Source organism: Pinus tabuliformis, chromosome X, assembly GCF_031772625.1.
Source record: "Pinus tabuliformis cultivar Carrire ecotype Pingquan chromosome X, CPIR1, whole genome shotgun sequence".
Classification (NCBI taxonomy): domain Eukaryota; kingdom Viridiplantae; phylum Streptophyta; class Pinopsida; order Pinales; family Pinaceae; genus Pinus; species Pinus tabuliformis.
Window position 1 is genome coordinate 1,281,912,392 of NC_142308.1, and position 72,089 is coordinate 1,281,984,480.

A 72,089-nucleotide genomic window follows, 5' to 3' on the forward strand; every position below is an offset into this window, starting at 1 on the left:
TAACAAGTCACTGCCTGTGCAATCATACGTAAGAGCCTAGTCCATTTGCTCGGCACGCCAGTGGTATGGCGTTGTAATCTCAGAGGAAACTCGTCGGTCCTCACATCCTAAATACCAAGGGTGAGACCCTTGATCTGATCCTGAAATACTGCAAGGGTCTCGGCTACGTCCAAATCACGAAGGACAGCCCTCCCTACAGCCTCTCCCGCTGGAACAGCAGCTGCTACTCTCAGGCGCACTGCTGGTTGCACTGGTCCCATATCTGCACGCACATGAGTTTTGATTAGTCTTGATAATATAAAATGAAAAAGCACAAGAACATTATAAAAGCAATAAACAGAGATATGGTCAGAGATTTTTACCTATGACACCCCACTGCTCGCCAGCCGGTAGCACCAAATCTGGGTCACCCCGGAAATCCATCCCGGCGTATGGATACTCGGCATAAACCATCTGCTGACGATTGAACCACTTGAAGAAGGCATCAGAGAATGAAACCTACGATTGACCAGCATGCCTGGCCATAAGGTCAACCCATCTCTGCATCCGTGGCTCAGTCGGTGGTGGTAGGCCAAGTGAAATGTACTATGGCTGCATCAGTGGGATCTTCTCCAAGGCGAAAGCGGTCAGAATAGAACCATAACCAAAGTTCTTGGATCTTCTGTTTTTCACCTTGGTAAGCTATTCTTTTATCACTGGAAGTACTGCATCACACCAGTTGAATACCTTTGGTTCAAGGCATTCCAAGGCGTACTGCATATAGGACCTGTTGGCCAAGTGAAGGGCCGCACTACCAGCCAATCTAGCAAAGGTGAATAATATAGTCCTCAAGGACCGATCAGTGACATCTCGGATACTGATCTTACCATCCCTACTTGGCTGAGATCCATCTCTACAGTATCAACGAATATAATCCCTCACGGATTTGCCCCCAAGGGCGGAACCTAATAGTGAGAGAGGGGAACCACGCCTCGATAAACCGGTCAAAAAGTAGATGTCCTCAACAGTCAAAGGGATGGATTTTCCTCTAATCTGGAACACTTGGTTGGTAGGATCCCATGCATCGAGGAAATATTGCAACAAGTTGATTTGTTGCCTCATGCTAGATATGCGGAAGAACTTGAGCAAGCCACAGTTCCGCAATGTAGTTACCGTACCCAGATCATGTAAGGCAACCATGTCCTCTTCTTCATGCTTGTGTTCACGCCATGTAATGACTATTTTGCTCCAATGAATCTCTGGAAAACAAACAAGAGAAGAATTAGGCTCCTGATTTGGCAAAACAGGCAAATTTTCCATGAAAAATCAGTGCGAAAACTTTCCTTCTTGCGCCCATCGCACCCTAGCTGTGTACTGGGTGGGATGCATACTGACTGCCCAATGACCAGCCTAGTATGCATTGCACCTTTCGATGTATACTAGGTGTGATGGGGACAGAATGAAATGTTCAAATCCCAGAGGCTCAGAAAAGCAGGAAAACATGCTCAAAATTCAGAAAGGAAAGAATGCAATTGAAGAGCTCAGGTTTAGCTCCTACCTGGTCCAGACAGCGCCGAAAAGCATCCTTGGAATCTCCTGGAATCAGCTGATGAAAATCGAGGGGGAAAAGCACCTCCAAAGCTCCAACAATCCCAAATTCAAATGAAATGGTAGTACGACCGTCAAGGGAACATAGTGTTAACGGTGAATCGAACGTCTCTGAAAATTATCATGAGCAGTTTTACGCGAAGTTCAAGCTCGTTAAAAAATAAACCTAGCAATGAGCATATGTTCCACCAGAGTTTAAGCTCATTAAAAAATGAACCTACCTTCGGTAAATAACCATTGCGATCGCATAATTATCAGCTTTTAAACCTTGGTCGTGTTCTTACCATCACCTCCACTCTCTTTTAGCCGATCATATGCCTCCATTTGATTGTTTACCCCTTTTGAGGAACAACTGCGACGAGTGATCCTATTAGCCACCTTCTTTACACTGCCGTGATTGAAAAGTTCCAAACCTTACCGGAACCAGCTGCTATCTGAAAACATCACTCGTTCCTCAAAAAACAAGTCTCCTTTAAGCTCTTTTCATCTGACTTGTAAAATATGAAAAGATTGTTGAGCAATTGGCCTCTCCAGCTCGTTAAAGCGATCGGAAGTGCCATCCCTCCTCTAGATTTTAATATTTTTGGACCTGAGGGATTATTACACAAAAAGATCGAGCGCTTGTCTTGTTCAGCTCGTTAAAACTATCGAAAAGTCATCCCTTTCGTATTATTTTACACTTTTTTGAACTTAAGGGATTACATTGTGAAAAAGGAATATTGGAGTTTCCTTTCCGTCTCTTTTCAGACTCTCTAAAATTGAAAAGAACTGAGTTATCGTTGTCGTTAAACTCGTTAAAACAATAGCGACGAACTTGTCCATGCAGACAAGAGTGAGTTTCACTGTCACTAGGCTCGTTAAAACATAGCGAGGGGTTTGCCCGAAGGGCAAATTATAGAACAAGCGTATGTTATCCTCCTCAAGATTGATAAAAATAAAGAGGTACTGGTCATCAATGACTGGGGAAAAATTGGGAAGAAAACTTGAAGAAACTTTATTGGTAGTAGGTCGCTTTTGAACATGACACTTTCATTCCATCACCATGATTGAGTCAGGTTGGGTTATTTGGTTCACCGGCCATATCACCATTGGTCCTCTGTACCATCCATTTTTGGGGTTAATGCTACCAATCCATTTCAGTGTCACTGATATGTTCAAGAGAAGTCGCTCAGAGAATTCACCAACCCAGCTTATGTCTCATCTGCTGCAATACCTTCACGCTTCATTCTTTCATGACCGCCACCCTGAACCTTGTATCATTAGATCGTTTTCACCTCCACAAAATAATTTGCTCCGTTTCATGTCATAGATGTGGGATTCATTAAGGCCCTCCTATGACGGGTCACTTCTTGTCGACATCAGCTCATTATCCAAGAAGTCGACTTAGGAACAACCTTTTCAGTACTTTGAAGCTTTCATGCCTCAATGGCAAGTTTCTCACTTCCGACGACAGGTTTACATCAATGGCCTTCGACCGAAAGATTTTGCGTGGTGTTCGACATCGACTCATGTATTCACACCACGTGAATTGTATTGTAGTACCTTGAGGGTCATCATCATTATCAGTGATTCCTCTCGCGCCTTTTAATAGCTTACATCATTGGCTGGTAATCAGGCGATGCCTTTCCGTGTTCGACATCAGAACATCTTTTCACATGGATCGACTTGTACTTCGGGCGAATATTGAACGAGTTTTGAAGACCCCGGATCTAGTTTCATCCATCTGAGCTACGATATATTCAGGAAAATAAAAACATCAAATGTACATCATAGCTGCACAGATAATCATCCAAGCTAAGGGATGATGGCTCTACCAGAATCATCAGTTTGCCACACAGACGGTTGTCTGTCCTATGTACATGAAGATGAATTTATAAAGCTGAGCATGGGAATGCCCGCCTCAGGTAGATCATGAAAATATTATGAAGGTAATGTATTGTATTGTATCTTATTATAGGTCACCTTTTGGTTCGAAAAACCTCGGATCCTCATGATAAAGCATTTCACCCGACATCAGAAGATTTACAACCTCATGCTTTAGGGGGCAACTGTTATAGACATATTTGGGCACTACAACCCCAATCAAATATGTCCATAAACCAAGGGCTTCTAAGTCCCTAAAAGTGTTGTTTCATACCCTATAAGAGCAAGGTCAGCTGATTACATCATCTCCCAGAAGTTCTCCCTGAAAAACTACTCAAAACTGGTCAAAACGGGACCATACAGACTGCCCAATGCTAAGGGTGCGATGCATCTCACCTACCACATGAAAAAAGTGTGATGCATACTGAAAAGCCCTTCTGTAGGGTGCGATGAGCGAGAGCAGACAAATGACAGAGGCAGTTGGCTAGGTGGAAACCCAGAGAATCTTCTAGAAACTGCCCATTTTACACTTGCCTCTCTAAATTCGCCCAGGGATGAGTAAGAGATCATGAAATCTCCAAGTGGAACGAAGAACTATCAGAGAGATGACGCTAATCAAAATCCCAGAAGCTAACTCACCCACCTGCAAACATCTATATATGGATCCCTCATCCAAGAGATAAAAAGGAGGCTGGAACTTTGTATTTTGTAAGGAAGTGTTGTTGGTTTCTCTGTGCAACACTGTATTGTTGGGTGATCTAAGCTTTTCATGAGGTGAAGAGGGCTTTCATGCTGGGAGGATTGCGCTGGGTCAGACCAATGGGTTGTAATTCTCTCTTCTACTACTTCTATCAATAAAGCTATTTCAGTTTTCCTCCATATTCTTGTATATCTCTGAATCTTGTATTGATATATGCATTTGTATGGTTAATATACATCTGATCCTATAATGTTTATGGTTATAGATCTCTATTCTTTGATGGTATTATGTTGCTTTGACTCTATAGGTGTTCTTTGAAGCGGGACAAGTAAGGAAGGAGTGGCAAATCTCTGTCAAAGGAGGGAGGAAACAAACAAGGAGCCAAGCGAAAGACTGAGGTCGGTACTCTCTGCTTCTCTCTCATCTATCTCTCATAAAGGAAAACAAGTAACTGTAATCTGTTTGTTTCTAAGATAGCTACCCGTCTTAGTGGGACTAGCAGCTCTGAATAGACACTAGTTTTCCCAATAACAAGTATTATCTTGATTGTTTCTATTGATTATTTCATTATGAGTCTCTTGGCTTGCTTGGTTGTTCTTGTTCTTCTATAGCCTCCTCATGAGGATTTAAAGTACATAATGAATATTTCCAATGTGTGGCATATCATTAGAAATGATTGAAGAACAATTTGATAAGAAGACTCGTGATTGGACGAGATCTATACTCAGAGGGGGTAGACAAGATCAACATGATTGAAGCACATCCCGACCTATGAAGGTGGCTAGAAGTTTGAAGACTGATGTTGATCTAGATATGCTAAAGATGAACCCGTAATTTTTCTTCTATGTAGAGGACTTTTTTTTGAGAGGGATCCACTTTTGGCATGATATTAGTGCTTTTTTTGGCACATTAGATTGCAGGTCCATTGATATCTCCTTGATAAATGATTTGAAGAAACTGAAAGACTGATATTAACTTGGTTGATTCTCTGATCGGTTTGTTGACCTATCTGATGATGTTTGTCTCTGTTGAAGTCTATTGTTGTATGATGGATCAATTATGGTCTGTCAGATTCTACTATGGTTGTTGATGCTTTATTTTGTGAGAATCCACTCATTATTTGATGGATTCGATTATGATTTTCTAGTTCTTTCTTAGAGCAGCCATTTATTCTTTGCTAGATTCGGTTATGGATATTGATATTCACTTCTGTGGTTGTCAATGATTGCTCGTGAGAGAAGCCACTACGTAGGTTTATTATTGTCTACTAATAGCTATTGATGTTTGATTATGAGAGAAGCACCAATTGAAGATGGATGAACAAAATGAATTTTGTTTGTTGAAATATCTAAGACCCACCATGGCTACATTTGTAATGCACTTCTACCACATTTACCCAAGATACCATCCAACTGGGTTAAACATGTCATGAAGAGTTACTATTATATGATTCAACCTCCTATATCACCTTAAGGAAGCGGAATCGAAAAACCAAAAAAACCTTAATGAATTCCCCATTATGTGCTATAAGGCCCCCAAGGGCTAAACCACCTGTCTAGGTGTCCATACCCTAAATTAAACATTTTTTTTCAGTGTCCTGATATCCTAGATGCTGGCACACCACAACCTAGTTTTGACTGAAACCCTTTAGTCACACTCTTGATGCCCACAAGGGAGTGGTTGCAATACTTTTCACCAAGTTTTATTCCTGCGACTGCGAGATTTAAGCCACTTTTTCAGGCTAGGATCCAAACCTCTGCCAAAAACTTGATGAAACTTTCCAAAACCATGAATGACACAAGGAAAAATCCTTCCATACAAATCTTTGTCAAGAACTTAACCTAACAAGGCCTATCCATAATAAAATTCTGTCAAAATATCATCAACATGAAATCTATAGGTCATAAATACACATCTGAACATAGGGGTCTGATACTTATCTAAAAATCACCAAGAAGTTCTAGTGCCTTCTCATAATAACTGTAATAACATATATTAGGTCATACATTGATTTACTAATCAAAACATGATGAGAGCCATAACCAAAGTCTATTATAAAACCATGCTTATAACCAACATGTAACCAACAAAATAAAAAGGATAACACAACCATAAAAACCAAATATTAACAAGTACATTTACACATAAAACAAAAGAGGGAAATAGCTCTTATTATCATATGTAAAAGCCAACCAAGCTAGGGACTTCAATGTACCACCCGACCATAGATTGGGCTGAACCAAATATTTTTGTTAGCCAATCCCCCCCATGCCATATTCCAAGCATGAATGTGGGACTCACCACAAAACCAACTAGGGATTCCTCAGGCTTTACTGTATATCCCACCAAGGGATTCCTAGGCCCGAAACGCTCATCAATACAACCAGGATTTACCAAAATCCCACCAGATCACTAGGCCTATACAAGCATGGATGCCTTCAGATCTCTCCACCTAAACCACGAGAGATTTTTTCATCTCAATCTCTCGACTTTACCATGCATCCTGTCATTACTGGTCAAGGGATTCCTAGGCTTGCGAGGTCACCACCCTTTGGGATTTACCATGTATCCCACCATTACCAGTCAAGGGATTCCTAGGCCCAATCAAGGGTATTCACAATCAATCTTTACCTGTATATCGCACCCAAGGATTCCTAGACCTTGTGATTAATCATGATAGCACCCCACTCAACTTCTAATCCATCCAACAATCCAGCTAAAGAAAAACATGAGAACCTCATCACACCATAGCTATCTGGAAATGGTAATGCAAGGCTAGAAAACACTGTCACACCTATAAAAATCCATGCCAATGACATCAAGAGAACCAAATACACATATGCATGTATCGTGCATGCCAAAACTAGCAAGGAACTCATACATGCAACTTGATACCGGCAAGTAATTCTACTATAGCCACTTGATCCCATCTTTTCCTTGCTTGATCTTGGCTTCCCTTTGCTTTCTTTTCCTTCCTTTACCTTATTTTCCTCCAATACTAGAGTGCTCCAAAAATACTCTAAGTGTGTGTGAGAGAGAATATAGAGAGAGCACTACCCAAGAATTGTCAAAAGGCCATGAATTGATCCACAGAAGCCTTTTTATCAATGAGGCCTCTATTTTCTTCAATTTCTGTTATGTTTCCTTTATTTTCCTCCTCACATGCACCCTGTAACCCTTCACCTTCCTTTTCTCCTAATTTCCTTTGTTTTCATAAATAAAATGCCAATTATTGCCTCTTGCATTTCCAAAGCCTTTGAAATTTCCTTTTCCAATTTCCTCGACCATAATAAACCAATTGAACACCCAAGCTAAGATGTTTTTCCCAACATTTAGCTTAGAATACGTGTCCCATGACCTTGGTCTTATTTTCCCTTTAACATGGATTTTTAACTAGGGCTATTATAGACCCCTCCCCCTTGGGGGAACATTGCCTTAGGTGTTCAATGACACCTATAACTAGCAAGACCACTGAAAACCAAACATATTTTCCATGGAGCTTTATAACACACCTCGTTGTAGCATTTACAATGACCATTACTGAAGACATGACAAACATACTATTTACTGGAGCTTTATAACACAACTCATTACGGTATTTACAATAACAACCACATATACTTATGCATATTTTCTTAAACCAACAAATACCCATACTATTCATGGAGCTTTATAAATCTAGCTCGATGCAGTATTTACAGTTATATACACATATACATATGCACATTTTCTCAACTAGCAAATAAAATGATATGATGTCTGCATCTACAACGAGGGAATCTAGAGGCTCACACTTCCACCCTCAAAGTAATACTAGGATTCACCTCCTTCCCAGGAAGTCCATAATCCATTGCAAAAGTCAGACCTCTAACCAATGTATAACGCTACAATCCTGTGCCACTTATTCTCTCAGTGAACAATTATCGACTCATTGTTCCAGGGCACACTCCCAATGTGCATATGATTCCATCTGGAAATGATAATGACCAAAACAAGTCCATCCCCAACCTTCTCTTCTCTGATAAAAATAGTCCCTCAAGAAATCTGGTCACCCCCTTTTGTGTTGTCACTCACCTTCAAAGTTCCCCAACATCCCCTTTTCAGGGTGATCCATCCCTTGGTAAGGTTTCCTCTCATCAGAAGGTAAAAAAACCAAGGCATATCCCTACCTCAAAACCATCATATCGTTCATAGCATTCTCATGGAAATCAATGGACACTATTTGGTACCAGTGCCCCACAATGGCCCTGCTCTTGAAGTCATTTACCAAAATATTGTTTCCTATTACAATTCCTTTTTGTTGTTTTTGCTAATTCTTTTAGTTAGTTTTCAACCACCCAAATGGGCATTTTCATGCTTTCCTGGACCAAGCACATAATTTCCATTAGATTCAAAACAAATCAAAACAAACTCAAATCATACCTCATTCGTAGCTTGTCAATAAGGTACACCTGCAATCCTATTTACTTCCTGTCATAAAAATCCAAACTAACTCTTTGATCAAATCATCATGTATAAATATATCACATCCGATTAGCTCAAAACTCAATTTTCATAATGAAAATCATATATCACATGTAACCATTATAAATTAGAGTCATAGATCACATGCATAATTAAATACTGAAACCAAAATACTAATACTTATCCTTTAAATGGTTCTTTGCTTCTACCTTTGTTATTTATCCTTTTTGTACGCTCACCATATTGGTTGCCACACTCAACAAACACACAATGCCTTCTCTTCAACCACATACATGTACACAAAATTTACCCCACACACATACACCCACACATGGCATACAACACCATGCAATACATGCACCTACACCTAACATACAATGCAACACATACACCTACACTCGGTGTACAACACAATACATACACCTACACCTGGTGTACAACACACTATATATACGTACACATAGTACAACACAATGAATACACATGTAATGATACCATGACTACAAAATACACATACATAGTACCACATGTACACAACACAACATCTACGACATACACACAATACCACATGTACACCAGTACCACATGTACACCAGTACCACATGTACAACATGTACATAATACCACCTGTACACAACACCACCTGCACAACATATACACACATCACATGTACACAACACCACCTGCACAACATGTACACATCACCACATGTACATAGCACCAGTACACAACATCACATATACATAGCACCACCTGCAAAACGTGTACACAATACCACTTGGACAATGTGTACACAACATCATGCGCACACAACACCACATGTACACCACACTGTATATACAACATGTACTCAACACCATATATACACAATACCATATGTACAACGTGTACACTGCACCACATGTACACAACATCGCATATCAAATATGTACAAAACACCATTTGTACATAGTACTGCATATACGACATGTACATAGCACCATCTATACCCAAAACTACATATCCAACATTTGCACAACACCATATGTACACAATACTGCATATGCAACATGCACACAATGCCATATGTACACAATACTGCATATGCAACATGCACACAACACCATATATGCAACATACACACAACACCGCATGTAAAACATGCATACAGTACCAAATGTACACAACATCACAGGTACAACATGTACAACACATACACAGTAGTAATACTATACACCGAGAGACCAAAATGTCTCTACGAAGCAACCTTTCTTCTAGTGTCTTTCCACTATCCATGCTTGTCTGAACATGCTGTGGATCACACTTCTTTCACTCCACCAATGCCTGCCATAACATAAACATAAGCATAGTATGAACACATAATATAAAATCATATCCACATAATATTGACCTCATTGTTCTATCAGGACTACTCTTCCCACTTGATTCCTCATAAGACCAAGAACATCTTCATGTTGTTCACCTGCATAAGAAATCATTCCTCCACAAGAATGATCCATGACGACCTCATCAGATAATGACCTACGTACATACATACATACATATATATAAACATTAGCATAAAACAATCATGATCCCTAACGATCTTGTCAGTCAACGACATACATACTTACATATATATAGCTATAAACATCAACATAATCATACTCACAACACAATTACCATATATCATAAGGCCAAGGTTAAGAGAACTCCCTTTATTCATGCACAACATGGACAACATTGAGAACAACAATTCCCAACTTAGCTAAGGCATTTGATGCCCCACATCCATCCACTTTACCTTTCTAGTTACCTTTCTCATGACTATCCAACCACTATCCATTTACACTAATGGACCCAACCAATCCAACCTACTATCATACTCTCACCTTCAGTTGCCCTTACTCATGCAACGAGCTTCATCCGAGTCTCATATTACCTGTTGGATTTCATTCATCTCTCCCCAAGCTCCATTAACTTCCTCCTTCCCCAAACCAATTCCCAAGCCACTCAAAACATAAAAGGCAAAAATAAGAAACAAACAAGAAGAAAACCATGAAAACCAATAACAATACGACACTACAAACAAAGTGGCATGGCCATGCACCAGGCACAAACAAAACTACAAATCAAGCGCAACCAAATCACAAAGATTGAAAGCATAAAACTAGCAACAAACACCATGAATCAACCCTATGGGTTCCAAATGCTTCCAAAGGAAAACTGAAACCAAGCCTTCTCCAAGATCTCATGGCAACATCTTTTTCCATGCAACTCCCTACATCATATTGCCATAAACACATAACTGTCAGTGCATAAATAAACATAACAATATATCGATTACCTTACCTTGCTGTATCAAGCAAGATGCCCTATAACTGAACACATCCATGCCATCTATTAAGGGACTCCAATTCCCTTGACTGATCTAACTATAACTAGAAACCAATTGTATACCTATCAAATACATGTTTATGAACCTAGCACATGTCCACATAATTTCAGACAAAATCAAGGTTAAGAAGACTTCCTGTATTCATGAAAAGCACTCATTCGTTTGGAATTATGGTTTCCAAACATAGTCAAAGGAATTCTCACCCAATTCCTTTGTTTTAAATTCTTCCCTGCTGTAATTGAGTCTTACTATTTATTGTCAAATCACCTAACTATTATTTATATAAACAAATCATGTTACCTTGTCATGCTAATACCAAGCATGTGGCCCTGCAACTGTTCACACATGTCAGTCACATGTTCCAAAGATTAAGACATTGTATATATTAATTTGAAATCAACATTTACCAAGACTAATAACCATGTCCTAATCAACAGTCAACTCATAGTCATTAATCACAATACTACAACTAGCACCCACTTACACTCAAGTACATATCAGTTGTCTCAGCACATATTGTGTTAGTACAACCATCTTAAAACAAGATCATTCATTTAAGTAATCTCATAGACACTTACTCATATCATGAAATAAATCAAACATTCAACCAAGTAGTAAACATACCATGTTAGATACGCCAAATAGATGACATAATCAAACTCATACCTCAATGTATCTCAAGAGAGGCTATCACATCTTCATAAGTCAGTCTAGATTAGTATGTCACAATATCACAAATATATCGATTCATACCTAAATACCATAATCATAACCATCTACACAGGCTAATCCATATTAACACGATACATATAACATCAAGATATTAAATGAAATAACCATAATCATCATGTGTATGACCACAATGCATATAACAATAGGTTACTACCATACATGACTATCTAACACATGTGTATACGACCTCATTGATCAACTAGCATCTATCATGCATGCAAACATAATAGAAATAGAATGTTAGGCCTGTATATAACCATAATGCATATAATAACTAGTAACTAACATACATGCATGCCAAACATACAAACATGTATGATAATATGCTCTTACCTTGAGGTCCAGTGTTACATCCTCGCTCTAATAATCTACATCTCCTGCTCTATCTCATCCAACATATTAGCATCATATCTTATCAACAACATCATGATGAAATAACTACATATAATAACCTCACGATGCATATCTAACCTACTATGCATGCATAACCATAACCATAACCATAACAATGCATGCACAATAACATATAGACACTGACATGCATAACAAATGCATATACAATCAACATGCATTCATGACAAGCACATCCCAACAACAACATCATCAACTTCTACATGACAACACAACTGTAACATTGATAATCACCATGCATACATAACAAGCATATATACATCCTTCATGCATGCATGACAAGCACATTCCCCCATCTAGTCCAAGAGTTGAACCATGCTCTGATACCACTCTATAACACCCTCCTTTTACATTTACCCAAGTTATCGGCCTACCGAGGTAAACATGTGATGAAGAGTTAGTATGATACGATTCAACCTCTTAGATCACCTTAAGGAAGTGGAATCGATAAACCAAAACAACCTTTATGACTTCCACATTAGGTGTTATAGAACCCCCAAGGGCTAAACCACCCTTCCAAGTGCCTAGACCCTGAATTAAAGCTCTTTTTTCAGTGCCCTTATCTCCCAGATGCTGGCACAATGCTGCTTGATTTCGACTAAAACCCTCTAGTCACACACATGATGCCTATAAGGGAGCAATTGCAATGTTTTTTCACCCATATTTGTGCCTGTGACTATGGGATTTAAGCCACATTTTCAGGCTAGGATCCAGACCTCTGCCCAAAACTTAATGAAATTTTCCAAAAACATGAATGACATAAGGACAAAGCCTTCCATACAAATCTTAGACAAGAACTTGACCTAACAAGGCCTAGCCATGACAGACATTTCATCAACATATCATGAACATGAAATCTACAGGTCATAAATACACATATGAACATAGGGGTCTGATACTTATCTGAAAATCACCAAGAAGGTCTAGTTCCTTCTCATAATAGTTGTAATAACATCTATTAGGTCATACATTCATCATTCATTCATTTACTAATCAAAACATGATGAGATCCATAACCAAATTATGTCATAAATCATGCTTATAACCAGCATGTAACCAATAGAATAACAAGGATAGCACAACCATAAAAACCACATATTAACAAGTAAATTTACACATAGAACACAAGAGGGAAAGAGCTCTTATTATCATATGCAAAAGCCAACCAATCCAGGGACTTCCATGTACCACCCAACCATATATTGGGCTGAACCAAAAATTTCTTTCAGCCAATCACCCACGTGCCATATTCCAAGCATGAATGTGGGACTCACAACAAAACCAACCAGGGATTCATTAGGCTTTACCGTATATCCCTATAAGGGATTCCTAGGCCTGAAACCCTCATCAATATAACGAGGTTTTACCACAATCCCATCAGATCACTAGGCTTATACAAGCATAGATGCCTCCATATCTATCCACCTAAACCATGAGGAAGCTGTCAGTCTCAACCTCTTGGATTTACCGTGTCTTCCACCATTATTGGTTAAGGGATTGCTAGGCCTACGAGTTCACCACCCTTTGGGATTTTACTATGTATCCCTCCATTATCGGTCAAGGGATTCCTAGGCCCAATCAAGGGTATTCATAATCAGGCTTTACTGCATATCCCACCCTAGGATTCCTAGGCCTTGTGAATAATCCTAAGACCACCCCACTCAACTTCAAATCCATCTGGAAATCCAGCTCAACCAAAACATGAGAACCCCATCACATCATCGCTATCCAGGCAAGGCAAGGCTAAAAAACATTGTCACAACTAGAAAACCCCATGCTAATGATAACACGATGACTAAATACACACATGCATGTACTATGCATGCCAAAAATAGCAAGGAACTCATACATGCAACTCGATACCTGCAAGTAATTCCACTATAGCCGCTTGATCCGCACTCTTCCTTGCTTGATCTTTGCTTCCCCTTGCTTATTTCCCCTCCTTTGCTTGCTTTCCCTCCAATGCTATACTGCTCCAAAAATACTCTAAGTGTTTGAGAGAGAGCTCCAATAAAAAATTGTCAAAAATCCATGAACTAATCCTTAGAATCATTTTTATCAATGAGGCCTCTATTTTCTTCAATTTCCATTATTTTTCCTTCATTTTCCTCACATGCAACTTGTGACCATTTACCTTCCTTTTCTCCTAATTTCCTTTATTTTCATAAATAAAATTCCAATGATTGCCTCTTATCTTTCCAAATCCTTTGTCATTGCCTTTGCCAATTTCCTCAACCATAATAAACCAATTGAACACCCACACTAGGACATTTTTCCCAACATTCATCTTGGAATACGTGTCCCATGACCTTGGTCTTATTTTTCCTATATTAAATTTATTACATGGATTTTTAACCGGGGTTGTTACAATATTTCTGATAATGAACTAGTTTTTGATGTTTATGCAAAGAAACTAGAATGACTAAGAATCCCCTTGAAGAGGGAGCACTAATTACATAACATCATATTATGTACTATCCTCCCGTAGGCTATGTGTCATGAGACCTTGTGGTCAAGGAGACATATTGTTGATTCCTTGTTTAGGTTGTGTGTCGTGAGACCTTGTGGTCTGGGAGATGTATCGTTGATTCCTCCTATATTGTTGATTCCTCCTATAGGTTGTGTGTCATGAGACCTTGTAGTCTGGGAGATGTATTGTTAATTCCTCCTGTAGGATGTGTACCATGAGACCTTGTGGTTTGAGAGATATATTGTTGATTCTCCCTGTAGGTTGTGTGCCATGAGACCTAATGGTCTAGGAGTTGTAGTGTTGGTTCCTCTCTTAGGCTATGTGTTGTGAGACCTTGTGGTCGAGCAAATGATTTGAGATGGATGTTATGTATCTTTCCTTACGGTGAATACCAGTGATCTCTCCCTTAGGTTGTGGGTTGTTAGACCTATGATTGGTCAGGGAGATTGATCTTGATAGAGAGAGAGAGATTTGTATTTGTGATCTCTTCCTTAGGATGTGGGTTATGAGAGTTATGATTGGCTAGGAAGATTAATCTTGAGAGATAGAATGAAAAGTAACTTCATGGCTAAGAGGGAGTGTTGGAAATTATGGTAGCCATGGTTGGTATTTTCATCTTGAAAAAGAAATGAAAATTTGAATATTAAATTTTTTCCTCCAAATTTATTAGGTCAACTGAGCCCCTAAGAGGCACCCATTCTACCCCCACTTTAAGGCTATATAAAGGAGATCATTTATCCTCATTTGAACACATCAACTTAGTCTCATGCATATATGATCCAATAAAATTACAAGAGGGCCGAAGTTTTAGGAGTAGGCCAAAATTTCAAGAGGAGGCTAAAATTCTAGGGAGGGCTAAAATTTTAGGGACTTGAATTTTGACATGGCACTTGATCATGATTTTGGTTAGTGGTTTCACTATTATTTTGCTATTCAGTATTTATGGTTTATTGATGAATCTGGACATTCTCTCTCTCTCATAAGGAAGAAATTTTTCTTGGTTTGTCCCCTTGTGGGTTTTTCCCTAACTGTGTGCCTATTTTTTTGTGTCTCTTGTCTCTTTGTTTCATGGTTACTTTACTGCTCTTTCATGTTTATTAGTTGATGTTTTTATTTTGTATAACTCCCTAAATGATATTGAATTTAATTTTATGTGAAACTAATGTTTAAATTAATCATTGAAGTAGTTATTAGGTGAAGAAAAACTTAATTCTAGAAGATGTCCTAAAAATTCAACAAGTTAGAGAGTGTAGAATGATAAAAAAATACCTTGTGACTTAGATGGTTAATGCGTCATATTCACTTAAGATCATATATATATATATATATATATATATAATTAATTTAATATTAGAGTTTAGGAAAAACATTATAAAATTATTAATTATATTACTCTTGGTTTGGCTATCATTGATTAAATTAAGATTTTATGTCATAGAGGCAAAATTTGAAGATTTCCAAATACATGGACTATATTATAATTGTTTTGTTTAAATTGCTATCCCCAGTTCTAATTTTTATTGGTTTCTCTACTCCATTCATGTTATTATTCTGACTTTGTTGAAATTGTAGGTTATTTAAGGTAATTATAATTTCCAGATGATAATTGAGTTTTTTCTTACAAAACCTTTTCCAAAGGGCCTAAGCCGATGAAGTGGCCACACATGTATTGAAAGAGAAGGCACCAAGATGGCATGAGCAGTGACAACGTTGGTGTCTGAATTATGTTCAAAATATGGGTTTCCAATGCAAATATTGCAAAAATTTGTTGAGAGAGGTATTCACAAGGTCAATATGACCTGGTCGAAGTTGGGTCAGCCTAGAGAGACGTCAAACACAACAAAAAATCAATTAATTTTTTTTAAAGCAACCAGAAATTGAATTTCAAAATATTTTGGAGACAAAAACCCCAACGCCGACACAAGTCCACTCTGAATGCATCAAGCTCACCCCATGAGCTTTCCAATCAATCCAGTGACTGATCTCAATGCAAAAAATCTCCTCCTTCGCATTCACGACTCTCAGGTCATTTGCACCCAACTGTATAATTGTGCAAAGCCAACAAGTCGAGGAAGTATTCTGGCTCAGATAAAGATGCGAGATGCAAGACTCTTCACATCACTGAGATAATATCTCCAACAAAGAACCTCGACACCGAGATTATAAAATTGGTCGCAGATGCTTGTATATGGCCGCAGAACAATCAACATTTACCGACGGTGAGCTCTTGGTATTCCCTGTGTCGAAACTCAAGATAATTGTAATCGACACCATTTATGCTCAAGCTTATAGCAACACAATGGGTAGAGTGTGCAGATAAAACTCAACACAGAACTAATATGTACAGAAGATCAGTCTTCACATTTCTTTCATCTCACTGGGCCCTCCCTTAAGGGAGTTAGGCCCATACAAGCTCTAATACAATTTGAATTGGAGCCCTCTCAATCAACAGTTTTATGCGACCTTGTAGCAACATTTGTAATGGTTGGGCTGGAGCTGAGGTGTCATTTTAAATCTGTAGAAACAGAAGTATGTATATGACATCAATGCTATGGATTTGTTGGAGTTCAAAATTGAAGTGCTTTTGGGTCTTTTCCTAGCAACAAACCTTTTAGGGATGTCATAAGCATTGAATCAACATTTATGCTAGTTCCCAAACCTCGCAGATTTTTTTAGTTTAATTAAGCTATAGTTAAGTTAAGTTGCAAGTACTACCTCCGTTGTTCATAATTAAATTAAAATTCAAGAAACGTTAAAATGTTTTGCATTGCTAAACAAGCTAGGTCTATACCGTGTTGACAATAATGGTCATGGAAGCAGGTCTACACCGTGATCCAGGTGTGTGTATAATGTGCTTCTCTCTTAAAAATTTGGGAGGATTAAATAATTGAATCGTATAACCTCTTGCAAAACTTATGTTGAGAGCTAAGCGGTATATCGAGCATAAAATGCAAAGGATCGGTTTTGAGAGCAATCTCAATGGAATAGATTTCTTGTCACATGACACGGAGTTGCATACCCTATATTGTGCAAAAATTATATTTGGCAGGCTTATCTTGGATTATTTTTGTCCTTAAAGGTGGAGAGTATAGAAATAGTGGCAAGATTCGTTGAATTGTTCATTCTAAATTTTCAATACCAATACCATAAGTAAAGTTGTTGGATTCAAAATTCTGCACTATTTTTGTAACCAAAGGAATCCGTTTACAGTTTTGGGTTTTGATTTAGTGATTTAGCAGAGCAGTTGAATGAGGATGTGCTACTTCAATAGGCTTTCAATATGTTTGACAATGGCTGCACATTCAAACAGTGCACACACATAACCAGGATATCAAAAGACCGACAATATGTTAAGTTAAGGAATTCTAAGTCGACATATGAAAAAATCAAAACAAACCCAGAAAAATATATCTTATTGGAGAAAATAAATCGAACAATTTCGAAACAACAAATTCAAAAAATAAAACATTTAGTCATTGAAAGATCTGAAAATCAGAATCTTGACCTGAAGAGATTGAATAACATTGTTAATGGTTGATGTGCATCCAACACGACAACCATAGAACACCAAACCCTACCGCTTTGTTTTTCTTCCTTTGTCTGTCTGTAACTTTCACGTTTTCACCAAACCCTTGAATCTGCCCAATAAGAATGGTGATTTGGAGGTTACATATGTTTTTAGGTAATTCATTCAAAATATAGCAACCTATCCAAATGTTGGCAATGATCTTATCCAGGGGAGCTAAATCCATAATCTTCAGACCAACTGGAGTCCTCTTCCACTTCCACTTAGCCTAATACTTCTATTTCCTCTTCCACTTCCACTTCGCCTAATACTTCTATTATAAACGCAACAAACAAAAAAGAAATTGTCACCAAAAAAGAAAAGAAACAATAATAATTAGAAGGAAAAAAAAATATATTTAATTTCATTTATATGAAAGTCCAGATAGTAATATTAAAATTTCACATCCACCTTTGAATGGATTATTTTATTTTATATTGATATGAATTTTATATATTATGTTTTAATAGAAAATTAAAAAGTAACAATCTTCTAATAAAATTTACAAGTCATTTATATAATATTAATATTGATTTTTTATAGGTTTTTCACAAAAAAGTTTTAAAAAAAATCATAGGCTTTCTTATTTCTTTTTTACTTCTAAAAAATAAAAATGTTAAATAAAAGGGAAATAAATCTAAAAAAAATAATAACTAATAAATTAAAAAGTTATTAAAAAGGTTATAAGAAAATCTCAAGCAATCAATTTACAAATAAATAAATTTAAATAATAATAAAAAATAATAAAAATTGATTTCATAATAGTAAACTATAGATAAAGGAGAAAGATTTTTGGTCCAAGACAAACTAATAAGCAAGCAAAATTGAATGCCGTTATACAATGCCCAAATACAATAATAAATATTAGATATCATTTTTGGGATTCAACTGCGTTAAGTAAGTCATTCAAACGTATGACCATTTCCATGAGAGGTAGTCGTAACTGACTAATTTCTCATGATTTTTGAATAGTTCACTTAGCACTCATTGCATCGGGTGATGCTCACAGGGGTGAAGAAGTGGGATTGAAACTAGTGAAATGTGGAGAACGAATCACAATAATAAATAGTTTTAATTAAAATTTATATATTATTCAATAATAAATAGTTTTAATTAAAATTTAAAATATTCCTATATTCCATATTATTCATGTTTAGCCAATAGGCTTATATATGGACTCGAGTTAGATGTGGGGCTGTGAAATTTTTATTTTTTTTAATTGGACAGGTATGAGTGGTTGCCAAAAATATGGCGAGGATATGCTTTGTCTGAATACATGACATACCGTTGTAGTATTTGAATGCATGATCTACAAACGGTTACACTTGAAATTCAATTGAAATTGGGAGCGCAAAGGGTTGCACTTGAAATACAATTGAAATTGAAAAAATTGAAACAGCGGTATGTGGGTTTCATTCCAGATGATTGTCGTTTAGCGGTTCCGCTGGAGGAGCGACAGACAAAGTGGCCTCTCATCTCGTCAAGGTGGCCACATTATACAATTCAGTGATCGTTTTGCATTACAGTCCGCACATAAACCCATTTCGCTTTCACTGGCTTGGATTTCGACGCCATAATCTTTGACAGTGCTCCGCCGGCTCAAGGTATGCCTCTATAGTAAATTTATGCTTCTAAACCGGGTGTTTTTTCTACAGGGAGATTCCTAGTTGTTTTGCAAAATGGCGGAGAACTTTTCTCACACTACGAGTTTTCCTTTATTTCGATTAACTTTGATTTCGTTTCAAACTTTGTTTCCTTAAAAGATTCAATACAGCTGCTTATCTGTGTGGTTTCGTTTCGCATCTGCCCTGCAAAATTCCCAAATTTGGTGATTCGGCTCACAGATGCTTCTGCGGCAAAAGAAAAAGAGAGTGATACCGGGGTAGCCGCTCCGCCACTCTTTTCCGGCAACAATGGGGCTGATTTTAATTTCCACAGCGATAGGCTAGGGATTCGACCGTGGATCTCTGTCTCCAAAAGAATCCCGCGACGGGAATGCTCCAGGCAAGATACTTTCTACCATTTAATTTAAAGAATTTAGAGAATTGCACCTCACAGTTGTTCCAGACAGTTTGGCTCTTTTATCCTTACTGATATATATTTATTCTTTAAAGAATTTAAAGAATTGCACCTCGCAGTTGTTCCAGGCGGTTTGGCTTTTTTTTTTTTCTTTTTTTTTTATTTTATTTTTTATTGCAATTTATATTTATCTATTAGTGAAATGCAAATTCCTTTGTTTTTGGGACGCGAATTCTTATAGGAACTTTTTAAGGAACTCTGTCAACGATGTGATGTAGATTATAGTTGTAATTGAAGTCTGAGCCCAATGTTTACCCATTCTTTGAAATTGTTCTCCGATCGTCGGCACGGACACTTTATTACCGCGACTATGTTAACGGTCAATAATAAAATAATAAATTGGTCTGCAATAGAAAGCAATGGTGAGAGGCTTCACCGTCTTGTGTAATGCCAACTCAGGTGGCAGACACCGACGTTTCTTGTTTATTCGTTGGGTTTCTGGGTTGACTATTAGAGGGGGCCACAATTTTTTAATTAATGTCCCCTGATATGCGGGAGCATTAAGGAAATATAACGCGAGCTGTTTTTTTTTCACTTTCAGCTCGCGTTATATTTTCCTAATGCGTGAGTAACGCGTAAGAACCTGCCCTTGGGAGGGGAACAACAGCTGGAAACGGCTGCTAATACCCCATAGGCTGAGGAGCAAATGTCAGGGGCATTAATTAAAAAATTGTGACGGAAATAAGAATCGCCATTAAAAGGCATAGAATTGGCCCGAAAAGTTCACGTTTGAATTTGCAGGGTAGCCAGGTGTTTTTGTTTTTTTTTCAGGAAAAAAAACACTGGGCTTTTTGTATTAATGTAAGAAAGACCAATACATGTGTCAGTGTGTATATTAAAATAACGGGAGACATACACTAACAGAAAACAGTCTTGTTAGGTATGATTCGTCATCGAGTAGCTTTAGTTTCGTCATCCAGTAGCAATTAGAGAAAACTAAAACAGATCAAAATTTTTGCAAATATAATAGCTTAACCAAGTCCATGGTCACACAGTGTCGCAAATGAAAACTCAAAAAATATTCAGAAGCAAGATCCATTATTATGGCAGGTGGATCTCTCGAACTTTGAGATGCCCGAGATGCCCGTCCACATATAGAGTGTAATAAATGTTTCCATATTGATCACATATAGAGTGTAATAAATGTTTCCATATTGATTTAATAGTCCAGCTTTTCACAGACTGTCCGCTTCTTTATTGTTTTCCCTATATGTGTGATGGAGAATGTTGTGAAAGATGCCAGTAAATGTCTTACCTTTTTGGCCAAACTTACAAGGAGAGGGATCTCAAAAGCACTATTTCCAAGTATCTCATCGATGATGGCTTTGGAGTCTCCGTATATGTTGGTGGAGTTGTCTATAACGCGACTTTTTGAAAGCCTTTCCGGCGGATTTTTCCGGTCGAAATCCGGCAAGAATTATTGGAATCGCAAGTTTGATAGCTATTTTCTGCACAATGAAAGCGTCCCAGGGGTTTTTCAGGGTGCTGAATCCAAATATGCAGTTAAAAAACCATTTTAACTGCAAGAAATCAAGATTTGACTTCAATTTCTTCGCCGGATTCCGTCACCGGAATCTTCAAAAAGTCGCATTATAGACAACTCCTATGTTCGTGATGTCTAGCTGCTTCTTTGCTGTGAACTAGAGTAAATCCTAGAGTGTGCTATGATTTCAGGTCTGGTATTTGTTCCAAAAAGATCGAAAGCACTATTTCCAAGTATCCCATCTGATGGCTTTGGAGTCTATGTATATGTTATTGATGTCCAGCTTTTTCTCCGTTGTGAACCAGAGTAAACCCTGGAGGGCTATGATTTCAGCTCTGGTATTTGTTCCACTACCCTATTTCAGTGCAGGTGGTATAATGTGCAATTATCTGGTTTGAGGACCACTCCACATCCACACATTCCCTTTTGTTTTTTAGTATGAAAAAACGTTATTTGTATTAATATCAGAGAGAGGTTTACAAAATTCACAGATTGTCTGGCAATCACATGCCAAACCAAACATTAACAATTATAATATGTTCAGAGTGTTTCATCAAAAGAGATATCCACCTATATACAGTATAAGGAAAGATCAAAAGTATTGGAAACTGTGTTGGGTAATATCGTTATGGATAGAAAATCAGCCCAATACTATAATCAAAAAAATAAGTCCCTGTTGTTTGAGCCGAGACCACAGCTAAGACTGCAGCCGAGCCGAGACTACAGCTAAGACTGCAGCCGAGACCACAGCAAAGATAACAACCGAGACCACAGCGGAGACCGCAACGTGTCAAGAGTCGAGACTGCTACGTGTTCACAGCATGCCACTGAGCTAAATTAGTGTCCTCGGCAAGGTGTGCAAACAAACTCCCTTGTCTGACGGTGTATTCCTTTTGCATCTCGACATTTCGGTCTTTAGGAAGGGGGATATCATTACACAGGAACGTTTCAGAACACTGAGCTACACGCCTGTTTTGTCAACTATGTTTGGGGTTTCTTTGCCATAGTTTTTACCTGTAATGCTTTGGAATCCAGTTAGTTCTATATAAGGGGTTTTTTTCTGCCATATTTCTACTAGTTTTGTCAACTATTTTCGGGGTTTCTTCGCCATAGTTTTTACCTATAATGTTTTGAGATCCTGTTAGTTCTATATACGAGGTTTTTTCTGCATAATTTCTACTTGTTTCGTCAACTATTTTTCGGGGTTTTTTTTCGCCATAATTTTTCCCTGTATTGTTTTTCCCTGTAGTGTTTTGAGTCAGGGTTTATAAATCCTTTGCTGTTCAGAATTCCGGTCTCACGTTTTTGCGGAAACATATGGGAAGTAACAGTACTACTTTGCCATAAGATGAAACAACGGGGATGCAAGATCTGCGGTCTGGACGGACAATAGAAGGAGCTTTTTTATCCTTTTGACAAACAAAGGAGGGAATGACCTGGATGGTTATAATCAACAGTGGCGTCTAGCAGTAAGGTATGCCCTGAGATTAATTTCTTCCAACTGGAAATTATAGTTTGCATGTCTCTCTGTATTAATATTAGAAAATTCATCTGTTTAAAAATTCTGTTTCTTGAACTGTCTATAGGCCATCATTTTTGGCATTGGCTGTTAGATATCTGTATCATCTCCCATCCATGCCTAGGTTTCAGGTTCAGAATAGGAAAATGCTAGTATAATTATAAAGTATGTTACTGTTGTTGCATTGTGTTTCAAAAAATATATAAGAAGTTATCAATTCGGCTCTATTACATCCTCAGGAAAGATATCATTTCGGCTCAGCTATATTATGTTTTCTCTATGGCTTTTTTACCAAAGTTTTAGTCCAATCCAGTGATAACCCCCTTACTATCCTACGACTAGATTATCTTTGGTTTTCAGATACCGCTGAGCATGTCTATTCTCTCTGGTTATTTGGATGACCAGGAAATTTCTTAGGTGACATTTCCCTTTTTTTTTGGTGGGTAGGTGGGCACGTGTCAAAGGACAACGGCCACATGGTAGGCAATCGTCACTATCCCTTATCCCTACATTCTCACCACCAAAGTCTTCCACTGACGTACATTTCACATCCCCATACTTTATTTTGACATCACACATTCCTCCCCAAGTGGGTGGCAGTGGTGAAAGTACACGTATATACGCATTTATTTTTGGCTCAATACTAAAAAGGTCATCTTTTTAAATCATGTCAAAAATGCTCTTATAGGGAATATAAATCTCACATGAACATTCCCCTCGTAGATCGGGGACGCGTCCTTTCCAAATTTAATCTCTGCCACAATCCGAATCTCTGCCACAATCCGAATCTTTTTCATCATCTGTCAGATCAGCTGACACCTTGTTCCTTACCCTTCTCTGACTACTGACAGATTACCTGACTATTCACGAATTGTCCTACCTGGCCTCTCTCAGGTCTGGGACCACGATGGAAATTACGTCTGACATGTCTGCGTCATCCACTTTGGTTCGCGCAACAATTGAAGCGGAAATGCTCCACATTGGATCTCGCATCCCGGATGACCAGCATTCTATGTTAGGTGAATTAAATATTTCCCGATTTGAGACCTCTGTGGTACAATATTTTTGATTCAGTCATCGGAGTTTCCACAGTAAGAGAATTGTTCTGCCAACGTTTCAAACCCCAACCGGGATCCATCATCAGGGCCCTGATGATGGATCCCGGTTGGGGTTTGAAACGTTGGCAGAACAATTCTCTTACTGTGGAAACTGATGATGGATCCCGGTTGGGGTTTGAAACGTTGGCAGAACAATTCTCTTACTGTGGAAACTCCGATGACTGAATCATAAATATTTCCCCTTCAAGCCATCCAGCACGTGCTTATTAGGGTGGCGAACATGAAAAAACACGACGTAAACAAAGGCAACGTCCTATTAAAACCATCCCGTCACCCCCTAATCAACTTGGAAAGTGCGACCCTTGTGGATAGAATCATCAATTTACAGAAACGCGCATTAATTGGCTGTTGGCATTTTCCTGATATGGAAGACTCCCAAATGAAGAATTGGCTTGGTACAAAGTGGAAATCCTTGCTAGGATATATCCCCACGATTGTTAGACTTATGAAAAACTGGTACAGTTTCCATTTTCTGAGTATGGAGGATCTTGAGACAATTAGATCTATACCATGGGTTCATGGTAAAAGCTTCCTCGCTCTCCACAACTGGTACATTGGATATAATCCACTGCATAATACCCCTTCCAACAAACTCATATGGGTAAAATTACCTGGCCTTCCGATTGAATTATGGACAAAGGATGCATTAACAGATATTGGAAATGCCATTGGGAAATTTGTTTACGTGGACCCGAAATGTCTAGGGGCAAAGGACAAAAGAGTGGCCTAGATCCTAATTGAAAAGGAATACCGTGGTGGTTTTCCTGATCACATAAACCTTCAATGGGGAGACATTAATCTTCAACAGAGGCTAGACTTTTGGGGGGTACCTTTCCGCTGTTCGACCTGCCACAGAACTGGACATCTACAAGATCAATGCCCGTTCCGTTCGGGAGGTCGCCTACAGGGAAGAAAGATTCCAAACAAATCAAAGTTGGCTTTTTCCGAGAAGGAACAAACAGAAGTTGATAGACTAAAGATGGCGTCATTCCGGAAAGCGACAAATCCAGGTAACTCTAATTGTACTTCTCCCCATATTTCTCCTTTTCCAAACTCTAGGGGAATATCCCCTTATACTGTTCCATCTTCGCCCTACTGTCCCAGAAAGTCTGTGTCACCACCTTTGGGATGTCCAGCTCATCCTAGCTCTCCCCCCCCTCCTGAGCCTATACTTTTCCAGGAAATTCCCGCCCCTTTACCATCCCCACACCCATACTACAATGTCCCGTCAACATCACACATCACATACGTACCCTCTCCCACACCCTCCCCTAATAGGGCCTCACGCCAATCAAAAGGCAAAGAACCTTGCCTTTCTGTTACCCCTCCAAATTCTCCCATCTCTACCTCTCCTAACTCAGTGGGAGGTGATCTGGATTTTCTCCTGAAAAAGAAGACTCTGGACCTGCAAACCCTCACCATTCACAAACCTGTTTCACCTGGGTCCCCTCACATCAGCGCAACCTCAGCTGGTAACATTACTGTCAGGTGGAAGCAAAATAGGGGCAGCAGACATTTTCACGGAAGGAAAAACAGTAACTCTCTATCCACAACGATGGATCGTTTTCTTATAGATATTCTTATAACTGATCTTTCTTCACATGGGCCTCTTAGAGCAAGGCAGCCTATTGACCTTTCTCCATGACTCGTATCATGTCTATTAATATCAGGGGGCTGGGAGTGGATCCAAAATTTTTAGCTCTCAAAGACTTGTTTCTTTCCTCTCACTCTAATCTCATTCTCATTCAGGAGACAATGCATGGTAGAACTGAAACTGTCTCATGTTTTAGGAAAATGTTCCCATACTGGCACATTACGGCCACGGATTCCACTGGCCTCTCTGGGGTTCTTGCTGCTTTATGGGATCTAGCCTGGGTTACGGTCAAAGCCTTTAGATGTTTTGTTGGTATCTTGCTTGTGGCCAATTTTTATGGCATTCTTGGTTTCATCCATATACTTAATGTTTATGCCCCTTACAAGGACCGTCTCATTTTTTGGAATTGTTTTCTCTCATCTGAAATAATGGAACTAGACTCATTAATGATAGTTGGAGATTTAAACTGTACTTTAAGCTGTGATGAAGTTTGGGGGAGTGGTAGGAAGGTGGACCCTTTGGTCGGCCTGCTTCAAGACGCCCTTCTTCATTACAATTTTGTAGATGTCTGTCCATCAAAAATAGCCCCCACATGGGATAATGGAAGATCTGGTCCGACTTATCTGGCCAAACGACTCGATCGTTTCTTGCTCCATGATAATTTGTTGGAACGTCTGGGCATACTAGATACAGATATCTTAAATTACTTCATTTCAGATCATAGACCCATCATACTGCAATGGAAAAACTCTGGAATCCAAAAAGGTTTTCCTTTCAAATTTAATAGAACCTGGTTGGATGACCCAGAGTTCAATGATCTTGTACAGAAAACCTGGGCCTACCGCTCTCCTCTAGCCAGCGACTCCCCTTCTCAGCACCTCCTTGACAATTTAGTCTCCCTTTGGAAAATAGTAGAACTCTGGCAAATCTGGAAGCTAAAAAAAATAGGAAAGCCGTGGAAGACATTCAAATGGAATTGGATAGGATTGCCTCTAGGATGACAGATCAATGTCTTCCCTTAAAGTTTCGCTTTCGCATAAAAGAACTGGAGTTTAAGAAAAACAAATTACTGGCCATCGAGGAAGCCACATGGAGACTAAAAAGCAGGGCTATATGGCTAAAAGAAGGTGACCGAAATACCAAATTTTTTCATAGATATGCAAATCAGCGGCGGAACATTAACACTATCTGGGAGATTAGGGATGAGGGGGGAAATAATTTTTACTCTCAGGAAGATATTTGCAATGCAGCTGTAGGATACTTCCAGAAATCCTACAGTAGGAATGAGAACATTAAGGCTGAAGATATCATCTGGGGAATTGACCCATACCCCACCATGTTCAATGATGAACAAAATGATGAATTTTTCAAACCAGTTTCTGAAGAAGAACTTTTAATAGTAATGAAATCATTTAAGAAAGATAAATGTCCAGGCCCGAATGGATGGACGATCGAATTATTCCTCCACTTTTTTGATCTAGTAAAGAAGGATCTTCTGAGTATGGTCGAGGAATCCAGAATGTCGGGTAAAATTCACCAATACATATCATCAACCTACATTGCCCTCATTCCAAAAAAGAAATATGCCAATACCTTCTCGGATTTTAGACCTATATCTTTGTGCAATGCAATTTATAAAATAATCTCTAAGATCATTGCTGGCAGATTTCGAGGTTCCCTTTCAAACTATATCTCACAGGAACAACATGGTTTCCTAAAAGACAGACTTATTCATGATGCAGTTGCAAACACACAGGAAAGTTTGCACTCCATTCACACAAAAAACTTGATGCTGTGATTCTGCAAATTGATCTAAAAAAGGCCTATGACTGTCTTGATTGGGGTTTCTTAAGATGTGTACTTACCAAAATTGGACTCAATCATTCCTGTACAAACTGGATTATGGCTTGCATCGAGAAGGTTAATTTTGCCATCCTTATAAATGGACATCTTCTTTCTTTTCCCCTGCTGCTAGAGGTTTGAGACAGGGATGTTCCCTTTCCTCGTTACTGTTCATCCTGGCAATGGATTGCCTAAGTTTGCATATAAAAAGGGTTGTCTTGGAGGGTCACTACCGACCTCTGATGATCAGCAAAAACAACTACATTTCACACAGTCTTTTTGTTGATGACATCCTGATTTTTGGAATGCTTTGTCGTTTCACCTGGATATGTCTTTTTAACATCCTGAAGAATTTCAAAATGGCTACAGGTTTACAAATTAATGAAAGAAAATCTATTATCTATCATGGGAAATGTGACAAGGAAATCATTGACTACATTGCAGAGCTGTATAACATAAAAGCAATTCCTATACAAGAAGGAATGAAATACCTCGGATATCACCTTAAACCCTCCTGCTACTCCAAAGCAGACTGGCAATGGATCACAAATCGCTACTTTAAAAGAATATCAGGTTGGGAAAACAAGTGCCTGTCCATGGGAGGAAGAGTTGTACTTGCACAATCAGTTTTAGCACAACTGACTGTTTATTGGGCTCACCTTTTTTATATTCCTGCTAGCATTATAAAAATGCTAAATAGACTGACAACAAACTTTATTTGGGGAGGATGTAAAGAAAAGAAGAAATTTCACTTAACAAAACTTTCTAACATTACTCTTCCAAAGGATCTAGGAGGTTGGGGGATTATGAATCTTCGGAAATTTGGAATAGCCTTATTATGCAAATCCTTATGGAGGGGTATATACGGAGAGGGCATTTGGAGTAGGTCCATAAAAAGAAAGTATATGGGCAACAAAGACTTTACATTCTGGTACAGAAAAGGCACAATAGGATCCATTCATGGCTCTGCTATCTGGCAAAGTTTCCGTAAAATATAGTCTTTCTTCCTACAAAATCTCTCATGGAGTTTTCAGAATGGGAACAGAATGTACATCGATTTAGACCCTATTTCTGGAGCAGGGAAGGATTGCTCTATTCCACAACAAATTATAAATGTCTTTCATCGTATGAGCATCTTTGTTTGGGGACAGGTCATTGCAGGCTGGCAGGGACCTTCTCCCATATGGAAAGAAGCTCAAGAGTTGGGTCTACAAGGACAGTTGGCTTTCCAATGGAACAAGACATTGACGATCATAAGAAATATTGGTATCTGCCATACAGAACCACAAGACTATCTCACTTAGAAGGGGGAAGGAAAATATAAGTGTTGCTGAAACCTATTTAACCTTATCCAAGATCCAACCTTCCCAAACAAGACATCAATTCCTATCTTCATTATGGAAAACAGGAGCCCCAAGAAAAATCATTATTTTCTCCTGGCTAGTTTACCATAATAAAAAATTCACTTGGGACAATCTGCAAAAGACTCAATGGAAAGGGTCGGGTATCTGTTTAATCCGCAAAGCTGGATTGGAAAATAATGAACATATTTTTCTTCATTGCAACCTCACCTCTCAGGTATGGAGGAAACTACCATTTTTACTTGGTTTCAGTTTTACTATGCATTCTTCATTAAAAGACTCACTCGAATGGTGGAGCGTGCAGAAGGTTTCTTGGAGATCCATCCCACAAATTGTTATATGGACGATCTGGAAGTGGAGGAACAATGTTCTGTTCCAAAACAAACAGGAAGATTTTTAGCAAATAACTCACAAGGTCATCTCATTCTACAACAATTACATGCCACAACTCAAACAGTATAAAAATAAAACCAGTGGACATAACAATTTTTTGCTGGAATACCTAAGGAGATTCTTCGACGGGGCAGCACAAAATGGAATATGTGCCTGTGGTATCTACATTTCCATGAACGAACATCAAAAAATCAACATTTACTGGAACGAAGGGAAAGGTACCAATAACAAAGCAGAGGCAATGGCACTCTCGGGTCTCTTATGTTTCAGTGAATTCCTAAACATTCATGATCTGCATATTTATGGAGACTCTAAAATCATAATTGATCATGTCTTAGGGAAATTTTCCATAAAAAATCCCCACCTTACAAGATGGATGAAAAGAATTGAGTTTTTCTGGCAAGTACAAAAGGGTTACTCTATCCAACATGTGGACAGATCACAAAATGAACAAGCTGACAGTTTATCAAAAAAATGGCTATCACTTGAGACGGGTAAATGGTACATAGATATACTTCTGGAGGAATTTATCCTCCCAAGAACATAAATCTAAATCCTTTTTCCTATGTCACACATTCCCCTTTGTTATGCACCATCAAACCAACATCAGTGGGAGGGTTCTCAATTTCACCTTGTGCTGATTTACTTCATAGTCCATGGAAGTGTCCTTCGACCATGTTATGGATTTTAAGCAAATACTGTTGTAATCAATGGGATTTACATCAAAGATGAAATGGTTCCAAATCTCCCACATATTGTATATTGGCATGAAATTGTTACATTCAGACCAGTGGGACATCGTCTGTTTAACGTTTGAGTATAAAACCACAGAGAATTCCATATAATGTGGAATGTTCTTTCATATCTGGGCAGTAGGGGGGCAGGGAAAAACCAAATCTCCCACATATTGTATATTGGCATGAAATTGTTACATTCAGACCAGTGGGACATCGTCTGTTTAACGTTTGAGTATAAAACCACAGAGAATTCCATATGATGTGGAATGTTCTTTCATATCTGGGCAGTAGGGGGGGAGGGAAAAAAACGTGTTAGGCTGATTCAGAACAGTCTCTACAGAAGATGCAGACTCCCGGGTCATAAAATCCTCTTTTGAGCAGATTGTCCCATGTCAATACTTTGTTTCTCCAAACCAGCTAGCAAACATAATTAATTTGATGCGCATTTTTAATTCCCATATCTTATTCAACCAAGAGTAATTCCCATATCTTGTTGAACCAAGAAGTCCGCCGGAGATTGTATTTCATAGAAACATAAAATCTGTAGGTTTCAACAACAATGTGCATATGGTCACCTTCAGAATTGTAAATGAGGCCAGATTCGCTGAGTGCCTAAGTGAAATCCTGCCATTTGGTTGCGTGGAGTCCAGACAGCCTCATTTCAGCTGCATCCTTCCATATAAGACAGTGGTTTTGATAATGCCTTATGGATTGACGGAGAAAGAAATGTCCATTCCTGTTAATGATGTTAAAAATATGTCCCTGTAAATTCAGCTCTTGGTCCATGGCTTTTATAGTATCTTAACCCATCAGGATTTTCCAGCGAGGAGCTACAACAATTCCTTTTTTAAGTTATTAGCATAGCAAGAGGGATCTTTTACTCATAAATTTGATCACGACATTTCTACATATTTTCCCAATAAAGGATTGTGATAATCAAATTTCATTATAACTTGAACTTTTGAATAAAGTGATATGATATGTTTACATATATTCCTAAAAATGGTTTGGCATAGTCAGAGTTCTCAAACAAATTTAGTAACATATAATAAATTCAACCTTTCCTTTGAGCGGATTTATACCAAAACGAAATAATGGATTGTGATAATCAAATTTCATTATAATTTAAACTTTTGAAGAAAAGGATATGATATGTTTACAGATATTCTTAAAAATGGTTTGGCATTGTCAGAATTCTCAACCAAATTTAATAACATATAATAAATTCAACTTTTCCTTTGACTGGATTTATAATTTTATATTAATCTTTTTAAGACTAAACCACTTCATTTTCGTTAATAAATTCAAAATTCTTCCTGACATTATTTCTTACAACTTTATAATAGTTCTTGCTATGGTTAAAAGAAGCTAGTTATTTAAAAGAATATATAACTAAAAAAGTGACATCATTAAAATATTTCTTACAACTTTATAAGAGTGCTTGCTAATCTTAAAAGAAGCTAGTTATTTAAAAGAATATATAACTAAAAAAGTGACATCATTAAAATATTTCTTACAACTTTATAAGAGTGCTTGCTAATGTTAAAAGAAGCTAGTTATTTAAAAGAATATATAACTAGAAAAAGTGACATCATTATAATAAAATAAATTTATGAGAATTTTGTAATTTTTAAAATATTTTTTTAATCAAATTTTTATTTAGATAAATAAAAAATAATATAATGTATAAATTAAATTAAATATAAATTTTAATTTTTTTGGTTAAATTAGAAAGATTATTGATAATATAATAGACCATATAAGTATAGTTTTAAAATATATTTTTTTTAAAAAATCATCAATAAAATTATTAAATATTTTTTATTATATTAGATAAATATAATTAAAATAAACAAATTTTAATGTTTAATTTAATAATTATTTAAATAACCAATATAATTTCTTCCAAAAATATTTTCAAATCATCATAATATAAATCACAAAATTTGATAATATAATAGACCATATAAGTATAGTTTTAAAATATATTTTTTTTTAAAAATCATCAATAAAATTATTAAATATTTTTTATTACATTAGATAAATATAATTAAAATAAACAAATTTTAATATTTAATTTAATAATTATTTAAATAACCAATATAATTTCTTCCAAAAATATTTTCAAATCATTATAATATAAATCACAAAATTTGAATTTGAATATTTAAAAATATTTAAATATTTTTTAATTTAATATATATAATTATATATATATCAACTTTTCCTTTGACTGTATTTATATTAATTTTTTAAAACTAAACTACTTCATTTTCGTTAAATTTGAATATTAAACCAATTTAACATTTTAGTCAATATTTTAATAAATTCAAAATTCTCCCCAACATTATTTCTTACAACTTTATAATAGTTCTTGCTACCGTTCAAAGAAGCTAGTTATTTAAAAGAATATATAACTAAGAAAAAGCGACTCATTAAAAACAACTTTATAATAGTTCTGGCTACCATTAAAAGAAGCTAGTTATTTAAAAGAATATATAACTAGAAAAAGTGACATCATTAAAGTGACTCATTAAAAACAACTTTATAATAGTTCTTGCTACCATTAAAAGAAGCTAGTTATTTAAAAGAATATATAACTAGAAAAAGTGACATCATTAAAATGAAATAAATTGATGAGAATTTTTTAATTTGTAAATTATTTTTTTAATCCATTTCTTAATTAAATAATAATTTATTTATTTTTTCTTAGATATAAATAAAAGGTTACTTATATAAATAAAAAATATTATAATGTATAAAATAAAATAAATTAAATATGATACATATAATTTTTAATTTTTGTTGTTGATTTAAAAGGATTATTGATAATATAATATAGCATATAAGTGTAGTTTTAAGGTATTTTTTTACAAAAATTCATCAATAAAATTATTAAATTATTTTTATTATATTAGATAAATATAATTAAAATATAAATAATTAAAAAATATTTAAGTATTTTTTTAATGATGATGATGATGGTTAACATCCACTAAGACCAAACTTTGATCTATCAGATCTAAAGAAACGAATTATTTAGTTTGATTTAAGATTTTATTCCTATGCTCAAAAAGCTTGGAGAGAAGCCTCCCGAGCTCACTGTAATTTTGACAATGTAAAAGGCTAGGAAGGTCAGTATTGCAACAAAGATTTTGAAACTGAGATCTAATGTGGTTGTACATAGGGCACTCTAAGAGGAAGTGATTTTCATCTTCGATGTTTGTATTCTCACAAAGATGGCAGAACCTTTCCATCCATGGTGTTTTAGGAACTGCCCAACGACCCGTTTCACTATGGAGCTCATGAGAGTTCGTTCTAATCTTGGCTATATTAATTTTCTTCTTTGAGTTAGTTAAAACAGAGAGATACATTTGATCTTCTAGGGTGGGGTTGATGACCTCCTTATAATATCTTAATTTTCTTTTAGCTACTAAATATTTCTCACACCATATTTTTTCTTTGAACTGAGAAGTAACAATATTTTTAATGTTATTAATGTTTTGCAATGCAACATTTTCGTCAATCTCCCAATGGTTTAACCAGGCCCTAGTGTCTTTATGCCAACCTCATTTGAGCCTTAGGTGGTTTTGGCTGGAATTTAAAGCTAGCTTAGGAAGTCTATGGTCTCCTATGTTATTGAGTTTGTGCTTGTACAACAGAAGCCTAGTCATAGCTAGGCTCTCGATGGGGGAAAGAGCCACTTCTATAAGGAGAATAGGATAGGGTGTGTTGCTTTTAATTTTGAGGTTATACGTTATAAAACGCTTTTGGATTTGCTCAATCTTTCTCCAGGATTCTCTAGAGATGCTACAACCCCAAACCTCACATCCATATAAGATAACCGGAGTGACTAAAGTTTCAAAGAGGAACTTATTTCTATCCCACATTACGAGGTTTGTCGTTTTACAATTATTTTCAAGACCAAAATAAGCTTTCCATCCCCCATTAATCCCTTTCTCAATGTTATAGTTCTAGTTGAGGTTGTGATGAATATTAATACCTAGGTACTTGTAGGAAGACACTTCCTCCAGGTTACTATGGTCATACATAAAATTAGCGTAAGTGTCCTTTGTGGATTTGATAATCATAACTTTTGTTTTGTCAGTGTTAACCAGCATACCCATGGTAGAGCAGAAATCCTTAAGAAGTATAAGTTGCTTATCAAGATCAGATAGGCACCTTGCAAGAAGAATAATATCGTCAGCATAGAGAAGAAGGATGATGACTATCCCAGATCGTGCCAACACATCCTGCTTCCTCTAAAAAACCTTCTAGCTTGTCGATGTAAATGACAAATAGGGTAGGGAAGAGGGGGCAACCTTGTTTAACTCTGATATTACACTTAATATCCTTCGACCACCCCTCATTTCTCTTTAACTTGGCAATTACATTCTCATATAACCTTATAGTGGAGCTCTCAACTCAAAAGGAACCTTTAGCTCTTCTAATCTGTTCCAAAGGTTGTTTCTAGGAACCGTATCGAAAGCCTTTCTAAAGTCCACAAAGCAACAAAAGAGATTGGATTTATCATTGTGGCATTCCTCCACAATGATCCTAAGCATAACAAGGTGGTTTGTTGTTGAGTGCTGCTTTCTAAAACCTGCTTGGCCTTTAGCCCGTTTACCTTCACTTTCAAGCCATATGCTCAACTTCCTTTCCAAAATAATACTATATAACTTGGCTAGGAGAGGGTTGATCATAATTATCCGATAATTAGAGGGGTTATTTGTATCCCCACTTTTAAAAATAGGGATAATGAGGCTTGGAGTCCATGGTTTAGGGAACCCTTGTTTGACCACTTGATTGAAAAGCTTGTGAATGTGGGGGATGAGGACAGGACCTCCAATTTTTAAGATTTCCGCCTAGTAACCTTCAATGTCCTTAGCTTTCCCCTTAGTCAAGCGATTAACCCCAAAATCAATGTCTTCTAATGAGAAAACTTCTTTCATTGTGAGCAGGTTTTTAAAGTTATCCATGACATTTGGAGATTCATAAAGATTTTTAAGATAGGAATTCCAGTTGTGTAAAACAATTTTATTATTATATTTAGTTTTCCTAGTTAGAATCTGCCTCCAGAATTTCTTAGGAGCTACCTTAGAGAGGTGTAAGAGATTCTCTTGTCTTTTACGAATATACTGCCTTTTTTTCTTTTTAGTTAGGGCTTTGTATATTTTTATCTTGCCAATTTTAAGAGATTCATCAACAACTTCCTTAATTTCTCTCCTCGCACTTTTACAATCTTTGTCATACCATGGGTTGGTTTTGCTATTTCTTTTATTACTTGAAACTTCAATTGAGAACTTGTTAATAGAATATGAGAGGGTTGTAGTAAAATTATGATAGAGATCTTCTATGTTGTCTATACTAGATAAAGGAAGCAAATTAGTTTTTAATTCATTTAAAAAGAGATCTTTTTTATTTCTATAAAAGATTAACTTCTTTTGGCTGTAAGGATTATCTTCTATGGGATCTCTATGCATGACAAAATTGAGAGTTATAAGTAAAGGCCTATGATCAAATTCAGGCTCGTGGTCATTTAAGATGTCAAAATTTGTTATTTCGTTGTATAGAGGGAGATCGGAGATAACATAGTCTACCACGCTGCTACCAAGCCCATGGATGCAGGTCATCTAGCTAGAATTGGGCCACTTCTTTAGACCGTTGCAAATTATGAGATCTTGAGCACTATAGAGCTTGACTAGCTCCGACCCAAACAAATTCTCCCCGAGGTCTTCAGAGCTCCTTTTGTACCGGCTAGCCAGAGGAAGGTCTTTGTCTAACCAAAGAGGATTAGGGTTGGAATGATTGCTTAGAATAATAGCTTGGTTGCTTGAAGTTCGAGCATTAAAGTCACCCATTAAAAGGATATTGCCTTCATTCCTTAGGCTATAAATATCATTCTCTAAACCATTGTAAGGACTATTTTTATCTAGATTCTTTTTCTTATAGAAGTTAGAATTGATGGGGGGAAATAATAGATTGCTATGTAGGTCTTGTTATCATAAATGTCAGCAATTTCTATCCAACTATATTGGTTTTAAGGGTCGCTTTTATAAATCCTAGCATGGGGAGAGATGTTCTTCTTAATGTAACAAGCTATATCCGCAATGCCTCTATGGGAGAATTGCTTATTCCAGGTAGACCATAACGTAAATCCATCTATGTTAGGGATCTTAGATTCTTCGTGCTCCCAAGTTTCAACAAGCAAAATAATATCAACATCATTCGAGATCTAACTTAGCTTGAGGGCTTTGTTCCATGGAAAGCCCCTACAGTTCCAAGAAAGAATCTAGAGCATGTTGAATTTCTATTTATTATTATCTTTTTGGTTTCTATCTCGAATAATGGCTTTTCTATTTCTGATTATTGCCCATTTTCCTTCCTTCGTAGATTCCTTTCTCGAATGAGATCTTCATTTATAAATATCCCCGTTCCTTTTAGACTTGAGGTTTTACTAAGTATGTCATACTTATGGTCAATAGAGCGCACCTTTATTCGGATCAACCTTCCTTTATTCTCAGTTAGTTTCCCCAACCTTGTTGCTTCTATGAGACACGTTGTTTCAATTTGTAATCTGTTATGTAATTCTGTCTGGGTTATGGCTAAAGTATCCTTGTCTACTTCCTCTTTAAACTAAAAATTATAAGGTTCAAGGCCCTTTTGTTATGCTCATGGTCTAATTCTATCAATTTTTTCATTTCATCTTTAATTGGTGTAATATCTAATTTACTTGCCACATTATTTAGAGTGAGGCAGCTATTAATCTTTTCTTCTAGCTCTTTAATCACGTCCTTCATTTTAAGACTCTCTAAAGTATCATCATTTACTTGCTGGGATGTTTGGTTCATATCTTGGTTTTGTTTTTCTATGACCTGCAACCTAGTCTCCATTGCCTCCATCTTATTCTCCAATAGTTCTATTTTTTTTTTCTATTTGTTATTTTTTTTTTCTATTTGTTTTTGGATCTTGTCTTCAAGAGATGTGAATTTATTTTCCAGCATGACTGCTAACTCTATTTGTAGCTTGACTTCTCTTTCTTCTCTACGTTTCTCTAAATACTCTATATACTCATAGAGGCTCTGTAGAGTAACTGTGTTAGGTCTACCCTTGAAAATCTTTGGTAATTGTGGTGAATTATTCATACTTGAAAATATATGAGCAAATATGTATTAGAAAAATATAAGGAATGTGTACACTTGATATCAGCAAGCCAAACCACAGACACACGTGCCCCAAATTGTTTTTCTATTACGCAGCGAGATCGTGAATTATTACCACAGAGAGATCGTAAATTATGACCGGAGAGATTGTAAATTATTACCGCAGAGAGATCATAAATTATTACCACAGAGAGATCGTAAATACATCACCCTAAATTATTACCGTAGATAAATTGTAATATATATATATATATATATATATATATATATATGAGTTTTAGAAATATAATTTTTTCCCAATTAATTTATATTGTAATTTTTCAATTTAATTGGTATTGTAATTGTTAAATAAAATTATATATTAAAGAATATTGATTTAAATTAATATATATAGATAGATTTCAAAACTTTAAATTATAATAATTTTTTCTTAACATAATAATATATATTTGATTATAATTTAAGAATTATTACTATACAAACATTTTAAATTTAAATTATGATTTTGATAAATCATCATTATCACTATCATCATAGTGATATTAAACTAGAATAAAGTATTGACTTAATTTTAAATTTGTTTTTAAATAGGATTGCTAATAATTTTTTTGGAATAAAGTATTTAGATTTTTAAGTTAAAAGATTAATTAGATTTTAAATTTAATAATTATAGTAGATGAAAGTGATTTAATCTTTATTGAATATCCATAAAATATTTACCTAATCTATGGGATTTATCATGTATCTAATGTAAATTTTTTTTTTAAAGTTGTTTTGAAGCATTGATATTTATTTCTTAAAAATTTAATATCTTAAAAAAAATTAGTTAAATTTTGAACATTAATTTTAAAAAAGTTATGTCTATTTTAGAATAGAGTATTTAGATTTCTAATTTAGTAATTATATCAAATAAAAGAAATTTAATATTTATTGGATACCATAAAATATTTTTTTTCCCAAGGAAAAATTGTAATTTTATTAATGAAAACAAAATTACATGTTGGAGATGCTTGAAAGCATTCTATCATCTAGTCAAAGGCTGATGATCATAAGTTCATACAAAATTTCATACAAAATAATCAACTAAAAGCAGATGAGAGGAAGGGTTAAACTTTCCTCTATTTCCTTTTTTCAACCATTCACCATTCTCCTTGAGATGGCGTAGATGGGACAATGGCTAGTTGATTACCTTCTTCTATTCTTGAATTTTCCTTATCTGAATCAGAATTGTTAGATGCATGATGATGTTTGTAGCTGCTAGGGTCCTTTACCTCTGGTATCCTTGCTAACTGTGTCATAGTGACCTGTAAATCAGTTGGTTCTTGTGTTGCTTCCCTCTTGCCATCTGTTTCTTACAAATTCTGATTTTCCATATTGGGAATGGGTGCTTTTTCTGCTTCATCCTCTTCTTCATCTTACTCATTTGGGGGAAATTGCCATCCTTTGGGCTGCTTTCCCGATTTCTTCTTCCTCTTTGATTCTTTCTTGGCTTCAGGGCACGTGTTTTGTAGATGTCTTGTTTGTCGACATATTCTGCATCTAAAGGTTGTGTTCTCGAAATCACATAACTAGGTCTAGCTTTGCTTGTTGTGGATCAATTTTATGTGGTCCGACAGGCCTTTACTAAGGTCCACTTCCATGCATATTCGTGCGAACGTATATATTCATTCCTCCATTCTTTGTCTATATGTTTTTATGTATCGTCCTAAAATAGTCCCAATGCCTTCTAGCACTTGGTTATGCCAGAAATGTAGAGGAAGGTTATGAAGTTGAACCCAGATCAACATTCTGGATACAATCATGGTGTTTGCATCAAAATATAGGAACCATGGACCTTCCTGTAGTATAGCTTCTCGATCCTCTAATGATGCAAAATTTACAATGAAAAAACCTTTGGAGCATAGGTGTATTTCACAGTTTGTTGTCCAGTTTGTGAAAATCCAATGAAAGAGATCCATTGGTTTTGGCTAGAAGTTGTTGAATCTGCAGATGATGGCTTGTGCTTCATATGTTGTGCAAAGATCAATTGTTTCTGGAATGTTGATGTTTAGTTCTGGGACATAATTCATTTTCTCTACTATGTAGGGACTCGACATATTGTGTGTTTGTTCTGTGTGGGTTGTATCTGCTATTTTTCCCTATTGGATGTTTATGTAGGATGATCCACCATTTATATGTTTGTGGTATGGTTCTGCTCCTTTTTGTAAGCTAGAGCCAACAATATCTCATGTTCCCTTTTACTTACTAGATCCTGTTGCTCTACCTCTCAATCTCAGGTTTAGGATGATGGTGGATGTGGAAATGATGTGGTATTATCCTGCATATATCTGCCACCACGGATCCAATTTTGAAGGTGTGATGGATAGCTAAGATTTTGCATGATGTTCTGCTTCAATAGTGAAACCTTCTTTGAAGCCTGTACCCATACTAAGGAATATTTTCCATCAGATTTTTGAGAGAAATTTGGAATGATTTATGATCCTCCTAATCTAGGGAAGCTTGAATATCGAGGTCTGGATTAGAGTCATATGTGATTTCTAGTTCTTGTAGTGTAGACTACATTACAGGCACAAACGATGACTGCAGATGTCTTGCATCACTGTGTTCAATTATATGTGAGGGAAGATTTGATGAGAGTCACTTGGAAGTCCTCGATATAGATCCGGAACCGCCTTGAATAGAGTTAGTTGCGCTCAAACTGTAAGGAAACCGCAGATCTAATATGGAGGATCTAAGTTTTTTAGCATACCTTACCTCGTTGATGCACATCAATGTAGACAGTGGTGTAATAACATGCATATCTACTCTAGACGACCTCTGTGAGAACAAATTTGATATGTGACAACGATTCTTTGAAAGGACTATTTGTCCTTCCCACAAGATTTGAGCAAATATATCCCCAACGGTGAATAATGTGCATCCCCAATATTTTGATGATAGATTCCAGCATGTTTGTCTGATACGGCAGAAAACCAAAGAAAAGAATGGAAGGAGGAGCCTTGCCATAGTGTTTTTGGTTTAGATCTAATCCTAGACAGTGAAACAAAGAAAGATAAGATGACCCCATCTCGATCGCAGACAAATTGAGGTTTTGATCTTTATTTCAGATGTATTTAGATGATGATTGCTTTGTCCCCTAACCCTACAGAGTAGTAGCTCTAGAGCAACCCTTCTAATTCGTGTTTGAGAGATGCCTCCCCTCTGTCATCGGTCTACTCAATTGCAGTGAGCATTGTAGCCTAGGCACATGTTGTTGAATTCCCCTTCCATTTGGCGCAAAAATCCTTTCAGATCCCCTATGTTGTGAGGGACCGTTGGAGTAGATCGACCACCGTCGTAGGGTTTGATCACTCGCAAGATTTATTTTCCTCCATCCCACCCTCAATCCAAACAATAATACCATAAAATATCAATATGTTTAATAATATTATGGTAATATGTTAAATAATATGATAATATTATTGATATTGTGATAATATGTTTAATTATATGATAATATTATTATTTTTAGGTTTAATATTAATTTTAGGGTTTAATAATATGGTAATATTATTGATATTATAAATAATATTTTCTCCCCATGGGATTATTACTATTATAAATAGAAGAGATTAATATTATAATTCACCAAATGGAATAATATCATACATAATTATTAATATTAAAAACCTAAGGGATTAATATTAAAAACCAATGGATTATTCATATTATAAACCCAAAAGATTAATATTAAAAACACAAGGGATTAATATAGTAAACCCAAGATGTCTAGGGCTTAATATTGTAAATATCAATGAGTATTGTAAAACCACATGGGTTGGTCCAACGTCACATTGTGACAAAGATTGTTTTGATATGAAAATCAATCATGGTGAAAGATGGCCAACCATGGTCCAATGTCATATTGTGACAAAGATTGCTTCAATATGTAAATCAACCATGGTCAACCATGTTTATTTTAGGGTTTATAATATTTATCTTAGGATTTATATACCTTGGGTTTATAATATTAATCCCTTGGGTTTAATATTACTCCTTTGGGTTTATAATATCAATCCCTTGGGTTTATTAATCTAAGGGTTCATATTTGTAGGGTATAATATTATTCATAGTGTTTATAATATAATCCTAGGGTTTAATATTTCCTAGGTTTTATAATATTAATCTAGAGTTTAATATAAATCCCTTGGGTCGATAATCATGGTCAACCATGGTTCAATGTCATATTGTGACAAATATTGTCTTAATATGAAAATCAATCATGTCAATCATTATCAATCATCGTTAGCCACAATCAATCACGGTTAACCATGATCCAATGTCACATTGTGACAAAGATTGTCTCAATATAAAAATCAACTATGGTCAACCATGGTCCCATGTCACATTGTGACAAAGACTGTATCAATATAAAAATAAACCATGGTCAATGCCACATTAGGGCATATAATATTTATTTTAGGGTTTATGTACCTTGGGTTTATAATATTATTCCATTGGGTTTATAATCCCTTAGTATTAATCCATTGGGTTTGTAATATCAATCCCTTGGGTTTATTAATCTAAGGTTTCATATTCCTAGGGTATAATATTATTCATAGGGTTTAGAGTATTAATTCTTGGGTTTAATATAAATCCCTTGGGTTTATAATCATGGCCAACTATGGTCAATAATGAATGAAAATCAACGATGGCCAACCATCGTCAACCATGGTTAATCATGGTCAACTATCGTCCAATGTCACATTGTGACAAAGATTGTATCAATATGAAAATCAACCATGGTCAACCATGGTTATTTTAGGGTTTAAATATTTATCTTAGGTTTTATATACCTTGGGTTTATAATATTAATCGCTTGGGTTTATAATCCCATAGGTTTTTAGTATTAATCCTTTGGGTTTATAATATCAATCCATTGGATTTATTAATCTAAGGGTTCATATTCCTAGGGTGTAATATTATTCATAGGATTTACAATATTAATGCTTGGGTTTAATATAAATCCCTTGGGTTTATAATCATGGTCAACCATAGTCCAACATCACATTGTGAAAAATATTTTATCAGTATGAAAATCAACTATGATCCAACATCGCATTGCGACTAAGGTTGCTTCGATATGAAAATCAATCATGGTCAACCATGGTCCAATTTTACATTGTGAAAAATATTTTATCAATATGAAAATCAACCATGGTCCAACATCACATTGTGACAAAGATTGTCTGGATATTAAAATCAATAATGGTCAACCATGGTCCAACGTCGCATTATGACAAAGATTGTCACAATATGAAAACCAATCATGGTCAACCATGATCAGCCATGTTTATTTTAGGGTTTATATTATTTATCTTAGAGTTTATATACCTTGTGTTTATAATATTAATCCCTTGAGTTTATAATACCTTGGGATTTTAGAATTAATCCCTTGGGTTTATTATCCCCTATGTTTATAAGATTAGAAAGTTAGATATTACTAATAAAATATATTTACTTTTTCTTCATAAAGAATATAGGAAAGAGAAATCTAACTAATAAGCATGCCCACCCCAGAACTAATTAATCAAATGAAAGTCATCCACTTTAAATTTTGTGAAAGAAATAATAACTTTATATTATTACTCTTTATTCTAGACCAACCATTGCAATTTTAATGACTAAAATATATTAAGTAATTAATGACTTGCATTTGCTCCTTTTAAAAGGCATGATCCATCTTTCTACCCTGGTAGGTTCTTTCAACAATTTCTTGTTATCTTCCTAGTTCATCAAATGGCATCGTCCTTGTTTCCTCTTATGGCAATAATTTTTAGGACAATGATCTTAGCTAATACTGGAGGCTTTATAGCTCTTATACTTATATTCATGCTTGGAGGATTTATTCTCCCTAGAAGTTAGCATTTTTATTTATTTCAAATTCACGGGCATTTAATCTCTCCAAGAAATATTTAAGATTGAAATCTAGAAAATCTTGTTAAACAAGACAGGCTTTACTTGTCACTATAACCATATGCTAGGCTTCTAGTTTTAAACAATGAAGTATAAGTTTCCAGTAAGATTGATAATTGATTTTTGTGCCAGAGAAAATCCCGAAATGGTTGATATGGGGTTACTGGTGTTCCCCTTTGATGTATGCAGAAAATGCAATTTTAGTGAATGAGATGCTTGCTCCTAGATGGATGATAGTAAGGCTTTAACCTTTTAATGCTTTAAGATTTCCATGAAAGATTGTGGAAAAGATAGAAATAATCTAACTTGAGTTTCCTTGAAGAATATTTTTAACTATGAAGAGTATTTCAAATCCTTTAATGAAAGTGACTAGTGTCATGGAACCGTGTTGGCCTCTCAGAGTGCAGAGAATACCACAAATTTGGGTGTTTCTGCCCTGAAGAGTTGTAACATCTTTCCACAAGCATATTGGTACTGGCTAGGAGTTGCTTCTCTATTGGGATTTTCAGTCCTCTTCAATGTGCTTTTTACTTTGGAAAAATGTGAGTTGCTTCTCTAGAACAATATATGTTGTTCTCTATGTGTTCATCCTTTTTTAACCAAATTCTTTCATATATGAAATAATGTGGAATTTGTTTGTGCATAGCTCTTGGGAAACCTCAAGCTTTCATATCCGAAGAAGAACTTGGAAAAATGCAAGCCCAAGAGAATGGTACCAAGCAAGGACATAATAGACAGTCATCGAGATCAAGGAGAGGATCTTCCGTAGATGACAATAATGCATGTAAGACAACTATTAACCTAGTCTGGTTCAGAGTTTGATGAACAGATTAAGGGGAATAGATGGAGCATGAACTCCATGATTTTGAGTTATATAACAAAGTCTTCATTGCTTCGTTATGCAGATGATATGTAGATCATAGGAATGAGCAACCAATCAACTAATCTAGAAGGAAATGATTAGTTGGGTTTGGAGGCTGCAACAAGAGTTCTTCCGAAGCGAGGAATGATTCTTCCATTCAAAGCACTAGCCATGTATTTTGAAGATGTCAATTACTGTGTTGATATGCCCCCTGTATGAATTTGAGCCCTAATATTGGTCTATTATGTGATTCAGCTATTGCCATTTTTTGTGGCTTCTCTTACCTAAAAAGTTTGGCTGAAAAATATTGATTTTGTCTTCAGGAAATGAAAGATCAAGGAGTGACTGAGTATTTGCTTCAATTGCTCCGGGATGTTATAGGGGCATTCAAACTTGGTGTTCTTACAACATTGATGGGTGTTAGTGGTGCTGGGAAGACAACTCTCATGGATGTCTTAGCTGGAAGAAAGACTGGAGGATACATTGAGGGTGATATCCAAATCTCTGGATTTCCCAAAAAGAAAGAAACATTTGCTCAGATTTCTCGTTATTGTCAAAAGAATGATATACATTCTCCACAGATTACTGTCAGAGAATCCTTGTTATATTCAACATTTCTTTGTCTTCCAAAGGATGTTGACAAAGAAATCAGAATTGTAAGTCTACAACTATGATTTTCTCTTGTCTAATAGTGTTTTGTTTTGACATTATGAAAAATTGTCATATTACTGATTTGCAATAAATTCCTATTTGTAGGCCTTTGTTGATGACGTCATTGAACTTGTGGAATTAGACAATTTAAGGGATGCACTGGTAGGCTTTCCAGGTATATCTAGATTATCAACTGAACAAAGGAAAAGGTTAACAATAGTTTTGGAGCCTGTTGCAAATCCTTCTATAATTTTCATGGATGAGCCCACCTCTGGTTTAGATGCTAGAGCAACTGCAATTGTGATGCAAACTGTGCGTAATACAGTAGACACTGGAAGGATTGTTGTGTGTACCATTCATCAACGTAGCATTGACATCTTTGAAGCTTTTGATGAGGTAAACCAAGGTTTATGTGCTTAAATAACTTATAACGTTTGTTTAAAAGTTCAGTATTGATTTCTAACTTACAATGATGGGTTCAGATGTTGTTGATGAAAAGAGGAGGGAAAGTCATTTTCTTTGGGCCACTAGGTCGGAATTCTCATAAGGTTGTTGAATACTTTGAGGTAACAACTTGGGAGATTGTTGTAGTCCTTAGTAAAGGAATACTTTTGAATAGAGCACTACTTCTATACAACTCAAATGTGAGTTGATATTCTTATTTTCATCCCAAAAAACTGCAGGCTAATCCAGGCATACCAAAGATAAAAGATAAATACAACCCAGCCACATGGATGTTGGAAGTTAGCTCTGTTGCTACCGAACATGGTTTGGGGATAGACTTTGCAGAGCATTACAAGAAATATTCCCTCTATAAGTAAGCATTATAGTCATTAATATACCCTCGAGATTCTCTATGCATATGATATCTAGCATTACAATAAGTCTACAAGACACAAGGTTATCAGCTTCTTACTCACTTTCTAACATTTTCTCCTCTTTTTGGCAATAAAGCTGGAACAAAACATTGGTAACAGAGCTGAAGTCTCCATCTCCAGAAGCAACGGATCTTTACTTTGCAACCCAGTATTCACACACATTCTTTGGACAGTTCAATTGTTGTTTGTGGAAGCAATGGTGGACTTATTGGCGAAGCCCTGACTATAATGATGTTAGATACTCCTTTACACTTGTCTGTGCTCTGCTCCTTGGAACAATCTTCTGGAAGGTTGGCACAAAACAGTACGTACCTGAGATTTAACTCCGCAAGATAGATTACTGGCCAAAGTATCAAGTTGTTTGGATTGAAAAAGCACATAAATGTTTACTTCTCTTATTTTGTATGTTATACTCTTGCTCTTCTTCGAAACTAATAAATAGCTTTGACTGCATATCAGGGACAACAACAATGATCTTTTTATCGTGGCGGGGACCTTGTATGGAGCAGTTTTATTCTTGGGAGTTAACAACTGTTCAATTGTGCAGCCTGTCGTTGCAGTAGAGAGAATTGTGTTCTACAGAGAAAACGCTGTAGGAATGTACTTTGTATTGCCTTATGCTCTGGCTCAGGTTAGTCATATTTCATTGTTTCATTTTATTCTCTATCATACTATCCACATTCAAACTCTTTATGTTCTGAAGATTGCCCATAAAGCACAATATGGGCCTATGTCATTTCCAATTCAAGAGCAAGCTTTGGGATCAATGTGCCAACATCTTTCCACTAGCTTGTATTAGGATGGCATGGTGCTTCTACATTATAGGGTACCCTTTGGATTTGGGTATGAGCCAATTCCAGGTTTGGAGTTGTCCACTGTGTTAACACCATCAAGCTGCATTCTGGAAACTATTCAATTCTCCTATTCCTATGAATTTGTCACATTTTTGCAGTCACATAGTCAGATCGGATTCCTATTTGCATATGTACTCTTTGATTAAAAACAAACTTTAATAGGTGGTGATCGAGCTTCCATACATACTTGGCTAGACAATTATGTACACTCTTATTGTCTACAGTATGGTCCATTTCGACTGGACAACTAAGAAGTTTGTGTGGTTCTTCTTCCTGAACTACTTCACATTTCTCTATTTCACCTATTATGGGATGATGACAGTCTCCATAACTCCAAACCAACAAGTGGCTTCAATAGTAGTTGCAGTTTTCTAGTCTGTTTTCAGGATTCTTCATTCCTAAACCGGTATGCAACATGTTTCTTTCAACTAAACCTTATTATCTCATATAACTAGGCAAGAACATCACACATATCTATTTCATTTTGAGCAAGTGAAGCTAACAGAACAACTTACTATCACTAGTTCATCTTAGTAATCATATTGTCATGATGGGTTTCTGGATGTATGCAGAGAATCCCAAAATGGTGGATCTAGTACTACTGGATAAGCCCGTTTACTTGGAGCATCTATGGTCTCATTGTATCGTAGTATGGAGACGTTATAGACCCTCTGGAAGTATTGGGTTAGGGAACGGAACCACTGAATAAGTTCATGGAGGATTACTTTGGATACAGGCATGAGTTCTTGGGTGCAGTAGTTGAAGCCCTCGTCAGATTCTCAGTTTTCTTTGCATTTATATTTGTGTTGGGCATCAAGGTATTAAACTTCCAACGAAGGTGAAAGGCAAGGCAAAGGCATTACAAAATCCAAAACCCTGGGATTGGGCCATTTGAGTTTTGAGTTGTTTGCCTCTCATTGGATTCATGAGAAACTTGACTATCTTGATGGCAAGTTCCCTATGGTATCTCCTATCGACATTATGAAGTAGTAGTGGATTGGTTGTGGAAAGTTGAAGCGTCTTCATTTACTGCGTGGCTTTTATGATATCATACAATGTGTAATAATTCCTTTCTTTTTTTTTTTCCCATAGAAAAAGTCGTAATTTTATTCAAATTGATAAAATTACATTTTGTAGATGCTTGAGGCATATTCAGATGGCTGTTCCTGTAATGACAAGCAGCGAGCAGAGAAAAGAACACAAAATAGCATATGACTATTCCTGTAATGACATGAAGCTACAGAAATAGAGAAAATAAAAAAAAAATATGAAATCTGATCCAGCATGACTAAACTTTTCTACCCTTCTTCTTCTCCACACGTCGCCATCCACCAGTTTCGGGAGTGGGAGTGATAATAGTTAGCTGATTTTCCATTGGGATCAGTTGAAGTTCTTTGTCAGATTCTGAGCCCTCTGATCCATGGGTTCGTTTGATGCCGCTTATTTCCATTTGTGGCTCTTGTTGCAGATTTGTAAAGTGTCTCCCCAAGTGTGTAGTTGGGGCATTCTCTCCCTGTGTATATGTCTATCTCGTTTGATAATCAGGCTCTGTCTGGGTCTCTGTAGGCTCCTCATTTATGTCTTCTTCTTCCAATGGGTTAGTGTGCTGCCAGCCTTTAGGCTTTTTTTGTTGTTTCTTGGTTCTCCTGGGGTCCTTTCGAGCAGATGGGCAATCATATTGGAGGTGCCCTGTTTGCATGCATCCCCTGCACCGGAACGCTGTGTTCTCATAATCAAGTTGTTGTATCCATTGTGAATTATTGAAGTTCAGTGTGATGTGGTCGGGTAGTCCCTGACTCATATCCACTTCTACACATATTCTGGTGAATGTGAATATTCCCCTGATGGCTCTGTCTTCATCCATTTTTAGGTATTTCCCCAAGGTGTTCCCAATAGCAGCTAATAATTTTTGATGCCAAAAGTGTAGAGGAAGGCCATGTAGCCTTACCCACACAGGCATTGTAGAGACTTTCATTGTGTTGGCGTCGAAATCGGAAAACCAGGGGGTGAGAAAGAGGCCAGCACTGCCCCAGAACCAAGGCCCCTGTTTGATAATGTTGTCTCGTTCTTGTTCTGTGTTGAATCTAACTATGAAGTACCCTTTGGGGCATAGGTAAATTTCACAGTTTGTAGTCCATGTTGTATAGATCCACTGGTGCAGGGCATCTGATTTTGGCCAGAAACCATTAAATCTACAGATAACTGCACTTTTAGATAAATCAGAGTATAGACTGGTTACCTCTGGCATGGAGACTAGTAGCGTTGGTGATTCTGGTTTTTGTTCAACAATGTAGGGTCCTGGTAGCTCTGTTGGTGGAGCTGCTTTATTTTTCATTTTTTCCCCCCCTTTCACTGCATCCCGAAAGGAGCTTGCATTTTTAGAGCTGGTTCCTGTGCTTCCACCTCGCAGTCGGAGATTAAGAATAATGGTTGAATCCTTGGCAATGCCGTAGTGCTGTAGTGTTTGGTTGTCCTGCAGACTGTAACCTGAATATATGAGGTTTTGATACTGTGCTGGGGTTCCAAGGTGACCCTGGATCTCTTTTTTTACCGCATGGATGCTCATTTCTTTACTGAGCTGCATGCAAAAGTGTTTGCCCCCAATCGATTTGATGAAGATCTGGATCGGGCCTGCGTCCTTGCGGAGTAGATCGGTCCTGAGGAGACCTCGTTTTGTTGGATCTGGCTCTTCCTCTTTGAATACAAATGGATCTACCCTATCCAGTTCTTGGTTCACTGGTTTGTAACCCAGATCTGGTGGGAGAATGTCATATCTAGGGTTTATATATCGTCCCACTGTGTAAGAGAACTGGCCACCTCCAATCAGCCATTTTCCGGGTGCTGCCTTAGCAGATCCAATGTGTATTTCGGCAGATCCAGAGCACCCAATAGAGATGTCGTGCGATCTGCGTGTACCAGGTCCAGACGCTTTTCCGTTCTCATGTTCCATTACGCCCTTGCAATCGTGTTTTGGATCTGCTGCTAGATCCCTGATCTGGGTACTTTGCACCCATCCAGCCAAACGGAGACAAGGGTTTTTCTGTATACCGAGTATCGTGTTCAGGAGGTTGTGCGTGAGGGTTGCCGCTGCCTTGTCCAGGAGGTCAATCGTGGGAGTGTGAGCGGGTACCGCTGCCAGATGATTCTTCCATGTGCCGCACAGTTGATCGCAAGGGACCCCAGCTACCTGCGGATTCTGGAGAGATCCGCCCTCTGCGTGTGCGGCAGCGTCGTAAACCCTTGCGCGCGGTGCCATTGCAGATCCCTATAGGACGTTCATCTAATAATGCCTTTCATTATGGTACAGGGTGTAGAATTAGACTCTTCAAGATCGATTTTCATTTCATGAATGTGAAAGAGTCCGAGTAATTTGTAGAGGAAGGCACATGTCAAATATCATCAATTGTGGCCTGTATTATGTTTTGAAGGATTGGGGTTGAAGGGAACAGAAATTGTTATGGTAAGGTGGTAATTAATATATATTATTAAAAAATGAAATGAATTAATACAATCAAACATAATATGCAGCCCACATTCTATACAAATACAATTTGCAAGCTTTGGATTCATAACCCAAAGAAATTTGCAGGTCCAAAGGAGGCTCTTTGAAAATGCTTCATTTGACTTTGTAAGAGTGTCGATATTCATTTGTTATTGTATTAAAAATGGCTGATTCGAACATGTCAATCCTCACTTTGGGTGTCATCATGTCTCTTACATATGCAAATGGAAGCTGATCCCATTATCAGTGCGGTATCAGGGACATCTGTAATGCCAACAACAACACACAAAATCAAAAAATTAGTTAAAGAGAGAACCAACCTCAAAACAAATCTTAGATGCTATCACACTAAAACTTCACCATAATTGAGCAAAGCTGAGTTCTCATACCACTGTTGTAGGGAAGGGACACTGAAATTGGAAACATAAACCATTACACAATAAGAGTAGACAAGAAAAATTGTTGTATGAATCAAATACAGCCAAAACAATGATTGTATTTTCCTTCATTTCCGGTATAACCAGAATCACCACTGGAATTCACATGGAAAAACAATTCAGTCTCTATCAACTCCATTAAATGCAATACACATATTAGATATAGGTGCACAGTCTCTATCATCTCATGTTGGCAGAGGCAGTAAAAATGATTTCAATTATTGAGAAGTAAATCACTCATCTCATCCAATCTAGCACATAATTAACACCCATGGCATCCATCAACATCATGGATTGGTTAAATTTGCTGGTATGGATCCTCCCATATTCTGCTATTTCATGACCCTTCACAGTTTAAAAAATTGATAGCTTTTGCAAGCTGTAATCTTAGCAACCAATCAAATTTGAAATGAATTAATACAATCAAACAGAATATACAGCCCACATTTTGTCCAAATATGATTTGCAGGTTCTGGATTCATAACCCAAAGAAATTTGCAGGTCCAAAGGATGCTCTTTGAAAATGCTTCGATTGACTTTGTAAGAGTGTTGATATTCATTTGTTATTGTATTAAAAATGGCTGATTCGAACATGTCAATCCTCACTTTGGGTGTGATCATGTCTCTTACATATGCAAATGGCAACTAATCCCGAGGATTGAAGATTTCTAATTCATTGAATAACATGCAAGAAAATAGCTTCGTTGGAAGTGCAGTATCAGGCGCATCTGTAATGCCAACAACAACACACAAAATCAAAAAATCAGTTAAAGAGAGAACCAACCTCAAAACAAATCTCAGATGCTATCACACTAAAACTTCACCATAATTGAGCAAAGTTGAGTTCTCATACCACTGCTATAGGGAAGGGAGACTGAAATTGGCAACATAAACCATTACACAATAAGAGTAGACAAGCAAAATTTCTGTATGAATCAAATACAGCCAAAACAATGACAAATGTAGAATAGGGAATATTAGCATCTTTGTTCATCTAAGCTAGTGGCTGGACTCATATATTTGTACCGTCTCAATCAACATCTGTCCCCACGTCGCACCTCCTTTAATAAAAGCTCTGTCACGATGGTGCACATGCGAGCAAAGCTAAGTTCTCATACCATTGATGTAGGGAATCCTTTTAGAGCTCCAAGGTTGCAAGCCATCGATACAGTGACTGTCCATTTGATATCTCACAACTTCTTTGCTCCACTTTCTCCATCTGATTGTAAAAATGGCTTCCTCCATGGTATGAGTATTGTAAGGATGCTTTGAGACAACAATATCAACGTTGTGAGTTATAAGGAGATTTTCCAAAATTAACAAAGGATCAACAACAAGTTGTAGCTTGGCATCCATCCAAATGTTGTAAACACAGTTTGGGAAAAGCCTGTGGGGAAGATACTTGGGTATGAGGCCATTCATTACAGATTCCTTGTATGGCAACTCCCTGAGCAAAATAATGTACCAAATTCCAATTCTATGAGACTCATTGGGCTTGATCTGGTATCTGGCAAGAACTGTGAGAGTTGCATTGTCCATAAACATGAAGAAACAAACATTTTTTGCTACGATTTTCCTAACATTCTTGGGTTGCTTAATCTTGTCATAGGCTCCAAATATAGCTAAAATTACCACAACCCCCTTGCACTGTTCCATGGCCTTCCTGTCTTCTTTAGACACAAGGAACCCTCTTCAGACACAAGGAACCTTGGTGTACGGTAAATGGCAAAACCACAAGGCAAAACAGTCCCTTCTAAATAATTGAAATACCTTTTTCTTTCCTTCACATTCAGATTTCCATTGAAGGTCACTAGACCTACTGCTGAATTAGGGTTTTCAGGTCCTTTCATGTACAATAGCTGAGATTTATCAATTAACTCTTCTTTTTGAATATGATGAACAATAGGCGAGACTGCCATAGTTTTAGCCTGATTACTTTATAGACATGCATGCCATAAGGTAATGTTTCTTGATAGATTTCTCAAATTGTTAAATATGAGGATCTCAGATTACCTGAAAACTGAGAATATAAGTGGCAAGACATATTCGCCATGGCTATAGCTTTCCTGAGCAAATACTTCTTCGCTCCATAATCTGAAGGGTAAGCATTGCAGAAATGAAGTTGAAATCAAATACCTTCCCTCTAAAGGATTACCCTCCATTTTCTATTGTACAAAGCTTAAAATTAAGACTTGGATAGTGTTGTAATCTATAACCCTAGGGGAACTCCATTCAACCATGAATACAATTAAGCAGAGCAAACGATAACCCAGATGCTGAGTAAACCCATTAAATTCTTCGATGCTAAGTAAACCCATTAAATTCTTCGAGCAGTTCAAAGGAGAAAGAAGAACCTAGAAAGAAATTACATGACTGAGTAGTTGTATGCGGCAGGGGTTATGAAAAAAAGTTGTGACGAGTCACTGATGATTTGACACCCGTCACTGATGATTTACCTGAACAAAACAAAGCATATGAAGGCTCTGTCAATGAAACTAGGGGTTTCTTAAAAAAACATAAACGTATAATGACAGGGAAACAATAAAGAATACCAAATGTAACCAATTACATGGCCAAAGCAATAAAGGTCTTGTGCGTTCTGGCACTAAAGGAGAATTGTCATACCAGTCATAGAAAACAGGGCATTTAATCTATGAAAAGTATGCACGTATAGCCAATTTACAGAAAGTGCACTTTGAAAAGGAATAATGAAAAAACGAGCATCCCAGGTGAGGAGCAAACCACCATATCAACAGTCAACGAATAATATCGAAGTGGAGCTGCAGGTCCGAGAGATTGGGGTGTGGAGATTCATTCCTTGTGCATTAAATTTCGCTGCCAGTTTGATACCACTAGTTGGGAAATCTAGCTCAGTGTTGAGAAAGTTGCAAAAATGGAGTAGTCCAGAAATGAAGGTTATGCCTCAGCAATGAGATCGGGGTGAGAAACCGTAACAGGTAAGTGGTTACCTCGTTACCCTAATCACCAAGGGAATCATCTGACGACACAGAGATTTTTAATCGTCTAACAAGTGATCGGAGGGCGCAAGAGGGTACACGTGGAAGTTTAGGGAGTTCTTTTCATAGGGAACGCCGTAAGATTTAAATGCACGATTTACAATCGTGGTATTTGGTAGCACAAAAGGTTGCACTTGAAATTCAAAAAATTGAAACCAGGGCATGTGCGTTTCATTCCACACGATTGTCGTTTAGTGGTTGAGGGGTGGCTTCTCATCTCCCCAAGGTGGCCACATTATACATTCTATACATTCAATTCAGTGGTCGTTATGCATTACAATCCGCGCATAAACCCATTCGGCTCCATAATCTTTGACAGCGCTCCACCGACTGGTTACAGAGTACAGTGTTCCTCTAGCTCAAGATATGTCTCTATAGTGAAATTATGCTTCTAAACCGTGCGTTTTCTTTAAGGGAGATCTCTAGTTTTTTTGCAAAATGGTGGAGAGCTTTTCTCAGACGACGGATTTTCCTTTATTTCGATTGACTTTGATTCTGTTTCAAATTTTGTTTCCTAAAAGTTTCATTACATCTACTTCTCTGTGTGGTTTTGTTTCGCAACTGCCCCCAAAATTCCCAAATCTGGTGAGCGGATTCCGCTCACAGATGCTTCTACTGCCGCAAAAGAAAAAGAGAGCGATACCAGGTAGCGCCACTCTTTTCCGGCAACAATGTAGCTGATTTTAATTTCCACAGCGACTGGCTAGGGATTCGACAGTGGATCTCTCTTTCCAACTCAAAGAATCCCGCGACGGGAATGCTCCAGGCAAGATACTTTCTACCATTTAATTTAAAGAATTTAAAGGATTGCACCTCACAGTTGTTCCAGACGGTTTGGCTTTTTTATTCTTACGGGTATATCTTTATTCTTTAAAGAATTTAGAGAATTGCACCTCGCAGTTGATCCAGGCGGTTTGACTATTTTAATTTTAATTTTTATTGCAATTTATATTTATCTGTTAGTCAAATGCAAATTCCCTTGTTTTTGGGACGCGATTTCTAATAGGAACTTTTTAAGGAACTCTGTCGCGATTTCTAATAGGAACTTTTTAAGGAACTCTGTCAAGCATGTGATGTAGATTATAGTTGTAATTGAAGTCTGAGCCCAATGTTTACCCATTCTTTGAAATTTTTCTCTGATCGTCGGCCTGCACACTTTTTTTCCGTGACCATGTTAATTGTCAATAATAAAATAATAAATTATTAACCATAAAATAATAAATTGGTCTGCAAATAGAAAGAAATGGTGAGAGGCTTCACTGTTTTCTGTAATGTCATCATCAATAATAAAATAATATATTGGTGTCAAAATAAAAGGATAAAGTGAGAGACTTCACCGTCCATTCAATGGCTGGTGGCTGTTGAATCGACCCTGGTGGGATGTGACGAGAAGAAATAACAATCCATGTATTCAAAATGGGCGACATTAACTTTGAAACATGCTCTTTTAAGAATTTTATAAAGATTTTACCATTTTATCTCTATTTCTTTAAAAAATGATGTGGGAACACGCATTTAATTTGTGGCCGGGATGGACACGTCAAGGAATCGACTCAAGTGGCAAACACCGACGTTTCTTGTTCATTCGTTGGGGTTTCTGGGTTCACAATTAGAGGGCATAGAATGGTTCGAAAACTTCAAGTTTGAATTTACAGGGTAGCTAGAAGTTGTTTGTTTTGTTTTGTTTTGTTTTTTTCTCCAGATAAAACAAAATACTAGGGTTTTTTGTATTAATGTAAAAAAGACCCGTACATGTATTAGTATACTAAAATAACCAGAGATATACAGTAACAGAAAACACATACAATAACAAAAAACAGTCTTGTTAGGTATGATTCGTCATCCAGTAGCTCTAGCAGCCAGAGCAAACCAAACCAAAATAGATAAAAAAATTTGCAAATATAACAGTTTATCAAAGTCCATGGTCACACAGGGCAGAAAATGAAATGTCAAAAAACATTCAGAAGCAAGATCCATTATTATGGCAGGTGGATCTCTCCAACTTCTCTGAGATGTCGGTCCACATATAGAGTGTAATGAATGTTTCCATATTGATCTAGTAGTCGAGCTTTTGACAAATTGTCCACTCCTTTATTGTTTTCCCTGAGTATGTGTGTGATGAAGAATGTTGTGAGAAATGTCAGTAAATGTCTTACCTTGTTGGTCCAACCTGTAAGTAGAGGGGGATCGACCTTGTTGGTCCAACCTGTAAGTAGAGAAGATCGAAAGTAGTGTTTCCAAGTATCCCATCGATGATGGCTTTGGAGTCTCTATATATGTTGGTGATGTCCAGTGTTTTCTCCGCTGTGAACCATAGTAAACCCCACAACGCTATGATTTCAGTTCTTGTAATTGTTCCAAGGTCCCCATTCTAGTGCAGGTCGTATAATGTGTTGCTATCTGGTTTGAGGACTACTTCACAACCACACGTTCCCCTTTGTGATGCACCATCAAACCAACCCGCATGGAGGTTAATCAGTAGGAGGTTTCTCAATTTCACCTTGTACTGATTTACTTCATAGTCCATGGAAGTGTCCTTCGACCATGTTATGGCTTTGTAGCAAATACTGTTGTAATCGATGGGATTTCCATCAAAGATGAAATGGTTCCTTGCATTCCAGATCTCCCACATAATGTATATTGGCATAACTATTTCATGTTTGTTACATTCGGACCAATGGGACATCCTCTGTTCAATGTTTTAGTATAAAACCACAGAGAATTCCATATAATGTGCAATGTTCTTCCATACATGGGTAGTAAAGGGGTGGGCGAAAAAAAATGTGTTTTGCTTGATTCAGAGCAGTCTTTACAGAAGATGTAGATTCCCAGGCCATAAAATCCTCTTTTGAGCAAATTGTCCCAGGTCAATACTTTGTTTCTCCAAACCAGCCAAGCAAACATAATTAATTTGATGGGGATTTTTAATTCCCATATCTTGTTGAACCAAGAGGTCCGCCGAAAATTGTATCTCATAGAAACATAAAATCTGTAGGTTTTAGCAACAATGGGCATATAGTTGTGCATTTTCCCTCCCCAAGTGTGGTCACCTTCAGAATTGTAGATGAGACCGGATTGGCTAGTGCCGAAGTGAAATCCTGCCATTTGGTTGTGTGGAGTCCAGACAATACCATTTCAGCTGCATCCTTCCATATAGGACAATGGTTTTGATCAGTGTTGAAAATATCGGTATCGGCAAAATATCGGCAAGGGTCCAGAAAATATCTTATCGGCAATATCGGCAAAAATATCGGCAAAATATCGGCAAATATCGGCAAGCATAAAAAATAATTTTTTCAAATTTTTAAATATAGCCGATATTTTGCCGATATTTTCCAATATTTGCCGATATTTTGAAAATATCGCGATATTTTCTCGGCGATATATCGTTTTGCCGAAAATATCGCGATATTTTCGAATATCGCCGATATTATCAACAGTGGTTTTGATAGTGCCTTATGGATTGACCGAGAAAGAAATGTCCATTCCTATTAATGATGTTAACAATATGTCCCTATAAATTCAACTCCTGGTTCATGCCTTTTATACCATTTGAGCCCATCAAGATTTTCCAACTAGGAGCTACAACAATTCCTTTATAAGTTATTAGCGTAGCAAGAAAGATCTTTACTGATCAGGGGTTTACTTAGACATTCAGGGGTTTACTTAGATATTAAGTATATATGTGTAATAAAGGGTAAATATATGAAATAAATATAACAAATGATTAGTTGGGGATGGTACAACTACTCAACCATCCTTCTAATTTATAAATACATATGAAGAATGAATAATAAAGTGGTTAGTTAACCTTCACGAACATCTCTTCTTCTTCTTTGTATGTGTGTTCTTAATGTTGTTAGTAAGATGCATCACATTCTTGATTTTTGATTGGGTTAAAGCTAAGTTTTCAATCATTTTGGTTTTTTTGTCGTTGGTACTATATCTAAGATAAGATTGTAGTAATAATGGATAGTGGTAAATCAAATATGAATGAGATGATGAATCAAATGTTTGAGGGAATGATGCTTGAAAGTTTTGTTGCTTCATGAAAGATTTCTAAATGATGTTCTCTTGTATAAACAAAACCAAAAACGTTATGAAGAATTATTATATACTAAGTTCGTGGATGCTGAAAAGAAAAATTCCACTTAAGACTTCGTCACAAGTCACAAGAAACCGGGATTATGAGACTAAGAAAAATAATCCTATGTGATCCAATTTTTTAGTTAAAGTGGCTTAAGAATGAAATGAATTTATTCTAGGCAAGTATTGACTTCCCATGGAACGAAGTGGAGAGTGGAGCTTTTGGAATCTAGTGCGCCAGATTGAGGAAATGCCATATTTATTTAATATTTCACACACAATACTAATGATTAAATGGAGAATCCAACTAGTCTGCCAACTAGTGTTTGAACAAGCATAAATATGAATATGAAGAACTTTTGACTAGAAGAATAATCAATGTTGATAGGAATTCTTAAGTGATAATGTTTGAGGATTATCGGTGATGGTGGCCAATGTGCATCAATTGTCCTTCGCAGCTAGAATAAAATACTGGCAATGGTGATTTACATATGAGGAAAATACCAACGATTTATGAAATAAAAAAATAAGTACCATTCACCTTTATGTTTTCAATTGGTCGAGCTGTAGATCAGAGAACGAGTTCCATCTATTGTGATAGGAATTTGGTTAACGAATGTAATGGCTAACTAATGCATTCACATGTTGGTTGTTTACCCATTCTTTGAAATTGTTCTCTGATCGTCCGCGTATACACTTTTTTTTCAGTTACCATGTTAATGGCCAATAATAAATAAAAAATTATTAATAATAAAATAAAAAATTGGTCCGCAAATAGAAAGAAATGGTAAGAGGCTTCACCGTCTTGTGTAATGTCATCATCAACAATAAAATAATATATTGGTAAGTGAGAGCCTTCACCGTCCCTGCAAGGGCTGGAGAATCGACCGTGGTGGGATGTGACGAGAAGAAATAACAATCCATGTACTCAAAATGGGTGACATTAACTTTGAAAGGTGCGTCCTTTTAAGAATTTTATAAATATTTTACCATTTTATCTCTATTTCTTTCAAAAAATAATGTGGGAAGCAAGAAGGATCTTTTACTCGTAAATTTGATCGAGAAAATTTTAAAATGATAAGTTCTATAAACTTTGAGTTCAATCAAATTTTCATTATAATTTAGACTTTAGAATGACATTTCTACATATTTTCCCAATAATGGATTGTGATAATCAAATTTCATTATAATTTAAACTTCCGAATAAAATGATATAATATTATAATTTAAACTTCTGAGTAAAATGATATGATATTATACAGCTTGAGTGGGCCTAATGGTTAAGAGCATGTGTTTCCTCTTAAGAGGTCACAGGTTCAAAAACCAGAGGGGGTAGAGTATGTATGCCTTTGTAGACTTAGTAGTCAAATAGCTGCGCGGAGGTGGGTCCCTTGTCCCACAAACAAGGGGGTCTCATACACCAATTTGGTGTCTGGCTTGGCTGTGACCTTAAAAATAGATATTATATTATTATTATTATAATTTAAACTTCTGAATAAAATGATATGATATGATTACAAATGTTCCTCAAAAATGGTTTGGCATTGTCAGAATTCCCAACCAAATTTAGTAACATATAATAAATTCAATCTTTTCTTTGACTAGATTTATACTAATCCTTTTATGACTAAACCACTTCATTTTCGTTAAATATGAACATTAAATCAATTTAACATTTTAGTAAATATTTTAATAAATTCAAAATTCTTCCTAACATTATTCTTACAACTTTATAATAGTTCTTGCTCGTTAAAAGAACCTAGTTACAAGAAATAAGACATAACTAGAAAAAGTGACTCTCATTAAGATAAAAGAATTTTGTAATTTTTAAAATATATTTTTAATCAAATTTTTAACAATTAAACAATAATAAAAATAAATAAAATATTATAATGTATAAATTAAATTAAAAATAAATACAATATTATAATGTATAAATTAAATTAAATACAGTACATATAAAAAAATTATTGATAACCTAATATAAATAAATAAATTAAATTAAATATATTAAATATTATGTATAAATTAAATTAAATATAGTGCGTATAAAAAAGATTATTGATAACGTAATAGAGCATATAAATGTGGTTTTAACGCATTCGTTAGGAAAATTTATCATTAAAGTTATTAAATAATATGTATTATATTAGGTAAATATGAGAAATAAATAAATTTTAATGTTTTATTTTTTATATATAAGTTAAGGTCAAGTCAAACACTAAATTTGTATATGAGAATTTTTTGTTTGTGGGACAAGGGACCTATCTCAGCGTTACTGATTTAATTGTTGCTAAGCCTATAAAGACATACACTGTATCCCTCTAGCTTTACTGATTTAATTGTTGCTAACCCTATAAAGACATACACTCTATCCCTCTAGTTTTGGACATGTGACCTCTTAAAAAGGAATGCATATTTTTAAAGATTAAGTCCACTCAAATTATATATATTTGATTTTTAGAAATATTATTTTTTCTCAATTAATTTATTAATTTATTTTATATTATAATTGTTCAATTTAATTAATATTTTAATTATTAAATAAAATTATATATCTATATATATATATATATATATATATATATATATAAACATAATAAATACATTTGATTATAATTTAAGAATTATTATTATACAAATATCTTAAATTTAAACTACGATCTTGATAAATTATCATCATAATCATATTATAATTGTCGCATCTTGGTGAGTTACTCAATTTTAAATTTGTCTATGAAGAATTTTTTTTTTGATTTTTTTTCCAATAGAGTATTTAGATTTTTAATTTAAAAAATATTTAACTTTTTAATTTAATAACTATACTATACTAAAGTGATTTAATCTTTATTAAATATCTATAAAATATATACTTAGCCTGTGGGATTTATCATGTATGTAATGTAATTATTTTTTTAAATACAGATATTTATTTCTTTAAAAATTTAACTTTCAAAAAGTTATATCTATTTTACAATAAGTATTTAGATTTCTAATTTAATAATTATAGTACCTGAAACGGATTTAATTTTTATTGATATCATAAAATATTTACATCAATATGTTTAATAATATAATAATGTAATAATATTATGATAATAGGTTAAATAATATGATAATAGTATTGATATTATGATGATATATCTAATAATATGATAATATGTTTAATCATATGATAATATTATCAATTTTATGTTTAATATTAATTTTAGGGTTTAATAATATGATAATATTATTGATATTATAAATAATATTTTCTCCCAAGGGATTGTTATTATTATAAACACAAGAGATTAATATTATAATTCCAACAAATTATGAACCTAAAGGAATACTATTATATAAAACTGATTAATATTAAAAATCTAAGGGATTAATATTAAAAACTCAAGGGATTATTAATATTATAAGCCCAAGGGATTAATATTAAAAACACAAGGGATTAATATTGTAAACCCAAGATGTCTAAGAGTCCTTTATGGACTTCTATATATCATTGGAAAGTTATTTTCGAGCACTATGCAATAGAGAGGCTCTAATCAAGCTCTGATAACTTTTGTGGCTTAGGAAATGGCTTCAAATTCACTATTCTTATGCATCCTAGACAACTGATCATTTGCAAAGCAGTGAGTGAGCAGTGAGTGACAACATTGGCTCCACCTAGGGACAGTGCCTTGCTAGCAAGGTGCTGAGAACCTGCACACTGCGAACTACTCCTTTGGGCATGGAGTCACTTCTAATCAAAAGATAACTTTCATGAAAGTAGAAATTTTTACATAAAATGAAAATTCAAATAACAATTGCAATACACACACCGAATATTTACAATGAGTGTAAGACATGTACTTCTAATTTTGAAAATAAAATTTGAGGAATTGACCATTTACTGGCAGTTCCAACAATTCACCATCCAAGTTTTCAAGCAAATATGTGTTGTTCCCTCTCCCTTCTGCAATCCTGAAGGGGCCAAACCATAGTGGATTGAATTTTCCATGTTTGCCTTTGTCCTCCCGTTGGACATCCCACCTGAGAACTAAATCTCCTGGCTGAAGAGGTTTACCCTTGGCCTTCTTATCAAACAAAGATTTCATCTTTTGTTGGTAATTGGACAGTTTGGCCTTCACCTGTTCTCTGTTTTCCTGAAGCTCAACCATTTGATTTATCCTTCTTGTCAAGGTGCTTGGCTCTTCCTCAGCTTCTTGTAGCAACCTTGCTACTAGAATTTCTAGTTGGATCGGGAAGACATCAGCCTTGCCATACACTAGCTCAAAAGGTGATTTCTCAGTGGATCGTTTAGGTGTTACTCGGTTGGCCCATAGAGAAAACTTCAGTTGGGAGTCTCAGTTCCTTTGATTTTCAGTGATGGTCTTCTTTAGCACCCTCACCACAACTTTGTTTGAGGACTCAACCAAGCCATTGCCTTGAGGGTAGTATGTAGTGGAGTGCCCAATGGTGATATTATATTTATGGCAGAAACTGGTGAACTTGGCAAATTTGAAGACCTGAGCATTATCAGTGATGATTTTGAAAGGACAACCAAAGTGGGATAGTATGTTCTCCTCCATGAATTTTATCACCATTGAGTCTGTAGCATTTCTAGCTGGGATGGCCTCTACCCACTTGGTGAAATAGTAAGTGGCTATTAATATCCATTTGCGTTGGCCACTGGATGGTGGATTGATCTCCCCTACAAAGTCCAGTCCCCACTATCAAAAAGGCTCCTCCACATGCACATGAATCAGGGGAAGAGGAGCAAACTTCTGTCTTTTCGCAAACACTTGGCATTTCTGGCAGATCCTGGCTCTGGAATGAACATCCCCAAACATCGTAGGCCAGTAGAATCTAGCCTTGAGGATTTTGTGTGCCATGGTTTTCCATCTGTAATTCCCTCCTTAAACTCCTCCATGAAACTCCCCAATCACTCTATGGGTCTCCCCTTCCACCAAACATAGCAACAATACCCCCATAGGATCCGTCTAGTAGAGTAGCCCATTGGATATGATATATTTCTATTCTTGCAATCTCAGGCTTCGATATTTGGATGTATTCAGCCCCAATGGGCACCTTATGAATAAGAGGTAATGAAAATGTTCGTATACCAAGGTGATCCCTCGTATTTGGCATAGATTTTCTGCTTAGATGTTTTAATACTACTTTGGTGACCCTCTTGGTTTTCCTTCCTCTGTGATCAGGTTTATCCCTAGTGCTTAGTAGTTGGATTCAGACAAAACCTTGGCCAGACCTTGGCCTTTAATGAGCTTGGTAGGCTTTATTTATAGCTCGTATTCTTGTATTTTAGCTATCCACTTGCCCCTCTTTCCTTCGTTGTCTCCTTGCACCATGATGCCCTTGACTGTTATCGTTGGGACAAACGCTGCGATTTTCAATTGCAACACATATGTTTGAAATTCCTTCAGAGCCTTGAGTAGTGCATAGGCTTGTTTCTCCAATATATTATATTTTAGCTCAGTGTCCCTTAGGACTTGGCTGAAGAAGGTGATGGGCTACTCATAACCCGCTTTATTTTTTTGTAGCATCACTGTAGTGATGGTATGTGGAGAGGCGAAAGAAAAGATGTAGAAAGGCACTGAATAGTCAGGGTTGGCTAACACTGGGGCTTTAGCCAAAGCTTCTTTGATTCTACTAAAAGAATCACGGGGGACAGGGCTCCACTTGACTTCATTTCCCTTCTTGAGCATGTTTGTAATACCCTTGACTATCTCTGCATAGTTGGGTATAAATCACCTTAAGAAATTTATTCTCCCCAAGAAGGCTTGGACTTCTTTCTTATTCCTAGGAAGAGGAATGTGGCTAATGGCTTCAACTTGTTTAGGATCAATCTTCACACCCTCCTGCGCTACTATATGTCTTAGCAGCTTCCCCTTACTTAGGGGGAACTGAGATTTCTTAGGCTTCAAGGAGAGACCATATCTCCTACACTTCTAAAAGTTTTAAGTGGAGGATTTGTTCCTCCTCAGTCTTGGAAAAGACCATGATGTCATCCAAGTAGAACACCACGAATTTTTCTTGCTCCCCCACGAAATTTATGTCCATGGCTCTCTGAAATGTGGCCCCTTCATTTATCAGCCCAAAAGGCATGCGAGCATACATGAATGTTCCCCATGGGGTGGTGAAAGCGGTCTTTTCCTGATCCTCGTGATGAACTGCCACTTGATTGTATTTAAAGAACCAGCCCATCATGGACATTCATGTTGAACCAACCACCTTTTTCAATATATTATCCATCTTGGGCAACGGGTAGTTGTCTTTCAAAGACGCGTTGTTTAGATTCTGGAAGTCTACACATAGCCTTATCTCTTCCTTATTTTTCTGAACCAGGACCAAATTCGATACCCATTCAAAGTATCTTAAAGGTACTATGATCTTTGCCTAAACCAACTTCCTTACCTCCATTTCAATAGAGGGGAGTAGGAGTGGACTTATTTATCTGAGTTTCTGCTGGCAAGGTTTCATTCTACTATTCAAAGGAATCTTATGTTGTATGATGTTAGTATCAAACGTTTTCAAATCATCGTAAGATTAAGCAAAAACATATTTCTAGGTTTTGAAAAGATCTAAAAACCTATGTTTGTAATGTAGGGGGATTCCTTTTGATTAGGGGGATGGGTGAGACAATGATGAATGATAGAATCCACATTGTGACAATAAAGGTCATCGTTGATGAGGAGGTAGTGAGGGGCCTGGTATCTAATTCATTGTCAATCATCATGAGTAAGATGGAGGCGAACTTTTGGGTTCAAAAATATGTGAGAATATCTCTGTACCAAGGATCGTCTAAAGTGATGACAAACAAGTGTTCGTCCGGGATCTTGTCATTAACCGGCGGATCAAGTGCACCAGTGGGTAATTCATAAATGAGTTTAGCGAGGGCCAAACCTTTCTTACTGTAGGCGTAACAAAATCAAGATCAAATTCCTAGAGGATGACGACCCAATATGCATACTTACCATTGATTATTCGTCGAATCAATAGGAAGGTCACAGGGTTGGAGTTTGTTACGAAACTAGTGGTACGCATAAGGATATAGTGATGGAGCTTTTGGACAGAGAACATGGCAGCCAGCGCCAATTTCTCTTTGCGATAGTAGTTCACGGGGGGACCTACCAGGTTATTACTGACATAGTAGATAACATGCTCATTCTGATCATCATATTCTTGAATAAGGACCCTAGTGACTGAATGGGTAGAAGCTGAGATGTACAAGATGAAATCCTTGGTGAAGTCAAGGGGAATGATCAAGGGAGTAAAAATGAGAGCATGTTTTAGGGCATCAAAAGAGTGTTGAGCAATGGTCATCCTAAACAAATGGGATGGTTTGGTGAAGGAGTCTAAGAAAACCATGCGTAGTGGTCGCATAGTCAGGTATGATCCTGTGAAGGAAGTTGGATTTGTAACTAGTGCAAGGTACGAGGAGGTGGCATCTCAAGAATGGCTTGAACTTTCAGGGGGTCAAGAGTGATATCGTCTTTTGACATAATGAAGCCTAATAGATGGCCGACAGGAACACAAAAGACACATTTCAATGGATTAAGACGAATGTTATACTTGCGATATCGACGAAAAATGGTGCGCAAATCATGAACATGTTGCTTCCCAGACCTAGAACAAGCGATGAGATCGTTAAGGTAAGTAAGGATAAGGTGCGCCAAGTCATGAAAACAGTATGACATGGCCCGCTGAAATGTGGCTCCAGCATTTTTTAAGCCGAATGGCATGACTCGATATGACAAGATTCCCCATGGACTAATGAATGCTTTCTTTAACTTATCAGCACGACGAACACTGATCTGATTGTACCCAGAGAATCCACCCATAAAATATTGAACCTTGTGCCCCGCACACTCATCAATGATTTGGTCAATAACGGGTGTGGGAAAGTTGTCTTCGGGACAAGCTTTATTCAGGTCACGAAAATTCGTGCAGACACGAATGGTGCCTTGCTTCTTGAGAATAGGAACCGAGTTGGATACACATGTGGTATACTCAATGGGATAGATGAAATCAACCTTTTTGAGCTTGTTAGTCTCGGCTTTTATGGCCTCACGACGAGAAGGGTGGATGGGTCTCAAATTCTGATGGACAAGATTGGTATTGGACCATGTGTCAATATGGTGTTCAACAATGGCTGGATCAAGTCCAGGCATCTCAGAATAGGACCAGGCAAAAACATAAAAGAATTATTTGAAGAGCTTGGTGTAAGCTTCAATTTCTTCCGGGGTGCACTGTGCCCACAAGGTAATGTTTTCTTCAACCCCTGGTTTATCTGAAATGTTGATTTTGATAGTAGGAGAGACCTTGGCCATATTCCCTTCTTCGAAAGCATCTGTGGCAGGTATGGGATTTCAAAACCAATTGACTGCACCATGGATGAAGTCTTTTGATTCAACAACATATTCATCATGAGAATGTTGTGGCAGGAAGTATGCACGATAGTGCATATCATAACAAGGGTTATCATGGGTAGACATAGCTTCCATGATGTCCTCATTAGAATGGAAGATGGGAAAACGGGAGGAAGATTGACTACATGATGCGGCGACGTTACCTGGTTCATCAACCTGAGAAATAAGGTTCACATACGCATCATATTGAATGGTAGATGACGAGTTGGTAGATGGAGGATCTATAGATGTTGAGACCTAGGATTCTGTCAAAAGAGGTTCGATAGAAGTGCACGTAGAAACCTTAGAAAGGTTTTCCTGCAAGGAACTCAAGGATGACGACAAGTAAAGGATATGGCCTGTGGTGTCCATCATCTTAACATCGGGGGGAGGGATCACAATGGTGGGACCAGAGTCCCCCTGTTTTGGTTGACTAGGGGTACCAGAATCCACGAGTAGAGGAGTAGGGGTTCCACTACGAGTGGCCTCGTATTCACGAAGTGCTTCAAGGAAATCGTGAAATTCATCGAGATGAGGGAAACAATGGGAATAGTGACCATGATGATCACATAGGGCACAAGGGTGGTTTGTGTGCAATGTTCTGAGTTTCTTGGGTGGACCCAGTAAGTTAACATGGACTTCAGGGATATTTGACTCGGGGAACGTTTCATGAACCAAAGGTTTGAGATGAGGAAGCTCGGGACAATTATTGGTGGTGTGCCCAAAAACTTTACACAAAGCACACAAAGGTGATGACTTTGGGGCCTTAGGGGCTGGAGGAGCTTGGGGAGCCTTGTCTTTTGGTTCTTTCCTCTTAGCTTTGCCCCCCTATCCAGATGCTTGCACAATAGGAGTGGTTTCCTATTGGGGTTGCGATTGAATTGAAACAACGACAGGGGCTATAGGGACCGGTTGAACCGAGTTCAAAGCATGATAAGGTCATAGCTGACTAGGTGGAATGCTTGCAAGGGGATCGATGTACCATATCGGGATCCCCAAATTCATGTTAGGAAGGACCAACAAAACCATGATAGGGACAAAAAATACTCCCAAAGGGGGGAATAAGAAAGGTATATTGCCTGCAGGGTAATGTCTTAGCAGAATAGCTCCTAGATGGTTGAGACTTGGAGGAATAGTTCCTGGTGGAAAAATAGGAGAGGCACCCAAAAATGGAGGAGGTCCTAGTGGGGTGGATCTAGAGGGCTCAACTTGGATGACAACAACGTGGTGTTGAGGAGCTAGCTATTGATAGGATGTACCAGACTCCATGAGAGAAGCTCGTGACACTTGTAACATGCAAACACTTATAGAGTTAGGCTCTGAGATGAGAGGAGGAGGACCAGGGAAAGCACCCAACAATGAGGACTCTTTATAGACTTCGAGTGAAACACCGGTAAGAGGAGGTGGAGATTGCTTATCACGAACGAGATAATAGACTCAGGGGAGGTCACGGATGTCGGTTCGTAGTAAGTCAATTGATCGATGGTAACGATCTTCCCTTCATGCGAGAAGCACATCTTGTGGAACACCGCATATGCGGCAGCTGACATGGCTTATGTGTAACTACGACCTAAGATAATGTTGTAATTCAAAGGGGCATCAATAACCTCTATGTCTACGTGGAAAGTCTTGCCTGCAAGGGTCACTGGAAAGTTGTGGTACATGCCAAGAGGATGGAAGGAGTGTCCGTCCCAAGCACGCAAAGTGATGGTGGAGGGGGAGAACTGTTTTCGGGAAAACTAGTGCCTTTTCAATTGACTAGCCCTCTAGGATTTGCAGCTATCCTAGAAACAAACAATCATTTGGGATTTCTTCTATGTATGATAGATAAGAGAGAGGCAAAGGAACCAACCTGGATCTTCCGCTTAACTCCTTGCTTGATCTCTCTCCCCCTTGATAGAGCTTGCAACTCCTCTCCTACTTATCCCGCTTAGAGAATACCTATAGAAACACAGTAAAAAAACAACGTCAAAGCATCTTGATCTATTATATCATAAGCATTGCAGAATCAGAAATACAATGAACATACAATGGCATTCACAAATAATAACATTCACAATTGCACAATTGTATGGAAGAAAACTCAAAGAACTTTATTAAATAGAAGGGAGAATTACAACCCAGCTGTCTGATCTAGCATCATCCTCCCAACATCAAAGCCCTCTTCACCTCATGAAAAGCAAGATCACACCAACAATACAATGCTCTTTCTCAACCACAAACTATCAGCACTTCCTTGCAAATTACAAAATTCCAGCCTCTAGATCTCTCAGATGAGGGATCCATTTATAGATGTGTGCAAGGGTGTGAGTCATCTCTGGGGTTTTTATTAGTGTCATTCCACTTGTTGTTTTTGGTTCCACTTGGAGATTTATTGGATCTCTTACTCATCCCTGGGCGAATTCAGAGAGGCAAGTGTCATAGGAGAAGTTTCTAGAAGATTCCATGAGCATCCACTTAGCAAACTGTCTCAGAAATTTGTCCATCCTCGCTCATCGCACCCTATAGAAGGCCTCATCAGTATGCATCACACCTGGCTAGTGTAGGAGTCAGTATGCATCGCACCCTGACAGTGGAGCAGTCAGTATGGTCCAGTTTTTGCCAGTTCTGAATGGTTTTTCAGGTGGAACTTTTGGGGAATGATGTAATCAGTTGACCATGATCCTTTAGGGTATGAAACAACACTTTTAGGGGTTAAAGAGCCCTAGTTTATTGACATATAAGATTGGGTTTGCAGTGCCCAAATATGTCTATAACAACGACTCAGGTGACTTAAATTGTTTCCAAATGGTAGCGAACATCACACAGGTGGATGCACCTTCGTCAATGCATCGGGAGATGATGGAATTACAGACTCGAATTGGTATCTGGAAAGCAACGAAGGAAGGTGATGGTGGATTTTCTGATGTATCAATAGGGAAGACAATCAAACGATCATCAGAAGGATCTACTGTGCCTAAGGCAATTAGTAGAGTTTTCTTTTGAGATGGGCACGACTGGAGTACTTCCAGTGTCAACATGGAAACATGTGATTGCACTAAGTCGTCTACTATACTATATGTATGGGCAGCTCGGTTAGAAGCCACATTAAGGCGTAATGGTCCCTTTGGGATCTTAGGAATGGCCTCAACTTTAGGTTGAGGGATCTATAACGGGCCATTTGGTGTCGTAAGAGGCTAAGCAAATTCTCTAGTTTTGGACTTAGTGGCGGACGAAGTCGATGGCCTATTATATTGACATGACCGAGTTTTTAGGTTGATATCGGAGGGATTAACCTCATTAGAATTCATCATAAGGATCTACTAGTCACTGGGACCAGAAGGTTGGGGGGATGGGCTACTTGACCTAGCTGAGTTTGAGTAGCAACAAATCCTTGCTAAGGGAAAGGATTTGTAAGCACTACCGGTTGAGTTGGCACAGGATTCTGAGGCAATTGTTGACCTCTAGAAGTTGCTTGAGCTTACCACATTTGGCACATGTGGGGTAACTGGCTGTAAAAGAAAACAACCTATCTCAGCTTGCCGAAGAACTAGTTCTAAGACTGCCCCAACAGAGGGGAAACCAGTCTGATAGTGCGGGAATTACAAAAAGAAGAAGGACATCATTGAACATTTTCCTCAGTTTTCTGAAGAGAGCTAAGAAAACAACATAAAACCAGCAATTCATCCTCCTGGATGTACCTACGTGGACAAAAAAGAGGTGGAACCAAACGTTAGATGAAGTGCCACCTGGCATTGGTAATTTGGTTGATGAACTCCTCCGTGGCAGGTTCCTCCACCACTGGGCAGCTCCAATCTTCGCGGTTATCTGGCTGAGATTGCTCGCCTTCTCCTCTTCCTTCAGCCTGCTGCGTGTTCTCCTCGTTCATCTTGCCCACTTCCATGGCTGGCTTGGCACGCTGAGGCTCTGAATCCTCCTGCCTTTCCCTCATAGCCTCCTTCCCTTTCCGCTTGGGCTGTCCACCATGCGCAATTGCCTTGTCTCTTCTTTCATTCTGCTGGTCTCTGCGGTGACTGGGCTCCGGTTTAGGTATATCGCCTCCAGGGCAGGGCATCTGGGCACTCTGAATCGATTCCTCGGAGAAGGAGATGGAGATGGTGGCAGTGATAACTGGCTGGTTGAGAGTGTTGCGGAAGTGGAAGAGCGTGGTATGGGGAGAGGGGTGCTGGGGCAGAGGAAATGGAGCTGAGCGAAGGCCTGCTCTACCTCGTCCGCTTCTAGTGTTGGGATAGCGAGGATTTTCCACAGAGGAAGAGGGAGAGCCCGAGGTGCTGCGCCTCTGGACTTGCTGTCGAGAGCTGCCACCTCTCGAACCGCCCCTTCTGCTAATTAACCGTTGTCTCACCATGATGGGAAATGGAGCAGAGAGAGCGCACAGGTATTCCGAGAGAGGAGAAAAGAGAAAATTGGAGCTGGCGGAGGGCGCGTCTCAGAAGCCGAGCATGACCCAACAGCGTCCCAGAACCCACCTTCGCCCGACCAACAATGCATATGAAACTTCCAACCGAGACCATGGCTATACATGAGATTGATTACCGCCAGCTCTCCTCGACTATCCCCCGCCATAACTTCTGCAATTAATGGAGCCGAAGCCCAGCTATACCTGAAGCATGCGGAGGTGATGGTCTGGTCCAGGTTCCGGCTGTGCATGCTGCCATCCCAATGCTTGAGACCATGTGAACGCACCCTCCTCTGTATGAGGCTCGTCCCAGATTGGCAAGGAAATCCGCTACCTTGTTGCTTTCCCTTCTAACATGGTTGAGAATGATTGCTCTGTTGGAGTTGAGAATATTTTCTATGGCTTCCAATCTGGCCTCAAGTCTCCAGCTAGTGGAGATTTTATTCGCATGAGCTCCATTGAGCAATTGTTTGGCCATGTTGATGAGGAGTTGGGAGTCTCCTTCGATCTCCAGAGGCTGGAAGTCATGGTGTTGGGCTAAGAGTATTCCTTGCCAGAGCCCCTCCAGTTCAGCTGAGTTATTTGTGTCCCATCCTATGTTGCCGAAGTAGATTAAGAGAGGAGAACCCTTATGATCTCTGAAGATGCCTCCAAATCCTGCGTTCCCTGGGTTACCCTTAGAAGCTCCATCAAAGTTGAGCTTGTATCTGTGTCTTGGGGGGGGGAGCCAAAGATTCGTGCTGATGCTTGTTTTTCCGATAGGATTGCAATCTGGGATTCCTTGCTGGAGCTGGAGGTTCCAATTTTCCCATATGGTTTTCTCATTAGCCAGCGTGGGAAAGTCATCCGGATACCATGTTTTAAGCGACAAAGTTTCCTCCAGGTTCTTGCCGAACTTGTCCCAGATGATTTCTGAGGGAGTACTTTGGTCTTTGAAAATACGCTTGTTCCTTTCTTTCCATATAGTCCAAATGAGGAGGCCAGGTATGATTCGCCATAGATGGTTGAGGATAGCGCTTTTGTAGGGACTTTGGTGCCAGAGGCGCATGGAGTTGATGATGTCCTCAGATGTTCGGCAATTTCTTTGACAGCGGAAGCTGGTTTTCTCCCACAGCTGATTGGCCAGAGAACAGGAGTCCAGGAGATGTTGTATCGTTTCCTCTTGGGAGTGACAGTTGGGGCATATGGAGGGCCCCTGTATGTTCCTTTTTCTTAAATTGTCCCAAGTTAGAATTTTTCGGTGCCCAGTGAGCCACAGAAATATTGAGACTTTGGGCCAAATGCCCGGGGTCCAGACCCTTCCCCAGATGGGATCCTGAGGCGCATCATCCTGGCATTTGATTTTGTAAGCTTCTTTCGTGGTGAAGGAGCCCCTTGGGGTATATCCCCATCTCAATAAATCTTGACCTTCGGTGTATCTGATTCTTCGTTTTTGGAGCTCTCTTTCCAAATTTTCTCTTGTCTGGTTATCAGTATTTCTTATCAGTCTTTCCGGGTGCTTCCATTGTCTGTAGCCTTGGTTGATCTCCTGTGACCATTGTTGTTTGACCGTTTCCCTTTGTCGTTCCTCCCAATCATAGTTGGGCTG

At 37.4% G+C, this 72,089-nt stretch overlaps 1 protein-coding gene and 1 pseudogene across 1 annotated transcript; one reads left to right on the top strand and one right to left on the bottom strand.

Annotated features, from left to right (window-relative positions):
• The first annotated feature begins 22,984 nt into the window (after positions 1-22,984).
• On the top strand, positions 22,985-47,041 carry LOC149144724 (ABC transporter G family member 42-like). The gene is made up of 9 exons (XM_089448236.1): positions 22,985-23,205; positions 44,060-44,197; positions 44,319-44,488; positions 44,599-44,931; positions 45,032-45,322; positions 45,409-45,492; positions 45,610-45,743; positions 45,881-46,108; positions 46,264-47,041. The coding sequence occupies exons 3-9, from the start codon at positions 44,420-44,422 to the stop codon at positions 46,601-46,603; spliced, it is 1,479 nt and encodes a 492-aa protein (XP_089304362.1). The 5' UTR covers positions 22,985-23,205; positions 44,060-44,197; positions 44,319-44,419; the 3' UTR covers positions 46,604-47,041.
• Positions 47,042-51,053: 4,012 nt separating this feature from the next.
• On the bottom strand, positions 51,054-53,275 carry LOC149144725 (alkaline ceramidase TOD1 pseudogene; annotated as a pseudogene).
• Positions 53,276-72,089: the final 18,814 nt, after the last annotated feature.

What these genes read in the sequence shown, in the direction of transcription:
- LOC149144724 (XM_089448236.1), top strand. Translation starts at nt 44,420, where the DNA reads ATGATTCTTCCATTCAAAGCACTAGCCATGTATTTTGAAGATGTCAAT. An exon ending in ACTGTGTTGATATGCCCCCT is followed by an intron (nt 44,489 to 44,598) that starts GTATGAATTTGA and finishes TTTTGTCTTCAG; the next exon opens with GAAATGAAAGATCAAGGAGT. An exon ending in TTGACAAAGAAATCAGAATT is followed by an intron (nt 44,932 to 45,031) that starts GTAAGTCTACAA and finishes TCCTATTTGTAG; the next exon opens with GCCTTTGTTGATGACGTCAT.